The 70,427-nt window shown below is 45.7% G+C and overlaps 6 protein-coding genes and 1 long non-coding RNA gene across 25 annotated transcripts in view; 5 read left to right on the forward strand and 2 right to left on the reverse strand.

Annotated features, from left to right (window-relative positions):
- The first annotated feature begins 2,476 nt into the window (after positions 1-2,476).
- Positions 2,477-3,866, forward strand: LOC120658497 (putative disease resistance RPP13-like protein 1). The gene has a single exon (XM_039936747.1). It carries the CDS (start codon positions 2,544-2,546, stop codon positions 3,849-3,851), a length of 1,308 nt encoding a protein of 435 aa, XP_039792681.1. The 5' UTR covers positions 2,477-2,543; the 3' UTR covers positions 3,852-3,866.
- Positions 3,867-7,149: 3,283 nt separating this feature from the next.
- On the forward strand, positions 7,150-8,818 carry LOC120658498 (putative disease resistance protein RGA1). Its single transcript, XM_039936748.1, has one exon. It carries the CDS (start codon positions 7,174-7,176, stop codon positions 8,482-8,484), a length of 1,311 nt encoding a protein of 436 aa, XP_039792682.1. The 5' UTR covers positions 7,150-7,173; the 3' UTR covers positions 8,485-8,818.
- Positions 8,819-12,386: 3,568 nt separating this feature from the next.
- Positions 12,387-13,677, forward strand: LOC120659232. The gene is made up of 2 exons (XR_005668943.1): positions 12,387-12,632; positions 13,331-13,677. It is a non-coding gene; the product is annotated as an uncharacterized LOC120659232 (long non-coding RNA).
- Positions 13,678-34,367: 20,690 nt separating this feature from the next.
- Positions 34,368-36,946, forward strand: LOC120659233 (disease resistance protein RGA2-like). The gene has a single exon (XM_039937290.1). The coding sequence runs from the start codon at positions 34,380-34,382 to the stop codon at positions 35,949-35,951; it is 1,572 nt and encodes a 523-aa protein (XP_039793224.1). The 5' UTR covers positions 34,368-34,379; the 3' UTR covers positions 35,952-36,946.
- Positions 36,947-51,343: 14,397 nt separating this feature from the next.
- LOC120659234 (serine/arginine repetitive matrix protein 1-like) lies at positions 51,344-54,040 on the reverse strand. The gene is made up of 2 exons (XM_039937291.1): positions 52,485-54,040; positions 51,344-52,407 (listed from the first exon to the last, which is right to left on the reverse strand). Exon 1 carries the CDS (start codon positions 53,951-53,953, stop codon positions 52,580-52,582), a length of 1,374 nt encoding a protein of 457 aa, XP_039793225.1. The 5' UTR covers positions 53,954-54,040; the 3' UTR covers positions 51,344-52,407; positions 52,485-52,579.
- Positions 54,041-55,485: 1,445 nt separating this feature from the next.
- Positions 55,486-59,383, forward strand: LOC120659235 (serine/arginine repetitive matrix protein 1-like). 2 transcript variants are annotated; one of them, XM_039937292.1, is made up of 5 exons: positions 55,486-56,015; positions 56,096-56,197; positions 56,320-56,526; positions 56,641-56,805; positions 57,116-59,383. In XM_039937292.1, exons 4-5 carry the CDS (start codon positions 56,794-56,796, stop codon positions 58,130-58,132), a joined length of 1,029 nt encoding a protein of 342 aa, XP_039793226.1. In that variant the 5' UTR covers positions 55,486-56,015; positions 56,096-56,197; positions 56,320-56,526; positions 56,641-56,793; the 3' UTR covers positions 58,133-59,383. The 2 variants fall into 2 exon arrangements, with proteins under 2 accessions (XP_039793226.1, XP_039793228.1); XM_039937294.1 differs by lacking the exons at positions 55,486-56,015; positions 56,096-56,197; positions 56,320-56,526 and having other exon boundaries at positions 56,543-56,805.
- A 5,624-nt stretch (positions 59,384-65,007) lies between these two features.
- The window catches only part of LOC120659236, a 10,317-nt gene continuing 4,897 nt past the window's right edge, over positions 65,008-70,427 (reverse strand). For 3 of the 18 annotated variants that reach the window (XM_039937303.1, XM_039937295.1, XM_039937302.1), the window contains 8 exons: positions 70,274-70,427; positions 70,082-70,138; positions 66,563-66,661; positions 66,380-66,469; positions 66,190-66,282; positions 66,019-66,114; positions 65,613-65,908; positions 65,023-65,498 (listed from right to left, as the gene is read on the reverse strand). The exon at positions 70,274-70,427 is cut by the window's right edge and continues 35 nt beyond it. In XM_039937303.1, the coding sequence (XP_039793237.1) occupies positions 65,802-65,908; positions 66,019-66,114; positions 66,190-66,282; positions 66,380-66,469; positions 66,563-66,661; positions 70,082-70,138; positions 70,274-70,427 (696 nt within the window). In that variant the 3' untranslated portion in view covers positions 65,023-65,498; positions 65,613-65,801. Of the gene's footprint in view, positions 65,499-65,612; positions 65,909-66,018; positions 66,115-66,189; positions 66,283-66,379; positions 66,470-66,562; positions 66,662-66,762; positions 70,139-70,273 lie in introns of all 18 variants that reach the window. The other 15 variants (XR_005668946.1, XR_005668944.1, XR_005668945.1 and 12 more) reach the window with 14 other exon arrangements.

Below are 70,427 nucleotides of genomic sequence, written 5' to 3' on the forward strand. Positions count from 1 at the left end.
GGCGGTGCGAGCGGCAGTGGCAGCGGGACACGGCGGCGCCGGCCGATGGGCTAGGCGGGCTTTTCCTTTTTTGTTTTTTATATTCGATTAACCGAGGCGGGCAAGCAACTGGCTCGTAAAATTCTCCATTTACTGTGACGTTTTCTCCATGGCGGTTGGGGTTGCCCGCCTCGAAAACTATTTTTTAACTATCTCGGAAAAGATTATTGTGGTAGTGATGGCAAAGTTATTATTAGGGAGAGTAGGGAGAGTTAGCTTAAATGTATACCACATCATCAAATTTGCTTACATGGCAAAGTTATTATTAGGAGAGAGTAGAGAGAGTTTTCATGGGATGTGAAAAAAGTTTCATCCTCATAACACTCATCCGGCTCAGTTACCAAGTTTACAGTCTTGGTAATAATGTAATGAAACTATGCATTGAGATTGGCCTTACAGATATAGTCAAATTTGGGATATGATGTCAGACTATAACTTTTTTTTTGAGAATGTCAGAGACTACAACAAGACCCGAGCAAACTAGAACCGCATGTAGCAAACAAATGAGGGTACGAAATCTAGAATTGCACTATTCATAGGATGGAGGAAGTATTTTCATGTTGTGATTTCCTGTTAATGTTCTTCCTTTTACTCCGAATTCAATACTTATTTAGTATGGACTCCTATATGTTTATATATGAACTATGAGGTTTAGTATGGCACCCCGAAATCTAGAAACGCTATATGTTTATATATGCTATTATCTATACAATTTTGTATTTTTAAGGATAGGGAAAATTAAATTAAACAAGAAGAATAGTGTACAAATTACTTTTCAATTAAATCTATTAGGCAAAATATATTACAATTAGACATAACGTGCATGCATACGTGTTGAATTCTGATAGATCCCAAACAGAAAAACTGCAACGACCATGTCCCATGTCCGTGTTTCTTTTTCTCTTTCTTGATCGACTGGTGGAGAGTGGAGACCGATTCCACCAGGCCACGTATGAGTACTTACAAAGTTCCAATCTCCTAGTTGCTACTTGTTCAGTGTTTCGTATTGTTTTTTCTCAACTGATGAACACGTTCCTCCATACTATGCCATAGCAGGTTTGAGGGAAAACTTGTGGAAAACAAGATTATGACCGGACTTGGGGAGATAATGACGGCAGGCTGGCTGGCATGAATGTGTATGACAGGGACCTCCCCATGTGTGATAACATATCATCGAGGAGGCGAGAAGCTGGATCTATGCTGGCTTGGTGGACCTAGCGTTTTTTATTTTACTGAATGGCTAGTTTTTCTTTGTCCTTAGTCGTAGGTCGTTTTTTCTCTGTTGTGGTCTTGTGGTAACTGGTTAGTTCTCTTGGTTAGAGGTTGGGTGCGTGTGTTGTATTCAAAATCCCACTTTTCTTAATGAAATGCTTGCCTAGGCAAGTTCTCGAAAAAAAATGTGTAGGAATGGTCTTAACTGAATATTCAGATAAAAAAAAGAAGGAAAAGATTCCATTGAGACAATTATGAGTTTGATTGAGTTTCCGTTACTCGACCAAACAATAGAATTCCGGCTAAAAGCATACATGTACTGTAATGCACTTCCCCATGGGTATCTGGTAACCACGTATGTAGAGGTATAATCGGCAATTTGACAGCATACGGGATAATATTTGTAAAATAGCTCCATCTAGTCCAATGTTGGTTATGGAACCAATTCCTATAATTATGAAACCCATCTTAGATTGTGAAAACAAAAAAAAGGCACTAATTTTTACTGAGCTCATTAAATTTGTTTATCATAGATTACCTATTATTTTTTTTTGCTTCACAGCTTGCTTCACTTTGAGAGGTTAATGGATTCACACATTTTTAATACCATAATATATAAAAGACATAAGTAGGTAAACATGGGGCAGGTTGCACACGGAGGATGATTACTCATTGTTTAGTAAGTTCTCCTGAAGTAGCGGACTGTAGCATCTCCATTTTTCAGGTTGGACTCTTTAAAAGAATGTAATGCAATGAAGAAGGAATGAGCAGGATGTAACATTTGTTTGGTTAAAGCTGTAGTGTTCGAAAAGTATCTCCTTAATTTGATCAAAGACTAGACGCTAGCAGCATGGGAGAATAAGGAATTAATGGATGTGGAGAACCACATGTTGCAAAGCAGCTTGCAGGGAGGTGCATACGTGGTGATGGATCTTGCATTTATATTACTAACCAAAGGCTCCAGAGTCAAGAGATGTACCTTTCTCAGCTCGTTTTGGTTTATCAGAGTCATGAGACGCATTTAGATTTGTTGACATTGAGGGGGAGGAAATAAAAGTCAATCAGGCAAAGTTGCTAGGGTCAAACATGAAACACCACGCGCATTGACTATTCCATTGGACCAACCTTGTGCACGCATGACTTGAACGATATCTCTGTTTATCTATCTGAGCTGTTCTTAATACGTCCTTGATATCCCTAGTCTTGAGACAGACATCTCGTGCTATTTCTGCAAATCTCCTTTTGCGAATCTTTCTTCCACCTGCTGGGTTGTCTTCCGAGGAGAGAGTCCCATGATGGACATTGTTCTTTCTGCTGTCCTGGGCGAGCTGGCTTCTAGATCCATAAATTTCTTCATCAGCAAAAGCTCCAAGCCAACGGTGATGGTTGTGGCAGATAGACTGCAAAGGGCTCTTCTCCGAGCTCAGGTCATTGTTTATGAGGCCATGGAACGGCAGATCACAAACCAAGCTGTGCTCCAGCAGCTGGACATGCTCAGAGACGCCATGTACCGAGGCTATTACATCCTCGACACCTTCAGATACCAATCTCACAGAGAAGAGGAGGCGAAAGGTCAGGTCATGAGCAACACTTTATCTCTCTTGAAAGTAAATTGTCTACAAGGCTTTTGTTCGTCCAATAGAAACACACTGATTTTGGAACAACTGCAAAAGCCGCTTGATGATTTAAGCTCTATTATCCTTGATGCCAAAGAGCTGGTCATGTTCTTGGCAAGCTATCCTCGCCTGTACCGCCAACCTTATAGCATGCATCTCTTGCTCGGAAACTGCATGTTTAACCGCCAGATGGAATCTGAACTTGTGATCAACTTCCTATTGCACACACAACCTCATGGTTCTGAAGAATTGGAGGTACTGCCAATTGTTGGCCCTTGCAAAGTTGGCAAGAGCACCCTTGTTGCTCATGTTTGCAAGAATGAAAGCATCCGTGATTATTTCTTAGAAATCTTGTTCCTGCATGACCATGATTTTATAGATGACAACCTCTCTACAGTCAGAAGATGTGAAATAATAGATCGAAATCGCATATTGAACTCGAACCAAGACAGGGGATGGCTAATTGTTGTGGACTTAGTTGGTGATCTTAATGAAGATGTATGGAAAATGTTTTATTCTTCTTGTAAACAACGCTTGCCAAGCAGCAGTAAAATCATAATCACAAGCCGGTCTGACAAGATCACTAAGTTTGGAACAACACAGGCTCTAAATCTGAAGTATGTGTCCGATGAAGCACTGTGGTATTTCTTCAAGACAGTTACATTTGGAAGCATAGATCCTGATATGCACCCAAAGTTCGTGCACGTGGCCATGGAGATAGCCCAGATGTTGAGAACAGGCCTGATTGGTGCAAACATCATGGCTTGTTTGCTGAGGGAGAATTTTGACATGCACTTTTGGTGCAAGGTTCTAGCCTTCATGAGAGGGCTCATCCAGAAGCATGTCTCCGAATTTGGTGTTGAACCACTTTTTCTTATAAACCAGAATAAACATGTACATCTTGGAAGAATGGCTACACCTTCTGAAGATTTTTTGTATTGCTATGATTATGAAACTCTTCACAAGGGGGGGTTCCGAAGATAACATTCCAAGATTTGTGAGGAATGTTGAGTACTCTATTCTGCTTGTGATGAGTGAATTGTCAACTGTGCGGTGTGACCGTGCGCTTGGTCTTTGGATTGCAGGTACACGGGCGTCGAGTGTCGACGGGGAGCTGCCGTGGAGGTGCTGTGGCCGATGGACCGTGCGGTGGACGGCGGTGAAGGGCAGCCGGGACCGGAGCTCGGACCGGGCGGCAGCTGTGGCGTCCACTCCTGGATCGAGGGCGCAAGCGGCGATGGAAGGCGGGTTTCTAGGTTTGTGCCACAAAACCAAGGAGGCGGACGGCGGTTGAAGACGTCAAGTCGTGGAGGCACGGGAGCCGGTCTCGGGACTGACGGAGGCGACGGGCGTCGACGGCGTCTAGGGCCTCGCCGCGGGCGAGGAGGTGACGGGCGTCGGACGGCGTCTAGGGCCGTCAGAAGGCCGAGGCGGGAACGGCGTCTAGGGCCACGGCGCGGAGGCGGGAATCTTCCCGCGCGTGAGGTTTTGGCGGTTTTCTCAAAACCGGCCACCTACCCGGGTTTCGCGGACCCTCCAAAACCGCGGACTGGATCTTCATCAAGACGGCGGCATCGCGGAGAAGACTTCGTTTCGAAGAAAGAACCTCGGCCGTCGGATGAGATCGTGTACAGGGGGTGCTGCAGGCCAACCGGTCTGACCGGTCCCTGGCACCGGTCTGACCGGTCTAACCGACCGGTCTGACCGGTCCCGCGGGTATAAATACCCCTTCACTTGTGTTAGGTCAAGGGAGGCTTTTGTATTGTGTCCATGAATTCTCTGTTTCTCCAGGCCGCCGCCCCTGTGTCTCTCTCCCCCCGTTCTTCACTTTAGGGTAGATTTAGTTGATGGATTGTTGAGACCTTGTGTGGGATTTGATTGGGAAAGGAGGCCCTATCCTCCTCGTGCCCTCTGGGCTTTTGAATCAATTCAATCCCCTGGTTTTTGTGCCTTGTGCAATGGATTTTCGACTTTGTTTTTGGTGCACTTGATTGCTAGGAGGTTACGAGTTCTTTGCCGTGATTCCCGTGCTTCTAGCCCTGTACTAAACCCTCTGGAATCACTGGCTCGTTCGAATTCGATTTCTTGAGTTCTTGAGAAAACTCCAATCCCTTTTGATCTCCCCCATAATTCTCAAGATTCGTTGATCTTTAGGACGAGATCTTTTGGGAATATGTTCACGGGGTAGGGGCGAAGCAATCCCCCAAGTTTCATCGATTTTCGTGGTCGTTTGGTCGAGATTCACCGTTTGAATCAAAGTTTTTCAGGGTTTTTCTGGGTGCTACCAGTCAGACCGGTAGGCAAGACCGGTCAGACCAGTTTGCTGGATTTTGAACAGACTCGACCGGTCAGACCGGTCCAGTGCACCGGTCAGACCAGTCCTGGCAGATCAGTGCTGCAGGTTTTCCAATTCGCTTCCGATTTGCCTCGTGGTTTCGCTCGCTCGTTCAAGGCCTTTTGAGTTGGTTTAGCTTTTCAATAGCTACTCCAAACTTTGGTCAGAACGCTTGAGGGCTTGGGCGATTTTGGGACATAGGCCGACGGTTCGAATTTCGAAGAAATTTTGATCGGCTCCCATTCACCCCCCCCCCCCCCTCCCCTCTGGTCGCCGGCTTCGGTCCTTCAATTTGATGTATGGAAGTGTTAAGGCTGTTGGGAAATTTGATGTCCTAGGATGGATTTCTCCAATACCGCCCTACTATAGCTATGTTGTTACTTGTGAGGTCCGAGAGCCAAAAAGTAGAGCTGCTGCCAAAAGGAAACGTTCTATAGAAAATTGAATTGCTCTTTGTTAATTTTCTTTATCTTTAGGAATCTCTTTGGATGTAAGTATGTTCTGGTAGGGTGTTTAGTTACAAGCTATAGAATAAGGATGTTTCTGGTTGCACAATTTGTGAGACTCTGCTCCTACTACTTGTAATTTGTCATGTGCACGTGTTCACTACAGTAGCTAGTAACAGAATACTGCATGATGCTGAGGCATATATTTTCATGAGTTGTGCAATGGATTGCTTGTCATTGTTTTACTCCATGAATACAACCAGCCCCAGAATCTGAGCGTCAGGGCTTGCATTTTTCTTTTTTCTGTGTGCTTTCAGTTTAGCCTGCATGCCATTTTGTGAGCAGAGACTCATTGACTGGAGGATACAGTTCCGTCACTTAGGCTACCTGTTCACCAAGAGGATAGAGTCAAGAGATGTACCTTTCTCAGCTCGTTTTGGTTTCAATTTGTTGACAATGAGGGGGAGGAAATAAAAGTTAATCAGGCAAAGTTGCTAGGGTCAAACATGAAACACCACGTGCATTGACTATTCCATTACCAAGCTTGTGCATGACTTGAACGATATCTCTGTTTATCTATCTGAGGCTGAGCTGTTCTTAATACGTCCTTTATATCCTTAGTCTTAAGAGAGACATCTCGTGCTATTTCTCTCCTTTTGCAGATATGGCCGTGGTCCACATCGATCTAACTGTTACCTTGAAGGTAAAACCCAAAAGTGACGTTTCTGTTAGCATAGAGTCTAACATCTTAGATTGCGAAATAAAAAAAAAAGGCACCAATTTTTACTGAGCTCATTAAATTTGTTTATCATAGATTACCTATTATTTTCATTTGTTTCACAGCTTGCTTCACTTTGAGAGGTTAATGGATTCACACATTTTTAATACCATAATATATAAAAGACATAAGTAGGTAAACAAGGGGCAGGTTGCACACGGAGGATGATCATTGATTGTTTAGCATGTTCTCCTGAAGTAGCTGACTGTAGCATCTCCATTTTTCATGTTGGACTCTTCAAAAGAATGTAATGCAATGGAGAAGGAATGAGCAGGATGTAACATTTGTTTGGTTAAAGCTGTAGTGTTCGAAAAGTATCTCCATAATTTGATCAAAGACTAGACGCATGGGAGAATAAGGAATTAATGGAAGTGGAGAACCACATGTTGCAAAGCAGCTTGCAGGGAGGTGCATACGTGGTGATGGATCTTGCATTTAGATTACTAACCAAAGGCTCCAGAGTCAAGAGATGTACCTTTCTCAGCTCGTTTTGGTTTCAATTTGTTGACAATGAGGGGGAGGAAATAAAAGTCAATTAGGCAAAGTTGCTAAGGTCAAACATGAAACACCACGTGCATTGGCTATTCCATTGGACCAAGCTTGTGCATGACTTGAACGATATCTTTGTTTATCTATCTGAGCTGTTCTTAATACGTCCTTGATATCCCTAGTCTTAAGACAGACATCTCGTGCTATTTCTGCAAAGCTCCTTTTGCGAATCTTTCTTCCACCTGCTGAGAGAGTCCCATGATGGACATTGTCCTTCCTGCTGTCCTGGGCGAGCTGGCTTCTAGATCCATAAATTTCTTCATCAGCAAAAGATCCAAGCCGTCGGTGATGGTTGTGGCGGATAGACTGCAAAGGGTTCTTCTCCGAGCTCAGGTCATCGTTGATGAGGCCATGGAACGGCAGATCACAAACCAAGCTGTGCTCCAGCAGCTGGACATGCTTACAGACACCATGTACCGCGGCTATTACATCCTCGACACCTTCAGATACCAATCTCACAGCGAAGAGGAGGCCAAAGGTCAGGTCATGAGCAACTCTTTATCTCTGTGGAAAGTAAATTGTCTACAAGGCTTTTGTTCGTCCAATAGAAACACACTGATTTTGGAACAACTGCAAAAGTCGCTTGATGATTTAAGCTCTATGATCATTGATGTGGAAGGGATAGTCGTGTTCTTGATGAGCTATCCACTCCTATACCGCCAACCTTATAGCATGCATCTCCTGGTGGGAAATTGCATGTTTGGGCGCCAGATGGAGACTGAACTTGTCATAAGCTTCCTATTGCACACACAACCTCATGGTCCCAGAGAACTAGAGGTCCTGCCAATCGTTGGTCCCGGTAAAGTTGGCAAGACCACCCTTGTTGCTCATGTTTGTAAAGATGCAAGGGTCCGTAAACATTTCTCAGAAATACATTTCTTGCACGGGCATGACCTCACAGGTGTTGACCTTGCTGCCCTCAAAGAAGGATATGTAACGGAACATCAAAATCATGGATCAAATTCAAACAAAGAGGGAAGAAGAGTACTTATTGTTGTTGAGTTAGTTGGCACTCTCACCGAAGATGAATGGAATAGGTTTTATTCTGCTTCTATTCAACATGCACCAAGCGGTAGTAAAATCATTGTCATAAGCCAGTCTGATGAAATCATAAAGTTTGGAACAACCCGGCCACTAAGTCTGAAGTATCTGTCCCCTGAAGCATACTGGTATTTCTTCAAGATGCACACATTTGGAAGCATGGATCCTGAGATGCATCCGAGGCTTGCCCGCATGGCCATGGAGATAGCCGGGATGATGAAGTGCTTCATTAGTGCAAATATGGTTGGTTCTTTGCTGAGGGACAACATTGATTTCCACTTTTGGTGCAAGGTTTTGGCCTTCTTGAGAGGAATGATCAAGAAGCATGTCTCTAAATTTGGTGTGCATCCATTTGATCTTCTAAATGAGAAAAGCCTGCACATGTTGGGAGAATGTTTATACCTTCTGAAGATCTTGTGCTTCATTACGAATACCAACACTCTTCACAAGATGATGTTCCGAAGATAAGAGTCCAAGATGTGATTTATGGAAGTATTAAGGCTCATGGGAAATTCGAGGTTCTAGGATGGACATCCCGAATACCGCCCTACCATAGCTATGTAACTGTATGTGAGATTCGAGGGCGAAAATCTGCGGGTACAAAGAGGAAGCGTCCTATGAAAAACGGAGTCACGTTTTATTAATTTTTCTGTTACTATGTGTTATGTATGTAGCCATGTAGTGATTGTGTTTTGATGGGGTGTCACAAGTAACAACATTGTCATGACTTGATCTTACAGGTTATAAAATTGCCAAACTGTACTACTACCTAGTCGTGTATAAAGATTGTTTATTGACAGAATATATAATCATGCATGGTGTTCTCGCAAAAGAAAATAGAGAATAATGCATGATGCCACGTTCAAGCAGGAGACGTAACTCTGGCTTGCTAGGTGCTCGAGTTGAGCAGCTTTGTCGTTTACAAATGGGAGAGCGTAGAGACTAGCTAGGCCACTAGCTCGATCCCTGTAACTGTCGTTTCTGATTGTAACCGTTCATCCAAGAACCTGGTTGGAGGCTCCATCAGTATTTTTCAGGGCCAGTGGATCGAGGAAGAAGTTAAGAACTGGGTGGGGATTGGGGCTCAGCATCCCAGCCCAGGACGGCCGGCTCTGCTGTGCTCCATCGGTGGCCTGACATCGTTGAGTTCGAGCAGAGGGGACAAACAAACCATCGCTCTCATGGTCATGGTCTCACGGAAGTCCCTACCGTCTTCCTCGCTCGGCTCAGCCTCAGCTGTTCGGCGAAGGAAGCGCGGTGCCGCCCAGTATACAGTTCGCCGAAGCGGAGACACCTGCTCCGCTGGCGGGCGGCTCTTCTTGCCTTCGCCTGACAATTCATGTACTTTCCAGGTCTCGATCTGAAGCATGACTCTGCATTCTGTTGCAGTTTCCTCTGCCTTTGGTTCTCTTCAGCAGCTCGCCTATCTAATTCCACCGTACCGATTCGGGATTTCATTATTCAAAATTATCTCATTGCATTTCAGTTTCAGATGCCATACTGGATACTGCTCTGATGACTGCTTTTTTTTTTTGTTTAATGTGGAAGAACATAGTTTGGTCGGGATACCAATGGAAAATTGGGGCAGTAGCTTAAAAAATTGTTGAGGACCAATGATGGTCAATCCTGGATGATGAGTGATCGACAACGTTGTGCGAATTTGATGTCTCTTGACTCATGATGTGCAGGCACAGTATGTGACGTGACGGTCGACGAATGCGGTGAAGGTCAAACGAAAGATTCGTGTTGATGAACCAAGGGCGAATGCAAGTAGTCTTGAACTGAGGGACCCGAGGAGTCCGGACGGAGTCACAAGCGATCCACGTGGTGCACTGATAAGGACACGGCTACACTGTCCAAATATTTTGCCCAGTCTTTCACGGCACAAGATAAATTATATGACAGCCTCTCTGACTTTTTAACTCCAAATAATACTTAACTCCACAAGTACTAAACGTAGGAGAATATTCTATCAGTAATTAGATAGACCAATAGAATATGTCCTCACAATAAAATCCCAGTAGTTACTTATCCCAATAAGCAGAATAATATGTAGATATAGCAATAAAAGCCACAATTGCCACAACACTCTGGAAGTCTCACGCCAGATCAGATATAGCTAGAAATAATTTATTCGGCCAGACACAAAGCAGCAGCAATAACTTGAATAGATGAGTCACAAGTCTCACGCAATGACTTCCAAGCAATCAGACGTCCAAGCAAGATAGAGTAGATGCAATTAAGAAAATAGGGATTAGTCTTACAAGAATGCAGACCACAAACCCTAGATAAATCTTCCACCCGCGGCCACGACGAACCACGATCAGAAGATGAGGATCCACTAAAGAATCCGGAGCAGCGCACCCAGGAAACAATCCTGCTCCCAATCACGATCCTGAAGAATCGGCAAGGTAGATGAGATCGGACGGCGTCTCGCTGTTCGTATGTGAAACCCTAGACAAGAGACACAAAAATATTCCAATCTAATCTAAAACTCCTTACAGGCCAGCACCTAGGCTTATATGTGCGCACAGGCACAAACCCAAAGTGCACGCAGGCACCGGACTCAAGTCCGACTCAAAGATGAATAGAAATAATATAATAATCCGGCAACAAAGCGAATTACCATACTTAGCCTTCCTAATTAAAACTTAGCCTTCCTAATTGAAACCAAGCCACACGTATGAATTGAGTAGACACTACAAGAAACCATTTAATCTGTCACGATTTTTGACGAAATTTTCGTAACGTTTTCAGATATCGTCACGGATCTGCAACTATGGCTATAAGGCCCATAACACAGTGACGGTTTATTGATTTCGTCATGAATGAGCCCAAAACCTGTGACGTTTTAGCAAATCCGTCGCAATTAATAAATTTAGAATTACTATCATGGCACAAGGTGAGAACACAAAAATACAAAAGGAAAAAGAAAAAAGGCATCACAAGGTGAGAAATCAAAAATACAAAAAGAAAAAAAGGCCTCGCACAGGGATTAGGAGAGGATAAAAAACCAATCTGTGATTAGGAGAGTAAATTGATGATAAAAAGCGAAACAGCCGCTCACCAAAAAAAATAAAGATAAAAAATAGGAAAAATGAGAACCAGAACAGCAGCCTCCCACTTGCGCGCTTGTGATAAATAAAAGGAAAAAAAATTCGGAGAAAGAAGTTTGAATTATCCCTCGAAGACAATTGAATTTTTCATCCATCTCCGAGACAGGGGCCACAATGGAACATATGAGCCTAAATATAATTTTTCTACAATTTTTGTATTCTTTTGGGGTACACATAGTTCAAATTATAATTACTTTCAATAAACATGCAGAAAGTCATTTAAACCGTCGAAAATAGTAAATGAGTTTGAAAATTATCAAAACTTCTACAAGACAAATTATATGTAGTCTATTATATTTAGAAAATATATTAGTGTATATAAGATAATTATTTTTATATGTTACTTCACAATGGTGCAATAAAATGGGAAAAGAAAAATATTAAATGGGCCGAAACACTACCTAGGGTCGTTTTCTATCAGAGCCCAACTTCTTCCGACCGTCCATCTCCGATCCAATGACTCAGATCGATCCATAGATGTATAAATAGGCCAGCAAACGCTAGTACCAGCCTCTCTCCCATCCCCTTTCCCTCCCTCCCTCACATCCCTCCTCAGATCCCGCCGCCCCTCCGCATCCTCCGCTGCTGCCGCTTCTCCAGATCCAAGCGCCGCGCCCGCCGTCCCCCTCTACTCCCACGCCCTTGCCGATTCGCTCGTCACCGCCGCTCCTCGTTGACCAAGGGTGTGGGTGCGGCCGCATCCTCGTCGGTCCCTCCCTACGAGCGCGTGTTGGGGCTGGGGGCCATGGTTGCCTACCTGCTCTTGGTGGTGATGCTGCCGGTGGCCGGACTGCACGCGGAGGTGGGGAGACGGGCGGTGTTCGCCAAGCTCAGCGATGGCGGCCGCGCCTCGGGTGAGGTCGTGTCCTCACCTCACCCGCCCTCCTCCTCGCCATCCCCGCCCGGCGCCAAACCATGGGGGCCTGGCCGGAACAGGATCCATCCATGGCAGGCCTAGGTCCGACAGCCTCCTCGGCTTCGTACTGCAAGGCGGCGCTGCAGGGTGCGGGCCGCTCGAGCCAGGCCGGCGCGTGCGTGCCACTCGCCCGCGCCTGAGCCACTCGCCTGCCTGTTCGTGAGCGCATGGGCCTGCTCGCCCCTTCCACGCAAGCCTGAGGCCTGCTCGCCTGCTCGGGTGCCGTCCAGGCAAGTGGATCCCTCTGATTTTTTTTTCCCATTCAATTCAAGCCATTTTACTTCACTTGCACCTCTACTGGAAGCAAAATCTCTCACGATTTCTTCTCAAATGTGCAGTACACGACTGGGATCTATGGTCTTTTCTTGGTCAGAGGTGCAAAGTCAAGTTCCTAGTGCTCAGATCTATTTTTTCTTGCATACTAGTTCATTTTCATTTAGACCCGGAGAGTAAAATGTTTACTTCTTTATGCAGAATTGCAGATCTTTTTCCCCTGACTCTTTCCCTCTCTGATATGTCACCCAGTAGGATTCATTTGTGCTGCTGTGGTAAAGAAATGAAGAAAAACCTTTCCTTAAATCCCTGTATGCATGTTCCTTTCGATTTCATAGTGTATATATCTGATTGGTGATTTTGTTCTCTTTTTACTACGTATTTTGGATGCCACTGATGCCGTGTGAACAAACTGAGCCTATGTTATTTTTCAGTTTTCACTTTTGTAGCATTTCTATAGATGGCTTTTGAAGTAAATAATTTCTCCACTTCTATAGATGCATTTTGAACAATCTGAGCATTTGTTTTGAATAATAGAACCTGAATTTCTATCTACTGCATCTGGTCTATCGCAAAACATTGCTCCACGAACTAGTATATGTTCTCTGGTTAAGTGATTCCATTTACCTGATAGCAGTTATTTACAGATAATTATAGATTGTTTTAGACCTTGTGTTTTTATTGCCACTATCAAATGCACATGCTTTATCTTCGGTCATTGAGATTACTGTCAGATAGTGTTCTTGAACATTGATATATTTTGGATCTATACTTGTAACATGATTACAGCAAGTTTTTTCTGAAACTATAGGTTTATTTGTTGGCTGAGGGATATAACTAGAGCTTTATTTCCTTTTTCTCTTATAAATGAATAAATGAGTTTTATTTGTGAATATGACTAGTGGAGAGTTTATGTTCAAAATTCACCTTAGCAGCTATGTCACTTTGTTTGGACTTAAATTTGATGAGATGACTGAACTAATCATAAGTATTTCTTTTCCCTTGTCAGGTTGCATTACTACCGAGCAAGCTGAGCGTGAAAACCTATGTGATTTATTGTTGGTGTTGCAGGTTTTGTTGGTGCTCTCGAACATTTGCTCATTTGCTTCTGGAATCAAATTGCTACTTGTATCAGGTGCTTGGATTTTTGGTGCTGTAGGTCCTGCTGGTGTGTATTTTAGGTTGTTGTATCTCTTTTCAATGTAAACATGAGATTGTATCTCTTATTTTGGGCTGCTAAAATTTTATATGTATTTTAGGCTGTAATGATCATTCTAGTGTATGGTATGAGAAATTGGATTGAATTCTGGTGTATGGTATGAGAAATTGGATTGAATTGATGAGCTCAATTTTTAATGGGCCAGTTTCGTGGGCTCTGATTTGATAGTGGGTAAAAAAATGGCCCAACTGACTTGCCTAGTTCAAAAATTGGCCTGCTAACCAATGGGCTGTCATTGTGACGTTTGTGACAAATTTTATGACGTTTAATTTCGTCACGGATGATGGGTCTGGGCTTGGATGCATGGGCCTAAGAGTGTTTTATGACGGTAAAAAAACGTCATAGATTGCACTGATCTGTGACGATTTTGAAAAAAACGTCATCCGATTTAATCTGTGACGCTCAATACATGACGCTGCTCGAAAACGTCATGAACAAAATTTTATGACGAATTTTCAACGATCTATGACAAAATTGTTCTGTCATGGAATAAATGGTTTTTTGTAGTGAGAGCAGCCAACAAACGCCATGCATGAAGAAAACAATAAAATAATCCAGCAAGGATGCTAATCAATTCACGTTTGATTGATCTCCACGTGAACACTTCCAACAATGTGAATAATCCCTCCGGATTGTATCTCTTTCTTCTTGCGCAAATTATTAGCTCCACCAAATATTACCTTGCGTGCAATACTTGCAGTACTAGATAGAAAGCCTTTCTTCATAATATTTTGGTTCACATCAAAACAAAATGCACCGACTTTTATAACTGAAAGATTTTTCACATCATTACCGTCTGAATTTTTTGAATTATTGCACTTCTTTTTATCGACACAAGCTGCAATGATTTGAGGAGCCAGGGGCTCATCATGCACTGAAGAGCAAGAGTACATGGTGATGAAGACGGCGTCGGTCAAATCAAGGAGGAAGACGGATGGCAAGCTCGAGTAGATTGCTCGTGCGGCGGGAGCTCGAAAGACTTGAAGACGTCAAAGCTTGGGGGAGGTGGGACACGCGTCGACATCTAGTTGGTTTGGGCCTCAAAACTGAGGGCTCGTTCGGTGCGGTCGGATTGCCGAGGTGGAGGACACGTGGCACCATCGTGAAGTTTGCGTCGAGGCAAAACAAAGTCGTTAAGACGGCGTATCCATCTGATGCTCATATAAAAAGTCGAGCCATCTTACCCTTGCGTGGGTAGTATCCTAGAAATATAGGTAGAGGTATTTTAGTTATTTACTAGGGACCATATATTGTTAGGCATGGCTACTGGCTAGTTGGAGGGCGCTATTGCCATTCTAGTTTTCTTTTTGTCTTCAATATTTTTATTTTCGGATTAGGGTTTATGAAGAATTTTTGTGTGAATGGAGATCCTAACCTCCTTGTGTCCTCCGGATGTTAAGATTGAGTGATTTTCGTGTTCATTCTTTTGTTGTTCGCGTTTTTCTTTTTTCTGCAATTTTCGAAAGTATCTTGGTGCGACTTTCGATAAGCATATTGTACTAGATCTTTTCGTAATTTTTTTATCCGTTAGATATAGCAGTCACGGATCTATGGGTAGAATTTTGTTGGAATTCGTTGCGTTTTGACGAAGTATTTTCTTAATCAAAGATTCGGATTTTTCCCGTTTTCCTCTCCTGCTGTTTCTCTACTCGATATCTACTGCAGCAGAAGCGCGCTGCACTCAGCTCGAGCAGGATTGCGGGCGCAGGCGCGTGCGGCAGCGGCGGTGCGCAGAGGAAGCTCACGGCGCAGCGGTTTTTTCTTTTTTATATTTAAAAAAAAATTAAAATTTCAAAAATATATGTCCGTTTTGAAATATTTCAAAAATATACCCCGGTCGCCCTCCCATAGGGCGACAGGCCCAAGGTGTAATTTTTTTTTCTTCAAATTTGCAACGAAGTCCCTGGAGGAAAAAAAAGGCCCAGTCGCCCGTTGGGGGGGGCGACAGGGGCCTGTCGCCCGTTGGGGGGGCGACAGGGCTTTTTTTTTCCAGGGACCTATTTTGAGCTATTCGTGCGTGTATTCGTCATCATCGTCGGCAAGATCTCGGACGCTAACTCCTACCGCACGTAACTTGTCCTTCATTAAATCACGGGAAAAAATCGCAAGAACTTCACTTATTTCACGAGCATTATGGAACCCACAAACATAATAAGTTCACATCAATAATATCTATAGAAACAAATGACAAGTAACCTACCACAATCATAAACATCGGATACAAATAAGCGGTCCACAGCTATCTCATTACAAATAAACATCAGATACATCTAACCACCCCTAGGGCGTCGGACCCTCTTAGCCCTCTGCTGGACACGGACATGTCCCTCGGAGTAGGTGAGAACATCCGGAGACCTCACCTGTCGCTCAGGACGCGCAAGGGGCTGCGGTGTCTGCTGCTGAGAGATCCCAAATGGTGCTCCTCCTAGCTGTGAATACCCCAAGACATCGGGGTCACCTTGCGCGGCAGGCTCTTCTGGACTCAAGCTGTCGAAGTCGTCTAAGGTGAAGGTCTCGTTATCTGGTCGAAAAGAGCAAGAAGAAGGTCCGGCGCACGCATCGGGGTAGAATCCTACGCAAAAAATGTGGATGTTAGCGTACGCTCGTATATTTTGTCATGCCATGTAGAAACCGAAATACGAAACATAAACTAACATGTGTAGGCCGGTATCTGTGGCCCCGGTACCATCCCTGGATACGGTCCGCCAACTGGTGCTGTCCCTCTAAACATTCCAGTATGGCCGAACGCAGTAGCTGGATCGTATTCTGTATGTGATATTAGTAAATATGTAGGAACACTTGATGCAATTTTAAAGAGATATGTACGTTACCTGCACTTGGGAAAAACTGCGACGTCGGCCCGTGCATGGTCGACGGACACGGGAACGACGACGAGGCCTGAGACGACCCGTGGCTGTCTTCGTACTGCACACGGCTTCCGAAGTTGTGCGCTACCTGACGCAACTGATCACGCTGCCTCGACCATGCTTCTGTCTGCTCAAACTGGGTCATTGGGGATCCGGCACGTACCCTCGTCAAGTAAGTCGAGCAGTCCGTCTCCATCATGTTGCAAAGACGAAGCTGCATCAATTAAGTAAAAGTACAGTTACAAACACATGAATTATCTTATGAATATGATTATATATATATATATGCAAATATGATCAAGAGACTCACCGCGCCAGCTAGTGCCTCCACGTGGTGCCGGCCATAGCCATCCTGAGGCCTCGCCTGGTGTGGCTGCGGGTGAGTGTCAACAAAAACCAGACGAGCCCGAGTCCGGGGTCAGTACCAGGTGAGGTAAGCCCTAAAGGAGCTGTCTGTGTGCGGTCCTGTTGGATGGACCAAGAGCTCGTCTGCCTGTTCCCATTGGTCCACCCACGGCTGGATCTTGGTGAGCCAATCATCAGAGGACGGCAAGCCACTCCTTGACAACCTACAAAGTGGACCACGAAGAATCATTAGATTCGACACGAATGTATGAGCCAAGTTCATTCATAATTACCTGTGGTCCTAGCGACTGACACGCTCCAACGCGGTGGGCACCGGAAACTCCTGGCGCTGCCCAAACTGTCTCCTGACTCTCCAGGGGCAATATGCCTCAACCGCGATGTCATAAACCAGGACGGCGGAAGTAAACCACAGGCTCGCATTCGTGGAGCAGTGCGAAGACAGGCCTGCTGGTGCCTCGTATGTGCCGAACCGCATCTCGAACACCCTTTGTTTAGCCCGCCATGCCTTCAAATAACTGATGGTGTACTGGTAAGTATGCTCAATGTGTCGAACAATCATTTTTGGCTCATAATTTAGGTTGTCCATAATAAACCCATACATTTGCTTTGCAACAAAGTCGCATGATATATTGCGATGCGAGGGAAGAACTTCTGACAGCAAACAAGTGTGCTCTGTGACAATGGAACATTTCCAGTTTGACTTCCATTTTCCCTTGAATGCATGTACTCGCCATGGACATCCAGCATTCACACACTTCACCTCATATTCTTTACTGCCAGACTTTACGACTCTGAATTCTCGTTTCAATGAGATTGCCCATAGTCTCACAGCATCTTTTACGGCTTCAATGTTTGGATATGTTGCACCTTGCACTACCTCATTCCCTCTGTACTCCCACTCCTGATTTCGTACATCTTCTGTGACATGACTGCCAAAACCATGCTCTTTCCACTCTTTTGGCAATGAGTACTGCTCGTCATCAGATGAGTCCTCATATTCTTCCATCTCTATTGCGGTTTGGTCTTCTGCCTCCATCTCGTCCACAATGCTATGTATCCTCTCTCCCTCATCAGCAAGACCCTGTGGTCCCATGTTTTGGTTCTCTGTCTCTTCTGACTCATCTTGCTCAACATAATTGGTCTCTCTTCGAATACTCGGAGTTCCTTGATCTGCACAATGTTGTATTTCATTTTGTGTCTTCTCCCAGATTTGAACAAGAATGGCCAGAGGCCACCCACGCTCTAGAGCTGCTTGCATGTACTTCTGCCAGTCATCAGTGCTGTGTATCATCATCAATTCCCATAATTCACTTTCTACCTCCCAATTAACAAGAGACTGGACAGTGATCACATGTGTCAACGGATCAACACGGAACCCACGCTGCAGCCACTTACATATGGAACCAAAACTCCTTTCCAGAGGTTTATCTATGCCGCTAGATGTGCACTTAAAGGCAGAAAGATCTACTCCATTTGGTCCATACATAACATTGTATTCACCATAAAATACTTGAAACTGCATCTTGCTCGACATATCTGTATATCACATAATACTTATCGAGTTATACTCTTTACTTCACTACCTTATTCAATAATACGTAAAAACTAAGTATGAAATTCAACTACAATGTATAAGTATTCATAACTACGTGATGACACTCAAATTCTATACTGCATATGCAAAATTCTATTCTAAATCATAATTAATTTATAAACACGTCTCTAATAGTACTGCAATTGTAATAATAAATGCGTAGTACTAATTTTCTAAACTAATTTACTACTACGTAACTACAAACTAAAGTATCATTGAACTTCTACTTAAATGGTTCTACTATAGCACTAATTAAATTAAATTACTCATATTAAAATACGTAGTACTTAAATATAACAATATTTAAACTAAATGTACTAACCTGCAGATCACAAGTGCTGAATCCGGCAGGGCTTCGCCGCTTTCCTTCTCCTCACTCCTCTCTTTTTTTCTGGATTTTTGGTGGAATTTTTGGGATCAAATGAGGAGGGAAGGGGAGGGCTGGACCTTTTATAGGGGGTACCCCCGGTCGCCCGGGGGGGGGGGGGGGGGCGATAGGCCCCCTGCCGCCCCCGTGGGCCGGGCCCAGAGGCGGTCGCCCGTGGGCTGGGCGACAGGCCCCTGTGCCCCCCCCCAACGGGCGACTGGCCCTTTTTTTTTCTCCAGGGACTTCGTTGCAAATTTTTTAAAAAAAATTACACTTTGGGCCTGTCGCCCTATGGGAGGGCGACCGGGGTATATTTTTGAAATATTTCAAAACGGACATATATTTTTGAAATTTTAATTTTTTTAAATATAAAAAAGAAAAAACCGCCACGGCGCAGCGGTCGCGCTCAGCAGGCCGGAGCAGCGTGCTCGGCCCAGATCGGCCCAAGGCGCGTGCGAGCAGCCAGCAGGCTGGCAACTCGGCACAGCCCAGCAAGGCGCGAGCGGCCCAAGGGCAGCAGCAGTGTTGCGTGCGGCCTGCAAGCTAGCTGCCTAGCAGCAGCAGCAGCAGAGTAGCAGGCACGGAGGTCCTTTTTACCTTCCTGAACTATGGATGAATTCGCGTTTCCTCTCTAGACCACAATACCATCTGTTTTGACTCCTCGAACTCACAATACCAGACATATCACCTCCTTGACTGGTTTCTTCAAGTGGTTTTCCTCTTTTTCTTTTATATTTATTTTGGTAGAATCTTTAAAAAAATCATAGTAAATCATACAAAATTATAAAATAAAAAAAATCCAATTTGTTGGACTCTATATGACTAGACCTATGTACTGAGCATATGATATGGTATACTTTAGTACAAATTTTTTTCTGTAGCTTTAAATATATACTTATCTGTAATTAATTCAGAGCTAAAGTTTGTGCGGTCCAATTATGGTGAAAATTTTATGGTATGCTAATTATTACATTCTTGAGCTGTAATAAAAATTTCAAACTCATTGTATCATGCATGTTTGAGTTATAGATTTGCCTAGGTAAACACTTGAAAAATTTTAGTAAATAACAAACAACTCATAAAATGAAAATTCTATTTTTTAGATTCCCCATGAACAGATCTATGCAATGAACATATTGTATGGTATAATTTAGTAAAAAGTTTTTATTGTAGATTTATATATATATATATACTTTTTGTAATTAACTCATAGCCACAATTTTCATGGTAGAATTACTGTGAATTTTTTATTGTGGACTAATCATTACATGCTTGATCTACAATAAGAATTTCATTCTCATTGGTTTATGCATGCCTGAGTTATAGATTTATCTAGGTTTATCAATATAACCCAAGCATGCATGATCTAATGAGCATAAAATTTTTATTACATATCAAGAATGTAATGGTTAGACCGCCATAAAATTTTCACCATAATTGGACCACACAACTGTAGCTATGAATTCATTACATAAAAGTATATATCTAAATCTAGAGAAAAAATTTTGTACTAAAATATGTTATATAATATATTCACTGCATAGATCTAGTAACGTGGAGTCCAACAAAATTTGATTTTCTATTTTATGATTTTTATAAGATTTACTATAATTTTTTAAATATTTAGTCAAAATAAATATAAAAGAAAAAAAGGAAAACCACTTAGAGAAACTAGTTAAGGAGGTAAAATATCCGGTATTGCGAGTTCGAGGAGTCCAGACGGATGGTTTTGTGGTTTAAGGAGGAAACACGAACTCTCGTCCTATAGTCCAAGGAGGTAAAAAGGACTTTTTCCCACGCAAGTGGCTCATGGCCCATGCACAAGGAGCAAGTGGCACAGTAAGTATCTCTTGCTCTTTTTATTTTCTTCTCACATGCTTTTACTTCATGCTCTAATTTATTAGTATTTGTTGTTTCTTTCTAATACTTGTTAATTTGCACTCAAGCTTTGCTAATCATTGTTAAATCATCGCATGCTTGGTTTAGTGAAGCTTTTGTGATAGAGTTGCTCGAGTAGATTGCCTTGAGTTTGCTTCCGCTTGTTCTCGAGTTTTCGGTGTTTTGATTAGTCTTTGCTTTCGCTTTGCGTCGAGCTTTTCCTAACCGTTCCTAGGGTAAGCTCGTCACGAGTTGATTTGTGTGGCCTTGGCGGTTAGAAGAGAGGTGTATCAGGTTGAATTCGAAACATAGACCTTATTTTTATGAAGAATTCTAATAGCCCCATTCAACCGGTCCCACAATTTGTCCAACACCTCTGCATTGTAGCAGTGTATCTGCACAAGTCTACAACAAATGGCTGTTCCACTTCACTTTGTATTAGTAGCCATTTAGACAAATAGTTAGAATAATGCATTCCGCATAAAAACTAATTCTAAGCGTTAGATATATTCACTGGTATTCGGTCCTAAATCCTAAATGTTACAGCAAAATTTGATGGCTTTCACCCGCTGTGACAGCAGCTGTTCATCTCTCAACCTCATCAATGGGCACTGGTTTGGTTTGGCAGTTTGGCATGGTACCCTTGCTTTTTTTTGAAAAGGGAAATTTTATTGATTTCAAGCACAATACATCAAGGTGATACACCGTCTTGAAAATTTCCCGACCTTTGCCTAACCGACATACAACCTAAAAGAGTTTGACATAGAACCTTCGACACTAATGACTGTCAATCCTAAGACTAAACCGCCACCCATGTGCCCGAGCAAAAAAATCCTTTGCCACCTATTCCAAAAAAATGAGATGCCGCTACAAGCTTGTCCTGCAAAGTATGCTTCTAAAGGATAGCCTATGTACGGAGCCAGTGCGTGGTTGAGTAAATAACCTTCAAAAAGGAAGATTTTTTGTTATCGAACACCACAACATTTCTGCATAGCCAAACAGACCAACATAAGGCTGCCGCGCCCAGAAGTACTAGCGGCTTAAATTCTTTAGGAATTCTATTGAGCCAGCTCCCAAACATACTAGGCATATTGTGAGGTTTTGGTATGTCCCAGGCCGCATAGACCGAAGCCCATACCATTCTCGTGAATCGACAGTCAAAAAATAGATATTGTATCGTTTCATTTTCATGACAGAAACAACACTGTTGGTTCCCCTGCCAATTTCATTTTGCAAGATTATGTTTTGTAAGAATAACACCTTGTCTAAGATACCAGAGCAAAAATTTTATCTTGAGTTGGGTTTTTAATTTCCATATTCTCTTATTTAGGTTAGGAGTGTTCTGATTGATTAATCCCAGATAATGTGATTTTACCGAAAAGTCACATGTCTGGTCTAAGTTCCATTTGAAGCCATCCCTTTGTTGGCTTAGAACGATAGTTGATAGACGTGAGACAAGATTGTTCCACACCAACTTATTGCCAATTAGATCTCTACGCCAGGAGAGATTCGGTATATGTGTACTTATTACGTCAGCCACCGTATCCTGCTTGTGGGTATTGATCCCGTAAAGGACTATTTTCTAACCAAGTGTCTTCCCAGAATCTTACTTTGAGACCCATCATTTATTATGAAAGTTCCAAATCTTAAAAAATCACGTTTTTACCTTCATCAGGCTCCACCAGAAATGTGAATCTCCGCTCTTCCATTGGACCAGTACCAAAGGTTTAGATCCTAGGTATTTATTACGTAAGATCTGCTGCCATGTACCATCTGTTGTTAACAGACGGTATAGCCACTTACTGAGCAAAGCTATGTTTTTTAATTCCAAATTGTGAATCCCTAGGCCCCATTGATCCTTTGGTTGGCACAGGATGTCCCACCTTGCTAGCTGATACTTTCTTTTATGTTCGTCACTTTGCCAAAAAAATCTGGATCGAAAATAGTCCAACTTTTTACGAACCCCTTTTGGGATTTCGAAGAAGGACATCATGTACATGGGCAAGTTGCTAAGAACAGAATTAATGAGTGTTAAACGACCTCCAATTTAAAGATGTTTACCTTTCCAACTACTAAGGTATTTTTTCAAACCATTCTTGGATCTTCAGCCAATCGCTATTAGACAATTTCCTATAATAAATCGGAATACCTAAGTATCCAATTGGAAAAGAACCTGGGTTACAGCCAAACAGTTCCATGTACTAACTTTCGTAATTCCTCGCTTCTCCAAAGCAGAAGATTTCACTCTTATGGAAATTAATTTTTAGGCCCGATAGCTACTCAAAAGCACAAAGAATAGTCTTCATGATATGAGCATGCTCTAGGTTATGGTCCATAAAGAGGATTGTATTATCAGCATATTGTAGTATAGATAGCCCATCATCTACCAAATGAGGCACCACACCACTCAGCAAACCCACTGATTTTTGCTCTCTTAATGAAAAGAGTGAGCATATCGGCTACTATATTGAAAAGGATGGGTGAGAGTGGGTCACCTTGCCTAAGTCCTTTCTTTGTTTGAAAATATGGACCCACCTCATCATCGACGTTTATTGCTACACTTCCACCTGAGATGAAAGACTTAATCCACTCAATCCACTTGTGAAAAAAGGCTTTCAACCGAAGCGTCTGAATCAGGAAATTCCACCTAACTTTATCGTAGGCCTTTTCGAAATCTATTTTGAAGATTACCCCACTTTGAATCTTGCGATGTAATTCGTGAATCGTCTCATGCAAGATCACAACTCCTTCTAAAATGTTTCGACCGCGCATAAAAGCCGTCTGTGAAGGGATAATTATGTTATCTAGGACTGAGTTGACTCGAATTGTCGCCACTTTCGTGAAAATTTTGAAACTCACATTCAGGAGGCAGATTGGCCTATATTGTTGAATTTTGTTGGCTTCTTGTGTTTTTGGCAATAACGTAATGACACCAAAATTTAGGCTGAATAGAGGAATATCACCGTTATGCAGATCATGGAACATTTGCATGAGGTCTCCTTTGATGACGTCCCAAAACTGCTGATAGAATTCAGCTGGGAAGCTGTCTGGACCTGGTGCTTTTGTTATGATCCATATCAAAGATTGCATCCCGAATCTCCTTTTCAGTGAAAGGGGCTATGAGGAATGCATTTTTCTAGTGGACTGACTTGAGGAATATCATCCGTCCTATCGCCTAGAGTAAAATTATTCTCTTCGGGAGGACCGAATAATTCTTTGTAAAATTGGGTGATGTAACCTTTTAGGTTATGCTGACCCTCAATTTACCCGCCCTCATGTTCTAGGGAAAAGATATGTTTCTTACGATGTTTGCCATTTGCAACCGTCTGAAAGTATCAAGTATTATTATCCCCCAAAAGAACATCAGTCACTTTGGCACGTTGATAATACTTGAGTTCCTCCTCTCGCAGGAGTTTTATCAAGTCACCCCAGGCGGATTCCAGTTGATTCCTCTCCTCGTTCGTGAGTGTTCTAGTTTCAGCTTGGGTGTCAAGGTTCATTACTATCGATTGGACGTTTTTCTTTTGTGTTTTATACACCCCATGGTGATGACGAGCCCACCCCCGCAAGTGCTTTCTAAGTGCCCCCAATTTTCTATTCCAGTGTTGCACTGAATTTTGTCCGCTAACCGGTTTATTCCAAATTTCTGTGACTCGCTCTCTAAAATCCTCATGGGATAACCAACTGAATTCTAGTTTGAATTGCTTTGGATGTCCCAAATAGGATGGGTCACCTGTTTCCAAAAGTAACGGGGTATGATCTGAGACGCCTTTGTCCAACGCATGCACCGTTACCATCAGTTATTTGAATTCCCATTCAGTTGTCATTAGAACTCTATCCAGCTTCTCATATGTTGGATCCGGTAGAGAGTTTGCAAAGGTGTCCTACCTCTGTGTCAAATCTATCTCCCGAAGATCAAAACTATCAATGACAGCATTGAACAAGAACGGCCAGCGAGGGTTAAAGTTATCTTTATTCTTTTCCTTACTATGCCTCATGATGTTAAAATCACCCCTGATTAAGGTGGGCAACAAATTCTTTTGACACGTATGAACGAGTTCCGAGATACCCTTCCTCGTGTGGTCACTAAGAAACATCTAGAGAGTCAAGAGATGTACCCTTTCTCATCTGGTGCTGGTATTTGTTGACTATTACATTGGACCGGCCTTTCGCATCTAGAACAGATATTGGGTTCTTAATAAGTTCTAGGTCAGTCTTCTCTCAGATACATCTCACTGTTCAGTCTCGTCTCAATGTATTTCAGATGGCGTAAATCAATCTGCTGGATACAATTTGAATTTTCTTTTTCTTGTTACTTTCAAGGAACATCTGCTACTCTGGACAGGTCCTAACTGCAAGTGCCAGGATACACAGGAAGTTGGAGGCCATATATTGGAAACATCAAATGTCGTAATTGAAGACTGGAGAAGAGAGGAGATTGTGCTTTCTCGTTATGTGAAAACTGAATGGCTAGTTGATTTTGATCATGACCTTAAACAGGAGAGTAACTAATGTAAGTGTACAAGTGCAAATTGCTGGGCAACTTTAATTTGCAAAGAAACTACAAAGGCGGCGATGGCTCTGGCTCACTTAGAAACGGCTGGAGACATGTGGTACCTGGTACGAATACAGAGAATACTTGGGTAAGTTGGACTGAATGATTTCACATGGTTGTAGCAAAATCTGTACTCGATTTTGTTATCTTTGTGGTTCATGTAAAAACTAGAGATGCCAAGAGGAAGCGCTCTCTAAGAATGGGATATCATTTTCTATGTTCTATCATTGTCAGGCTGCGTACACAGAAGCATGCTTGAATACAGAGAACCCTTAAGTAAATTTACAGACAATACTTTTCGAAGTGCTAAGTATGGTGTAATTTTCTAAAGAATGTTACAAACTCCGCTGAAGAATTTCCATAAGGGAGAATGATTGGATTGAGTCCGCTAGAGTGTGCATTGTTTGACTTCTCTACTGAATTTTCATTTTTATAAATCTGTTTGCTCCATTGCTGATGGGTACCAAGAAAAATGATTAACCTCGTAGTTGGGCATGCTGAGATTAGGTTTTCGATAAAGTGTGCGTGAAAATCCCAATTAAGCTGGAGGATTCCAAATAAATAGGGAAAATGTTCACATAAGTTTTCAGGGAAAAAACTATTTGACAAAGAAACAGGTTGCATATGACAGTATTGTGCCCATGGCTACTAAGGATGATAGACTAAGATTCGCCCACATGGTGAACTAGATTGTGCCTGTGGTCGGGGGAGGTTGCTACAGATGGTGATGAAGGATAGGCGCAAAGCAGAGTCGTTGAGCTTGAGACATTACTTCCTCATGATGCCCTCCTTATGACCCTTGCTGCTTGCTATTTCTACAGCCTGGAAATCCCCATATTATTTTCTCGACAAAGGGAAGACGACAATAAAGTTGGAGGATTCTAATAAATTAGTATTCTGTTAAACTTTGCATGTATCATGCATTTTGTGATGAGTTGCACAAAATATCATAATCACCACTTTGTAGATGGTCCTCGACCCCATATGGCAATGCTCCGAAAGTGAGGCATATGAACCAAGCGACAAACTTTTGGCGAGAAATACTATCGCAACACACTAAGAAGGTGGCAAAAAGAGTATGAGACACCAATTGTTCGGTCACAAGTAAACAATGGCCTAAACAGTGCACGACACACTGAACTCCTAGGAGCGGATCCCCGGTGGGGCCCCCCAACCCCAAAAAAGCCACCTAGATGAGGAGAAAGAAGCAAAGGAGGAGGAAGAGGAGGGAAGGAGAAATACCCCCCCCCCCTCTCAGTTTGAACTCTTGGATCCACCACCGCGAACTCATGACGTGGTGTGTTCAAAGCTGAACTTGTGACGCTCGAACTTGTGATGTGGCAGCGTTTGCCATCCAAACATGCATGTCCTTTTAAGTAGAAATGACTTGTGACGCACGGTTTGAGCACAAGCACAACGTGAAACATTTTGGTAAGAAATACAACTGCAAAGCACTACGAACGTATATGCATATGCCTATGTACGCATGTCACACCAAAGCAATTTTGGATCACAAAGCAAACAGCAGCCTAAATTGTGTACAGCACACCAAATTTGTGGCGTGGTAATCTTGGATAGATGCCATCTGATGCCTCCTTAAAAAGCAGAGACGTGCATTGAGTCCAAGGATCCCCACTCACTAAGTGGCGGCGTGGCCCATTGCTCTCTCCCCTCACTCCCTACAACACACCTACTCCGGCCAAATATCCGATCTGCAGTAAGCAGTATGGTAGAGGCGCTGATGGATGAACTCATGGAGCTGATCCTCCTCCGCATCCGGCCGGATGACCCTACTGGTCTTGTCTGCACTGCCCTTGTCTGCAAGTGTTGGTGCCACATCATCTCTAACTCCGGCTTCCACCACCGATTTCTTTAAGTTCCAAATCATTGACAAACTGTCAAAACTGACCCATCATTGCTTGATTGATATTGCTCTCATCCTCAGAGCAATAAATCATATTGGAATCTCCTGCTACCATCCAAGGACCCGGGTACCATGCCCGTACCTCACGAAGATCCTCCAGGAAAGGGATCTTATCAACATCATGTTGAGGGCCATATACTCTTGTGAGCCACCATGGGGAATCATCCTTACTTCTGAGAAGAATAGATACTGAATAACGGTTGATACGATGATGGTCAACTGAGAAAGATACCTCCTGCCATGCGATCAAAATACCACCCCTAGTTTTGTTGATGCAAAAATCCTGCAGAACAGATCTCTGCGCTCCACGTACACTAGGACCGGGAAGATCTGCTTCGCTCCATCATACCAAACCCAACAGACACGCGTGTCGTGCGCTAGGCGTGCCAGTTAGTTTGACCATTCAACTGACAAGAAGGGTTGATCCTCTTGAGGTCAAAGGTGATTGGCCGATCAGGCCGATATGACCCTGGCACCAGGCAATGATGATGTACCTGAATAAAACATGATAAATAAGTAATTGGCCATGAGGTCGAATACAGCATCTTGATTTGCATGAGTAGTTCATCGGCTATTCAATCCAGATCTATACGATTCAAGACAACATAGCCCAAAAGCTATCGGCTAGAAAGCCGATAGGGAACAAAGCGACGTTGAGCTCCGGACTCACTATGAATAGAACCAAAAACCAACAAAGCTTCAACTAACATTACCACCAGTATTTTCTAGATGAAATGACAGCGATGCCCCCGAAAGTTACAATATAGAAATACTACTAGCAAGAGATTAATTTAGACTCCGCCAGTCGACAGATCTACCCACAATAGGACTTGATTCCAACGGCACAGGATAGATAACCAAGATTAAGGTGCAACAGGCCATGAAATAATCTATCATCTATTTCAACAGAATAAAAGCTGATCGAAGCAATCTGAATAGCAAGACGATAGATTAAAGGAAGATCAGCCGATGCAAACTTAATCAAGGTTAGGGTAAGTGTAATTCTACCACATTTAGCAAGAGATCAAATTAATGCAGCCTTACGAAATATGATGAGAATCGATAACCGGTGAATACCACAGATCGATACAAAAGCGATGTGCCATCGGTTGAAGATCCAAGGTACTCGAGAACTAGTGGATAAGAACCAGATTCAACAACAGCGATGCGCCAGGAAGTTGAAATCTGGGATATTGTCACACCCGGTTTTACGGATAAAACCGAATGCATAGCTATATGTATGCCAGGATCAAGTTCCATACATATAGAGATATTAAAAGTGAATAATCAGTAACAGTATCACGAAAAAGAGAAATATGACAATTAAAAACACTATCAGAGTTATATAGCTTATCCTAGAAACGAAGGCTTCAAACTTCACGGGCAAACGACTGGGGGTTACGTACGCCTAGAATTCAGCATCATCTTCAAAAGACTTCACAGCAACTTCCTCTTCTGAGCAGCAGTAAGCAAGGGTGAGTACACTTATGGTTGGTACTCAGCAAGGCCACAAGAAATAACTAGAATGTGATTTCAATCCATCTTTAAGTTAAATTAATCATGTGAGGGTCCAAGCCGCTCTTGACCGTGAGCACGGCAGATATATCAGTTTTACACTCTGCAGGGGTTGTGCACTTTCACCACAATTCACGTAAAAGTTCCGAAGAACTCCGAACCCAACCACGCATGTGCTAGTTAGGCACAATACCACACTTCTTGAGGTGTGATTGCATAGGTGTTGGTATTTCTTAACTCTTACAGAAAGTCCGCAAGCACACGGAAATACCGTTGTAGCACTTCACCCGGGAGTATTCAGAGTATTGTATTTTCCACGAGGAACGGGTGTGTAACTGTCTTCTATCTAGATTACCTCGAAGAAGATAAGAGATAAAGAGACCTTAGGGTAGTGTGATTCTAATCTATGGATAGGTTCAAACGAAGATACATTAATGTTTCCACTCGCTCACTTCAGGCACCGGTTTGACCCTGGTCTGCCAAGGAATATCCGGTATCGCTCTATGTCGTACCCAGGCGGGGGGGGGGGGAGTGCACTAACCACACAGACTGTCTCCGTAGCGGATGGACAGGGCTGTCACCACTTGCCGTCTACCCCACAATACCAGCTGAGTACGAGACAAACAAAGGTAATCTAAGGCCCAGACACCATGCCTATGCCTTCGACTACTACTCTAGAGTTGCGCAGGGTTATCCTGTCCTTATCAGGGGCTCTCTTCTAGAGTATCCGCTACGAGAATGGACGATGAACCCGCGAACGAATGAGAACAGAAGAATAACTTTACTAGAACTCACCGAATAGAAGAACCCGGATATGTACTCCAAATGTACCGATCCGTAGAGGTACAAAGCCGAAGAGATGCCGACAAGTCCGGCTCTTCTCCACACTCCTTCCTCACACACTCCCTAGGCTAATGATACAAAGTGGTGGAGCATCTCTACTCTTCTCCTTCACATATGAAATGGTGTGTGTTGTGAGAGGTGGAAGGAGCCCCCTTTTATAGTCTTCAGGGTTGGTTCCCGCCAAAAGCATATATGGAAGGTGATTAGGAGGAGTAGGGGGCACGCCACGTCGAAGTGCACCTGGACGGGAGGCCGGCCAGGTTCGGCCGACCCAGGGGGTTGGCCGGCCCCACCTGGTCGCCTCTCGTCCTTATCTTCCTCGGGGAGTCTGATCTGTGGGCCCATGTCAAGATCCTGTGGTGCATTTGCCTTGGTTCCCCCATTTGTTCTGACATGTGGGCCCTCCTTGTAAGTGACACATTTCAGTGTGGATCTTTGGTGCATTTTTCCTCGTGTTCACTTGTGTTTTCCCTCTTTTACAGATGTGGGTGCCTGCAAATGACAATTCACCAAAACTCATGGAAATGGTTAGTTGTAAGCCCTATATCTACGTTTAGTGATTATTTCCGGTGAAAAGCTGCAAGAGTTGACGGTCGAAAATGACACTTCAGGACCGTCAACAATAGAGACGCTACGAGGCCTTTACAAAGATTCCCTAACAAATGACAATCCGCTAAGGTTTCAAGTCAAAGTAGAGCATAACCCTCCCTAATGGTCAGCTCCTTAGCAAAGGCCGCTACCCCAAGAGGACTGGGCTATACCCCATCAATGCATCCCCTCTTGCCCTTTCGGTAAGACTGTCACAAGCTAGAGTCTCTAATTAATCAGCTAAGACCAGAGCCATATAGTAATGTGGTTGTACTGTTTTCTTGGGTGGTTCTCCATGTTCCAATTAAAACATATGATCTTGTAAATAAGCATAGACAAAATTATGGTTAGGGTCACTTGCCTTTCACCAACGAAAAGCTACTCTTACTGCTCTTCAGCTCTTGGTCACTTGGAATTCTTGATTCTTCAAGCTTCAAACAACAATCCTTCTACTCGAAGCAAACATCGGCCAACCATACAAATCAAACAAGAAGTACAACTAAGAACAATACACCAAAACAAAATAAAGAAAGGATTTGAAAGATAGGGCTTGTTGTTACGGTTACGAGAACGCAAGAAACGCAGAAAACGAAGCTACGGTTGAAAGGAAACAGCTATCGGAAGATTTGTGTTATAAAGAAACAAAAGAACTATAAGCTTCATTTATTTTATTTGGAAAACAAATGTAAAGGATATTTAAAGGAAATATCCCAATTAGGAATCTACTCATATTATACTCATCTACAAAGGCGAAGTAGAACTTAGTCAAATTTTATTTATGGCAGTCTACGTATAAATTATACTAATTAAACAATTAATTTGAAATGAACATGTGCAATCATCTAAATGCACAACTTTATATAACTCATGGTGAACTATCAAATTATATACACATTAGTTAACATTAATTATGAAAAAGTGGAGTAAACATCTAATTAGTTTTTAATTAGAAAAGCTAGATGAAAGGATATTAATCAAATTAAATTTATATTTAATTTCAAAACAGGAACTATGGAACAACGACACTACTAAACGGTAGCTTACGCTAAAACAAAACTAACGCAACAAGAACGAACTAAAACGGAGCTAAAACGCGAAAACTATGGAAGGAACAATGTTGTCGGGACCTATTTGTGATTAACCATAGATTTCAGGGGCTAGCTAAGAAGGTTTGCAAGACACAGGCAATAGTGCTTGCAAAAAGGTTAAAGGTTGGGGTCAGATCTGCAAAACTAGGGACCTTGGATGGCGGGTTCGATTTTGTAAAAGGTCAGGGGTTCAAGTGTAAGAAAAAGGGCTATTTTGCAAAAAGTTTTAAACAAGGGTGGACCGCGCGTTGATTCTGGAAAAACATAGGGTCTCTTTTGCAAAAAGATCATGGTTGGCCGGTACTGGGTCCCATTGACCCTGGTTAGATGGGAACTGGGCCGTCAAAAAGGGATCGAACGGCTTAGAGCGGCTTGGGGTTTGGCTGGCGGTGCCAGCGGCCGGCGGCGAGCTTCTACGGCGGCGGATTGCCGGAGCTACGCGATAACGCATTTCCGGGCATGATTTAGATCGAGGTTAGGCCTGCGAGCAAGCAAGCGAGATGGAGAAACCAATTGGGGCCTCGGCTCGGCGAGACAGCGGCCGGACGGGGCACGCGGCGGCGAGGGGCGGAACGGCGGCGACGACGAGCTCAAGCGAGTGGAACAGAGGGAGTGAGGAGGGGAAAAAGGGGTCGGCGATGAGCATCACCTTGACACGAAGCTCCGCAGTGACTCAAAGTCGACGGGGAAGCGGCGGAGCGGCGGGATGCGAGCGGCGGCCGAGCTCGAGCTCAAACAAAGGCGGCAGCTAGGGTTTCGCGAGCGAGGGCGGCGGCTGCGGGTTTGGTGGGGGTCATGGGATGCGGGCAGCACTATATAGGGCGGCTTTGGGCCTCGGCGTGCGGGCCCAGGAGGGCACGGGGAGGGGCGTGCAAGCGGTGGTCGGACTCGGATCGAGTCCGGGTCGAGCACGAGGTTGGGGACGACACCAACTGCTGGTCCCCACCTGGCAGCGAGAGAGGAAAGGAGAGGAGAGGGAGATGGCGGACTGGGCCGGGAAAGAGGAGCTAGGCCGGCGACAGGGTTTGGGCCGTGCGGGTAAAAGAGAAAAGGGGGAGAGGAAGATTTGGGCCGGGCTGAGAAGAGTGGAGAGAAAGGGAAGGGGAAGGAGGGGAAAACTGGGTGGACTGAAAGCGGGGAGAGAGGGAAAGAAAGGTTTTTTTGCATTTTTGAAAAGAAGACAAGGAAGTTCAATTCAAATTCAAATTCAAGAAATTCAAATTCAAATTGAACCAAGCAATAAAATAATGCAAAAGCAGCATGAATGCAACACAAATAGAACAACCTTGTTTAATTTTAGAAAAGCAACCAACATATTTTCTTTTATACTAAATTCCGTGTGAAGAAAATAAGTGTTGAGAAATTTTTTAGAATTATGTAAAAATTATTGATTTACTTTTCTTTTTAATCACATCCTGAAATCCAACAATTTTAGGGTGTGACAGATATCCGGAGACAGTAACTTGTGGCGAACTAGAGACCGAGGCGATGCAGCCTAGCTTGCTGAAGAACTCATCAAAAAGCTACATTACTTCTATTCCTATGGCAAATGGTAAAGGTAATGGAAAGGATAAATGTGTTGTTGATCAACGTGATAAGTCTGATTACAAGCCTGATATTTATAAGCTACAAATCCTAGTCAACGATGACATGACTTGACTAACAAGAAATAAACTTTCTAAAACAAACTAGATCTGACACGATAACTTGCTGGCGAAGCTAGCCGGCCCAATTCTTGCTCCATCTGCTGCGACGCTCTTTCGGCCCACATGCCCAATGCGCTCCACCTCTCCTTTGCTCTTGTGTCGACCTTCTTGCACCAGCTCCATACAAACCTGCAAACCATCGGCATGCATGCCCGCTCGTCGCACGTAATCCTTGCCGATGCACGCTAATTAGCCGATGATCTCCATACTTTAGATTGCATCGGATTTACCAAAATCCGGTGTCAACAAGTTTGTGTGCTGGCAGGAATACAAACTGGGTGAAATCACGTCTGAATAAAGAAACAACATCTCGTTCTGAAATGTATGCCAATTCGATCTCCTGGAGACAGATCACAGCAGGTTTGGATGCATCAACAATTTTTCTTTGGTTGTCTCTTCTTCCCTTATCATTGAGACCTCGGAAAATGCTGGAACTATCCATTAACACTTTTCAGAAGTAAACGACCAAATCAGAGTACATCAAGCAATTCAGACCACGATAATTGGGGTTTAGGAACCAAAACTGGGTAAAGTCATGTCCGAGAAAAAAACCGTTTCTTGTGTTCATTTCTAAATGTTGGTAGAGAAATGTCAGAAAATCTAAATATGCACTTTTCCCTTCATGCAGTAAGAATATTTTCTTAGAGGGTTTCACAAGTTGTCAATATTTGCCTAAAAAATAAGTTGTCAATATCTCTATTGTTAGTCTTATGTACCTGCTTGAGTCATCATCTTGTTGTTTGATTCTACCTTGATCTCTTAATGTAACACACTGTTGTTCTTCTCTGAAGTCTTAATTGCTATAGATGCAAGATGGTTGGTGGATCAAACAGGCATGAGAGGAGTGCATGGTCTTCATTTTTCTTTGACTAAATCTCTCACACGTAATTGAATACCATAACTTACATGACGAGCAAAGATTCTGCAGATGAGGTACTCGTCCAACATCTATTAATTACCACTCTAGAAGCCAAATAAAACAATGTTTCAGCTAACACAGTTTGTAAAGTTTTTCTACTCTGCTGATGTGGATCTGAGACAAAACTACCATGACGAGTGGTACAACTTAACGTTCTGTTATTAGTTTCTTTGAATGCTGGAAAGATGAGACACAGAAGTAGGGGAAAAAAAGTAACGATTGTCGCCTAGCTACTTAGCGATAATGAAGGTAATGGTCCTTGTGCTAATTTCTCCTCAATGAACTGGCAGTGACATCTCCATACTTGTCTGGACTCCACACAAGTAGGTATGCAATGGAGAAGGGAGGAGGAACGTGTTTGATCAAATCTCCTTAATTTAATCATCAATATCAGAAACAGGGGAAGAAATTAAGGAATTAATGGTGGTGCTGGCTTTGGCTCACTAACCAAAGACTCTAGGGTCAAGAGCTGTACCTATTCTCTGGTGGTACTGGTGGTATTTATTTCTTGACAACGTGGGAGAGGAAACAAATGCCATGGAAGAATGAGTCAAGGCCAAAAGGAATTTGAAACGTCAAACATGGTATGCATTGGACAGGACTGACCTTTTATATGACTAGAATTCTACATGCCAATATGCATTGCACAAGCACCATTCTCACATCCCCCTCCTGCATTTTCTATTCCAAAGGAGAGAGTCTCCCAAATGAATATTTTCCTTGCTGCTGTTCTGGGCGAGCTGATAACAAGATCCATAAATTTACTTATCGACAATAGCTGCAAGCCACCAACAGCACCGGATGTGGAGGATCGCCTCCGCAGGATCCTGCTCCGGGCGCAGGTCATCGTTGATGAAGCCATGGGACGGCAGATCACAAACCGAGGTGTTCTCCAGCAGCTAGACATGCTCAGAGATGCCATGTACCACGGCTATTACATCCTCGACACCTTCAGATACCAATCTCATAGCGAAGAGGAGACCAAAGGTCAGGTCCTGACCGACTCTTTATCTCTTTTGAAAGTAGTAAATTCTCTACAAGGCTTGTGTTCGTCCAGTAGAAACACACAGATTTTGGAACATCTGCAAAAGTCGCTTGATGTTTTAAGTTCCATGATCATTGATATGAAAGAGATAGTCGTGTTCGTGATGAGCTATCCACGCCTATACCGCCAACCTTATAGCATGCATCTCCTGGTGGGAAATTGTATGTTTGGGCGCCAGATGGAAACTGAACTTGTCATCAGCTTCCTATTGCACGCACAACCTCATGGTCCTAAAGAACTAGAGGTCCTGCCAATCGTTGGTCCCGGTAAAGTAGGCAAGACCACCCTTGTTGCTCATGTTTGTAAAGATGCAAGGGTCCGTGACCATTTCTCAGAAATACTTTTCTTGCACGAGCATGACCTCACAGGTGTTGACCTTGCTGCGCTCAAAGAAGGATATGTAACGGAACATCAAAATCATGGATCAAATTCAAACAAAGAGGGAAGAAGATTACTTATTGTTGTTGAGTTAGTTGGCACTCTCACCGAAGATGTATGGAATAGGTTGTATTCTGGTTCTGTAGAACATGTACCAAGCGGTAGTAAAATCATTGTCACAAGCCGGTCTGACGAAATCATAAAGTTTGGAACAAACCAGCCACTAAGTCTGAAGTATCTGTCCCATGAAGCATATTGGTATTTCTTTAAGATGATCACATTTGGAAGCATGGATCCTGAGATGCATCCGAGGTTTGCCCGTATGGCCATGGAGATAGCCAGGATGCATAACGGGTGCTTCATTGGTGCAAATATGATCGGTTGTTTGCTGAGTGACAACATTGATTTCCACTTTTGGTGCAAGGTTTTGGGCTTCTTGAGAGGTACCATCAGGAAGCATGTCTCTAAATTGGGTGGGCATCCATTCGATCTTATAAATGAGAAAAAGCCTGCACATCTAGGGAGAATGTGTGCACCTTCTGAGGATTTCGTGCTTCACTATGAGTACCAACGCTCTTCACAAGAGGATGTTCCGGAGATCAGAATCCAAGATGTGATTTATGGGAGTGTTAAGGCTCAAGGGAAATTTGAGGCCCTCGGATGGAGGTCTCGAATACCGCCCTACCATAGCTATATAAATGTATGTGAGATTCGAGGGCTAAAAACTACGGGTACAAAGCGGAAGCGCTGTATGAAAAATGGAGTCACGCTTTACTAATTTTTTCTGTTATACTATTGTTTTTTTTAGTGATGTTGTACTATTGTTATGTATGAAGACATGTAGTGATTATGTTTTGATGGGGTGTCACAAGTCACAACATTGACATGATTCGATGTTACAATTTACAAAGTTTTCAAACTGTACGAGTACATTGGCATGTATAAAGTTTGTTTAATTTATTGCTGACGGAATATTCATGGCGTTCTCGCAAAAGAAAACAGAGAATAATGCATGACGTTGAGGCATAGCGTCCACAATCTCTCAGATTGTCGCCATGCTCAAGCAGGAGACGAAACTCTGGGTTGAGCTAGGCCACCCGGTCTCTGTAACTGTCATTTCTGATTGTAACCAGTCCCGGACCAAACATTTTTGCCCGGCGACGCATCCAATTCTTTCATATGGACTTCCCCCAAAAAAATCTTCCATTCGTCCAAGATCAACCTGGTTGGAGGTTCCATCAGTATTTGTCAGGGGATCGAGGAAGAACTGGGTGGGGATTGGGGTTCAGCATCCCAGCCCAGGACGGGCGGCTCTGCTCCATCGGCGGCGAGACTGCTCACCGCCTGACGACGTTGGACAAGACAAACAAACCATCGCTCTCATGGTCATGGAAGTCCCTCTCGCCTTCGTCGCTCGGCTCAGCCTCTCAGCTGTTGGGTCCTCATCCTCACTCCTTACCTCGGCTATGGCCATGGCTATGGTCGCCGCCGCTCGGGATGACGGGATTGACTCCGGCAGCTTGATCGCCTCCGCAGCCCCCAGTCAGTCCATTCTCCTTACCCTATCTGCAGAGAATTAGAGGAGGGACCTGAGTGGGGTGGGCTAGCAGTTGCGATCAAGGCCATAACTCATATATCCAGCTGTTGGTTTGTGTGTGTGTATGTATGTATGTATGTATGTAATATAGATATATGGTGGGTTAAAATGTAAAAGGGTGAAGGAATAAGAAAAGGAAAGGGGAGAGAAAAATCTCCTGAGTAGATTTCCCCAAATCTTCTACATGGTATCAGGGCTGGGCTGAGTGGCGATCTTGGTGGTGATGGTGGGGGCCTCGTCGGCGTGACGTCGGCCGGCGAGCAGGAGTGGGCCGGCGCGTGTCCTGCAGCGGCAGAGGTCCCCAGCGGAGAGCAGAGCCGGCGCGCACAGCAAGCAGAGCTAGCGGTGCGGATCGGGAGCCGGCAGCTCGGCGCGGATCCGGGCGTTGCAGGGCAGCGGCAGGGCGGAGCCGTCCGGTGGCGCGGATCCGGGCGGAGCAACCCAGCGGCGGGCTGTGTAGGAGGTGGAGCAATCGGGCGGCGCGGCATGGTCCGGGCTGTGCAGGAAGCGGACCAGTGGGGCGACGCGGCGTGGTCTGGGAAGCTGCGTGTTGGCTGGCCAGAGGTGAAGCCGTGAAGGAGCAGCAGTAGCAGGGGGCTGCGTAGGCGAGCTGGTGCGAGGCAGCGCTGCTGCTGCTGCTGGTGGTTTTCGGCAGGAGAAAGGGAGGTGTCGGGTTGGTACTGCAGCTGTGCAATGAAGAAAGCGTTGCTGTGAAGAAGGGGTTCTAAAGCCACTAAATTATGGCAGAGAATCAAGGAATCGAACAGGTTCTTGAAAAATTGGTGGAATTACTTACTGCAAAGAAGGATGATGTCCCGTTCTCAAGTAAAGAGATTGATATGGTTCAAAAATTGGAGTTGATGCCTGTTGATATCAAGCTAGAAGGTATGAAAAATTATTTGGCTTGGTCTAGGAGAGCATTGTTGTAACTGCAATCAAAGAAGCTTGAGGGCTTTATTAATGGAGAGATAACTGAACCTAAAGACAAGTTGAGCAGTGAGTGGAAGAATTGGAATGCGACTAATGCTTTAGTGGTTACTTGGTTATTCAATTCTACGACCTCAACAATTGCTGGTTCTGTTGATACTATCACTTCTGCCTCGGAGATATGGAAGGCTCTTGCAAGTATGTATTCGAGTGTTGGGAATGTGATGCTGCTAGCAGATACAGATGATAAGATACATTATCTGAAACAAGGGAGCGAACTTTGATGGATTATGTTGCAGCATTGAAGCGACTGTGGGCTGACTTAGATCATTATGATCCTATTGAGCTTCCTCACCCTGAATGTGTGGCTTGGGTGAAGAAGTGGGTAGAGAAAAAAAGGGTCCTTCAATTTTTGAGGGGTCTAAATCCAGAATTTGAAGGAAGACATACTGCATTATTCCATCAAGCTAATCTCCCTAGTCTTGAAGAAGCTATTGCTGCTATGGCACAGGAGGAGACAAGACTCAAGATGATAAAGGATAACCCTTTAAATTCACCAAGTCCAGCTTATGTGGCAGCGGGGTCCCAAGAGACCAGAATTTATTATAATTGTGGTGAAAAGGGGCATTTGATTCGTGATTGCTGTCAGCCACTCAAACCAAATCGTGGTAGGGGTCGAGGCAGAGGTATGCTGAGAGGTGGTACTAGCCGAGGAGGTGTTAGTCGTGGTGGGAGAGTAAGCTTTAGAGCTAATCATGCAATGTCAGATGGGTGTGCTACAGAATCAGTTACAATTTCGCCAAATGAGCTAGAAGAGTTCAGAAGGTGGAAGGAAATTGGAAAGGGTTTTCAATTGCACAATCAAGAAACAACATCCTCAAGTAACACTGTTGCTGATGCAGTTCACTCAGATTCAGGTGCATCAAGGCACGTCACGGGTAAATTAAATGAGTTTACATCTTATACACCATACTCACATTCTTATAAGGGGAGGCGTTGGGACAGTTCAATGCACACCATCTATTACCTTATAATCAGTATTACATGTTCCATCCTTTCCTGTGAATCTTATTCTAATAAGCTCATTAATTGATCAAATGGGTTGCTGGGTGCTCCTTGATCATGAAAATTATTTAATTCAGGAAAGAAGGACGGGAAGTGTCAGACCCGGGACAGCGAGACTGCTTATAGATATAGAATGTTCTAGAGTAAGGGATAGCTCATGGATGTACCTTACCTCTTTTGTAACTACTCGAATAGGCGTAGGACTAGCTACAGTACAAAGAAAACTACCCGATTGTGTTGTAGTAGGATTCCAACTGTACTCGGCTAGGACTTTTCATGTAACCCTGTCCTCCCGGATATATAAGGGTGGGTAGGGACCCCCTCCAAACAATCACCAACACCTAAGGCAATACAAACCACACAGGACATATGGTATTACGCAAACTCGTGGCTCGAACTTGTCTAAATCTTTGTGTTCCTTGTACCATCGAGTTCTAGAGCAGTCGATCCCTACCTACAAACCCTACTGCTAAGGGTATCCCTGAGCAAGCTTGGCGGTAAACACCGACAGCTGGCGCGCCAAGTAGGGGATTCGGCGAGTTCACCAACGAATTTGATGGCCGGATCAAGCGACATCAATGACATCCCGGAAGGCACAACCCTCGTTTTCGGTTCTTGGGCATACATAGCTGACAGAACGGGAGGCTTCTCTAGCCACCTTGTCATGCCTAACTCGCCTAAATCGAAAACCCGCTCCCAACTCACCGAGATCCGCGAGTCCGCGGATCTCGACGAGAAAAGAGTTCTACCCAAACTTGACTCGGACAACCCGAGAAACATGACAACTCAAAACCAACTCTTGGTTTGGTCGAGTTCGACACAAATCCTGATTCCGAAAAGCCTCACTTTTCCAAAACTCTTGGAAAATACCGGGCTCATCTCAAGACGATCAAACGCCCTAAGATCAAAAACTCAGAACTACTCGCTGGAGTACATCAAGTTTCACGGTCAATCAAGGGCTTCATGAAACTTGCAGAAACTACTCTCGGCCCATCTACGTCGCGGAAGATTCCCAAAGCGTTAAACCCACTATCGGTACCCCAGGACTGGGGTACCCCCTCTTGCTGTGTCTAGGCAAGGGCCTTGTAGTTATCCTTGACTACGTCCAAACAGCCGGACCCCTGTGGTCCGGAATTCTGTTCTCTCGGCAACGGTCCCGGACCTGCCTCACGACTGGGGAAGATCCGGGAACGACGCGTGTCCCGGAAGAGGCGGGCAGCCCGAACAGCCGGGGCTCCGGACCTCCCGAAGGATCCGGACCCCTGCGGAAGTCCCGGACCCCTCATAGGGTCCCGGACCTCTTGTATGGTAACCGGACCCCTCGCTAAGGGAAGAAGTCGACGCCCTACCTCTGGGTGGTCCGGCGCGGACACGTATACAAGGGCGCTTGGTCTCCATACCTCACCCACCACTGCATTTATTGCGGTAGGTGGACGTCCGCATTGATATAGCAGAAGCCGAGGCGTTTGACTAGCCAGGGGACACTATTGGTCGCGTATTACCAAGGTAGTGGGGGCACTGGCGCCGCCCACGCCGCGTCTGCCAGTCTGCCGTAACAGATGGATACGACGGCTCGGCTTCGCCCATTATGACGCTACATAATAGCCTCAGCAGGCCACGCCGCAAGCTACGCTGCTCCAACGGGCACCTAGCCGACGGGACAAGAGAAGACCCCCCTGTGTCAGAGGAGCAGCAGTACGCATATCGGAGGAAAGATTCGCTACCACTGTAGCCACAGTCACGTTGGGCCCACCTGTCGGGGCACCAATGTCCTATGTATCCGCTCCCCCTTGATCTATAAAAGGAGGGGGCGCCGCTAGAAAACCTCAGGCTGAGCAAAGGCCAAGGCCAGCAGAGGATAGGTTCATACACACCACCAAGAACAATACATCTCCCAGTGGACGTAGGGTATTACGCTCCGGCGGCCCGAACCACTCTAAATCGTGTGTTCTTGAGTCCTTGTCTCAGCGTAGATTCAGCCCCATCGCCTAGTACTTCCCCGAGTACTCCCTCACCGGGAATAGGCGGGTGCGCTCCGCCACCCGGCTGTGGGTACCCCTAGAAACCCCACGACACCCACCACAGAAAAGGACGGGCGATATGCTCTCTGGGATCGATCGGGTGAGTTCGAAGCTTGCCGACTGCATTAAGATGGCTGAAAGCACTCTGCAAAACAAAGAGCAAAAAGCGGGAGGAGGAATCTGCGGGCGAGCTGGTGAGACAAACCCCCGGTTTGTTCGGATGGGACCGTCTATCTCCAGGATACCTCAGAGCCCTTCACCGAAACCTGCTCACACTCGGACTCCGAAACCAGTCGAGTCCAAATTCGATCAAGACTTTGATCGCTTCATGAACGGTCTCGAGAACTTTGAACCATTCGACGATCTCGAAGAATGGTCAGACAACATCGAGCTATTCATGGACTCTATGGCCAGCCCGCCCAAACACGCCGACGCTCTTTGGGAACTGGCCAAGCTTAAAAAGGGAAAAGCCAAGGCTCCAGAACAACCCAGCGACTCAATCTATGACAAACCCTGGATTAAGGAGCCTGAGGGGCTAACTCCCACTCAATCATGGCTACACTGGATGAACGAGAACGCCCTTCGTGTAGAGATGGGCATACCGCTTCTCGCTCACCCAAAGCATACATACTCAAAAATCGGTGGGCTAACCGACTCTGAATCTGAGTACTCTTCCGATCCGGAGGATCAGCTGGATAACCTAATCCAGTACAGTAAACAAGTCGAGTCCAACTCGGTTAAGAATTTCAAGTCCGATCAGGACCCCATCCCTAACCTGATTATATATGCAACGCCGCAAGGACGGACGGTGCATCTCAGGAAGGTACAAGATCCCAACGCCTCTTGCTCACAGCCAGCGGATCAGCCCTACCAACAGAGCACTCCTCTAGATCCGTCCTCAAACAAACAAGACCAAGAAGTTCAAGACATTTGCCGTAAAATTCTCATGGTTTGTATCGCCGAAGAACCTGAGGGTGATCCCACGGAGCGTCTCAACCTCGACGACTACAATTCTAATGATTTCGATGAGTACCTTTTCGACAACATGGAAACTACTCCTCCTACAATCACAGAAGCCCAAGCTACCACCAATGAGGATCTACCTGCTCCTCCTCCTCCTCCTCCAACGGTGACCGTCACCGTCCCACTGGACGAGCATAATCCAGCAGATGACCTCTACGAACGTCGTCGCCAGTTCAACCAGAAGAGGGCGTTCAGGCGTCAGCGCCTCGCTAACACCCTACAAGAACAATAAGGCGACAACTACGACTACTCCAACTGCGATCTCCGCAGTGTGATCAACATTGGGTGCGATGCGCGCAACATCATCATCTCAAGGAGAAAGGAACGGGTGGAAGTCGAGGCATACAACCCTTCTTCCAACTACCGCATCCCTCCAAAGGCTTCCGCATCCTTCATGAAGCACAAGCCGGCAACCATCAGTACCAGCCCTCAGGGTAAACCATGCGCCCCGCATCAAGGTGAATCATCTCAGGGTGGCAACAGGATCAACAAAGTACAGCTACACAAGTGCTTTATCCACCCAAAGAGCTCTCACACGATCTTCCAGTGTGACTCACTCCGCAAGGCCCTTGGGGCACCTCTCCTGAAGGAGACCCCACCAATAAATCTAGTCGACCATCACATCGACTAAGTTCTCTTCTTCGAATAAGTTTTATTCAGTCATGTAAACCATTGCTCACGTCCAACGAGCAAGGGGTAGGTCTTAAGAGTCAGAGTCTGTCATTTTACAGTCATCGTAATTTGGACAAGTCCAAATAAAGTTGATTCCTCATATATCGACTACTTGGCTCTCACTCACACAACCAATACCCCATCTCGAAAGTCTTGCTCAGCTTTAGAGCAGCTATCGAGTAGTTTTATGGTTCATACTTGAGTGCTTTTTGGGCATTTACGTCTTGGGCAACCCGACAGGGTTCGTACCTAACAGTTCTGTCCTAAAAAACACTCTAGTCCTCTGGTAGGACACCCTACTCACCCTGCTTGAGTAGGTCTTGGATACTCTTTTGGCACCTTCATCTTGGGCAACCCGACGGGGTTAGTACCTAACAGACTTGCCCAAGAGTTACTCCAGTCCTTGGTTAAAAGGGCACCTTACTCGCCTCGCTCGAGTAAGTTTTGGATATCTTTCTGACATTTACGTCTTGGGCAACCCGACAGGGTTCGTACTTAACAATTCTGTCTTAAGGATTACTCCAGTCCTTGGTTAAAAGGACACCTTACTCGCCTCGCTCGAATAAGTTTTGGATATCTTTCTGACATTTACGTCTTGGGCAACCCGATGGGGTTCGTACCTAACAGTTATGTCTTAAGGATTACTCCAGTCCTTGGTTAAAAGGACACCTTACTCGCTCTGCTCGAGTAAGTTTTGGATATCCCTTCGACATTTATGTCTTGGGCAACCCGACGGAGTTCATACCTAACAGTTCTGTCTTACGGATTACTCCAGTCCTTGGTTAAAGGACACCCTACTCGCTGGCTCGAGTAGGTCTTGGATACTCTTTCGGCACCTTCATCTTGGACAACTCGACGGGGTTAGTACCTAACAGACTTGCCTTAGAGTTACTCCAGTCCTCAAGAAGGACACCTTACTCGCTCTGCTCGAGTAAGCTTGGGATCTTTCTAGAATATTCATGTCTTGGTTAACTCGACGGAGTTCAATCCTAACAGTCCTATTCTAGAAATCCATCCAGTCCATTAATAGGACATACTACTCGATACGATCGTGTAGTTTGGGATATTCTCGCAAACAGTTGCATACTACCTGGGTAACCAAACAAGGTCTATCCTAACTGGTCAACTACTAAAATCCCTCATGGAGAACAGATAAATTCTTGATACTCTAAAATAACTTGACACAAGTTTCCCTAAAATAAGTTGACACAAGTTTCCCGCTTGCTTAGTTTACTATGGGGATCTTCAATACAGAATCTTTTTGCCTCGAGTACTTGACGGGTACTACTCGCTTGCTCGAGATACAAAGAGAATTCTTGTTCTCCCTTAGTACTCTGAGTAGTTGTCGAGAGCTGTCTGTCTTCTTATCTATCAAGAAACTTCTTATACCTCCTAAATACTCGATAAGAGTTTTTTTCCCGTTTGGACAACAAAGTCCGCATTAGCTGCGTGCTAATTGAAAATTTTCCTTCAAAAAAAGGAAATCTACTCTAAGCTACGGCTTTGTTCACCTTCTAGGTGCTATTCCCACTTGGTTAATCCCGAGGGATTCAATCCTAACCGGTTAGCACCACGGATTCAGTCTAGAATCATAAAAACTCGACCCTAATCGAGAATGCCTTGCCTATTAAGGCACCTACGGATACAATTCCTTGTATCTGCTTTTATGACTGAGTGGGCCCGATGCTGCCTACACTCAGGACCCACAAGTACAACCACTTGACACAACAAAGGACTCCACAATCCTACCACCAAGTACTTAACGTTACACAAATATCCAACATTTGTCCAAAGTACTTCTGGCTCACACGCCAACTCAATTACAAGAAAAGCTTAAGGAGACTCTGCCCTGCTCAAGGTTTCTACAATCTGATCAGCCACCCTGGAAGTTTCCGCCAAATACTAACGGAACTGATCCTCCATACAGTCAGCTTTGGCTCCTTGCCCAAGGGCGTCCAGACGAGTGGTTGGCCAATAAGACTTCACCAGCCCAAGCACGTGACCTACGTACTGACGGGTGATATGGGAGACAAACCTCTCAAAGGCTCCAGGCACCCTGCGAAGCCTCATAGCCAGCGTTAGCGGCACATCTCCATCCTTTTGTAGGATATCCATGGCCTCCGTCACCTCCAGGGCAGCATCTCTGACTTCTTTCAGCTCCACAAGCTCCTGCTGCATCGAGTCTCGAGACTCTGATAAAGTCTTGAGTTGTTGTAGCATTGATGTTGTCTCTCAGTCAGAGTCCTCCTTAATATTCTTAAGCTTCTCTATCTCATCTGCGTTTCGGTATATAAGAATCTTTAAATCCAGTACCAAGCTTTCCTGAATCTCTAAAGATTTGGCACAAGCTGTGTACTCGATTAAAAAGAAAATCTTATAAACACCAAGCGGATCTACTAGTCGAGTGCATATCAAATGCTAAAGACTAACCTTTCTTAGATTAGGAAAGTTTCCTCAGCTTTCCCTCAAGAGCAGTCTTCTCAGATGAGAGTCTTCCAGTCAGCATAGGCGGAGTTCCAAGGAATCCATATAATTCAGTTTTTTAAGAATGATATAGTACATATGAGTGGTGATTTGTGATTTTGAGGCATTTTTAGAGTATAATTTACTACTCTAGATTGTGCAATGGTTAATGCTACTTAATTATAAATATTTAGAAAAATGACTATTTGTGTAGCATGATCCAGTAATAACTTGGAAGTCTGCAACAGGGTTTTGTAGCATGTTGGATTTGATCACCAAAGATCAGCCAACTGTATCTAACCATTCATCTCTTACCTGCTTTGGCTGCTATATTATTATATCATCTCCCTTGAATTATTTGTTTTAGCTGAGTCCAGTGTTGGAGTTTCTTTATGCCCCTCTAATAATGGAACTGGATGTAATTAAGAAAAAACTATGTTTCTTTAAATTATTGAATAACCCTTTCAGGAAATGTTAATCGGCATTTGTATTTTCACTATGGGGATGTTGGTTACCTTATAGAGCATAAAATTCTGTAATTGAAATGAAGAATTATCATCTCTTACTCTATCGTCTGCAGCAAATGATGAAAGTAGCCTAATGTTTTTATGCTATATTTCTGTCAATAGTTCAATACACTATAGTCAACACAATAAATAGAGTGATATGGAGAATGACACTAGCTTGCATTGTTATTTACTTAGGCTTTTGCAATTGCTCTTGCTTGTATTTTTTTTTAAGGGAAACTCTTGCGTGTATTCATCCAAGCCACGCACGGGCACCTGGACAATGTAAACTCCATTGAGTAGAAGGACAAGATCAACGATATAACATGTCTCTAAAACTTGACCAAGTTTTTATGTGCACAGGATTCTGGTGAGTTTGCAATGCCACGGTTGTTTAAATTATAGGTAGAGAGACCGAGCTTGTTGACTTTTCAAGAAAATAAGTTCAGAGAAACTACAACACAAGGCCAGGTGGACAAGAGTCGCAGACTGGTGATGCCCTTTGGATTTTTTTTTTTTATCTTGGGGACCCCTTCCTAACTGTTTTCTTCCAAATTATCGAATACTTTTAGTACTTCATTTGTTGGAAAGTGAACAATGATCCTTGAGTAGCATGTTCATTTCAGAATTAATCACCAGGCGCATATGTATTTATCTGATAGTTAGCAGCAGCTTCTCCTTAATCCCTATCTACCAAAATTTGATGAGTGCCAACTTAGAGCATCTCCAAGAGTTTGCCATATTTTATTTGGCATATCTTGTATTTTGTCAACTTCTAAAAAGATATGCCAAGTAAAAAAAGAGTTTATCTCCAACAGTTTGGCATAATTCACTTTCCAAATCTAGATCTAATTTACATCAGGAACCCTAAGAGAGAAACAAAATTATATTTATGCCCTTTCACCTCTTGAAAACTTAAATCAGGAACCCTTCTTTGTTATTTATTTCTTTTTCCACCCTCCCACCTGATTAGAAACCACGATGCCAACCGCGCGCGTATATTTACGCGCTGGAGGCTGATTTTTCCCAAGTTGCCAAAAATTGCCAAGTCTTTTGCCAAACTGTTGGAGGAGTATTTTTAACGTTTTTGCCAAAAATCAAAGATGGCAAATCGATTTGCCAAACTCTTGGAGATGCTCTTATTTATAGTACTCGTTTCCTCCTTGCACGTTGCAACTGCATTTTGGCCACATTATTACATGTTGTGGACGCCGGACTTTCATCACTTTCCTCCTGATGAATGATAACTGCTGTAGCTTCATGTGATAAAATTTGAATAGAGTGATTTTTATACCCGTAGCAACGCACGGGCACTGAACTAGTATAATCCAAAGGCCATTTTACATACCCATACCCTTTGGTCTTCCGCGGCGAGCGGATGCAGAGCGGAAGGCCAGTGCTTAGATATGGGTAATCGGGAGGAACTGAACCGATCAGTAGGGTTAATTTGGTTCTTACAAAAGTTCAGTTCTTTGAAAATAGGAACCGATCAGTTCTTTTTAGAGATAGAAATTGAGGAAATTCGGTTTTAGTTCTTTCGGTTCAGTTCTGGTTCTAACCGATCTAACCGAGTGTTCACAAAATCAAAAAAAAATTGGATCTCGGGCGGAGGGAGCCATCGTGGGCTCGTGGCGCCGGCGAGCCACGCATGTGTTGGCCGCGCACCTGCTGTGGCCTGAGATGGCCGCCGCAACCGCGCACGCACTGGATCCGCACACTCTGGGAAGAGGAGGACGACGGAGAAGGTGCGCCGCTGGGGTCTTTGGAGAGGAGGTGCGAGCGGCCGAGAGCGTCCATTGCGAGACCTGCTGCCGCGAGCTCCTTCGGGGGCGGGCACTGAGCGTGGGCGCCCGGGGTCGGCGAGCCGCGAGCACTAGCCGGTGGCGAGCGCCGGGCGCTTGGTGGCAGCGGGCCGGCGGGGTGGATGGGCTGGCGGCCAGCGGCCATGCGGGATGTGGGTAGGGGACGGGTCGGGGGCTGCTGGAAGGGAGTGGGAGTATGGGAGGGTAGGTCGGCCGGTGCTCTATTGGGGCTCGATGTGTTAATGGGCTAAATGGCTATCTATCTCCGTACTATTGGTTAACTGAGAACCGAACTGAAGTAACTGAGGAAATTTGGTTTTTGAGAAAGAGAAACCGAATAGGAACCGAAATTCTTAGTTTTACTTCAGTTCAACTCCGGTTTTTAGTTATTTCGGTTCGATTCTCGGTTAAATTTGCCCAGCCCGACCAGCTCTGGTGCGTGGGCTGAACGGTGGGTGGGGGTGTGGCTTGAGTGTCTGGTGGATGGCAGGCGGCAGCGGCGCCATCGGCGTAAGGGCTGGCGCCGACGAGGGGTAAGAGAGACTGCGGATCACTGGACAAGGTGCTAATCGTAAACATTACTATCCGAACCACGTGGCTATGTGTAAAAGAATTAATCACATCGCGATTATTTTGTAAATAGTATCCAAATCGGGACAACTTTGACATCCACCTTTGGTGTAAGATTGCAACCTTCTTGAGAGGGTTCATCCAAAAGAATCTCTCGAAATTTGGTGAGACTCCATTTAATCTTCTGTACCAAAACAGACCTGTAGAGTTTGAAAGAATGGCTACATCTTCTGAAAATTTTTTGGTTTCACATCAGTATGAATGCTCTTCACAGGAAGAGATTCCCAAGATAAGAATGCAAGATGTGATGTTTGGAAGCGTTAAGCCTCCAGGAAAATTTGATATCCTCCTATGGAGGGCTCAGATTCCCCCCTACTATAGCTATGCCTATACTTGTTCTACTATTGAAGAGCTAAAGACTACAGGTGCCAAGAGGAAGCGTTCTATGAAAAATGGAGTCACATCGAGATGATCTGGCTTAAGAATAAGCTCTTGGTTTTTTTTTTTGATACTTAAGGACTTTATTGAAATATCAAATACAAGATACAGAAATGAGGCGGTAGTTGCCCCAATGTATGCTTTGTAGAGCTAGATGGACATGACAAGGTGCCAAGTGATTAGCATTGTTACAAGCAAAAAGGCAAGCTGGAAGGTCAGCTTGAGATCTAGCTTGAGCCGCTAGATCGTGTGCAGTTGAGTTTCTTTGTCTTGGAATCTTGATGACAGTGAAGTTTGCTTGTTCAGAATTGCAGAGAAAATCTGCAATCAGTGGTCTTGTTCTCCAGTCAGCGGCTTGAGTGACCGGGTCTTGTTTGTGAAGGGTTGTTGCAAGTAGCTTAGAATCTGTCAAGTATTGCACTTGATTAATGTCTAAGGTCTTGATGATTGCTGAAGCTAGCGTTAGGGCATGTGTCTCAGCTTGTAGTGGATTCAGCGCTGAGTCAGTAACTGCCTGAATGAAGACATTGTTGAGTGTAGTTTGTTGTGCTCCTTGGATTAAAATTCCAAGGCCAGCTTGTCTTGGTTCGACCTCTGTGCGTCTGGTGTGATTGCTGCATCCACATAGCATCTTGTTCCTGGAAAAGGTGGTAGCGTGTTGTTGTGTGGTGGTGCTGTATTTTGTGGCTGGGTGGGAGCAGAAGGTTGATTTTGCAACTCTTGTGTGATAGTGTGTGAGATATGGATGTCTGCCTTAACAGCATGAAGGACATGTGAAACTTTCCACTCTTTTTTGTTGAACCTGAGATCATTCCGAGCTTTCCAAAGGAACCACATAGTGGTAATCAGCCTCTGAATCTCCTGCATAGAGGTAGTTGGGGTGATGAGTGAGCTTACTTCTTGTTGTACTCCTTGTGGTCCTTGAGGGAGGAGGTCTGTTCTGATGGAAGGCGTTCCTGCAAACCATACAGCTCTAGCAAAATGACATGAAAAGAAAAGATGATTATCAGTTTCCAAGTTTCCACAACAAGCGCATTTTTCATCAATATGCTGGGAAAAGCGTCCAGCTCTTTGTCCTGTCGCCAACGCTTGCCTAAGAAGTCTCCAAGTAAAAGTCTTCAGTCTTGGCTGCAATAAGCTGTTTCTCCAAATAATGTTCAGAATGTGCAAGATAGGTTGTGGAAGAGAACGACTGCCTTGATTGTTAATAGGAGCCGGGTTTTGATTTGCTAACATTAGGTATGCTTCTTTAGCAGTGCAGGTGCCTGTGATGGAAGTGTCCCAACAAAGGTAATCATCATGGTGGTGATTAATAATCTGGATTTTTGTAACCTCTTGAACACTTTGAGGTCCGAAGAAGAGCTCTATTTTTTGTGTGTCCCAATGTTTTGTGTGTTGGATCCAAAGGTCAGAAACTATGTTGGGGATGGAGGTGCGAGGTGCATTGTCTTGTAGTCTATCATGCATATTGTTCCAGGAGGCTACCCAAGGTTGAGACCAAATGTTTGTGTTGCCCTTAGCTATTTGGTAGAAGCTGTGCTCATGTAAATAATTTTTTATTTTCAAGATAGAAGCCCAGAAAATGGATCTAGGAGTGTGCAAGGGCGCTGTCCAAAAGGAGTTGCTGGGATAGTACTTAGCTTTGAGAATAGCAGAGAGGTATGGGTCCTGATATGAAGCTATGCTCCAGGCCATTTTGATCAATAGACTTTTATTTACCAGGTCAATTCTTTTGATGCCAAGTCCTCCCTGTGCTTTGTCCCTGCAAATGTCTTCCCAGGCTCTTAGATGCAAAGGTTGTGAAGCATCCTCTTCTTGTACTCCTGCCCACCAGAAATTCCTAATAACGGCAGTAATTTTTGCAAGAAGCTTCTTTTTTAGCAAAACATGAGCCATGTAATAGATAGGAATTGAAGCAAAAACAGATTGAATGTAAGCCAATCTACCAGCATGGTTAAGTTTGTTTGCTTTTAAGGTTGTTAACTTATTTTTGAATTTATGGTAGATAAAGTCATAAGCCTGTATCCTATCAGCTTGGTTAATAATCAAAGGGTGTCCTAGATGTATAGTATTTGGTTGAAGATCAGGCACAGGGAAAAAAGATTTGAGCTGCCGCTTGAGAGAGTTACTTACTGTTTTGCTGAAGAGTATGGAGGATTTGTTCCAATTTGGTGTCTGTCCTGAAACTCGGCAAAAATTTTGTAGAATGTTTTTTATGGTTGCAACTTCAGTAGGGTCAGCTTTGCCACAGATAATAAGGTCGTCAGCGAACATCAACGAATGAATAGGGGGACCATTAGGACCTAACCGAATACCCGAGACAGAATCATTATCCATCGCTTCCTGAAGGCAAATGGACAGTTCATTGATAGCGGTGACAAAAAGGTACGGGGATAAAGGGCAGCCTTGTCGTATTCCTCTTTGAGCACTAAAAGCTCCAAAAGGCTGACCATTGACAAGCACAGAAAAGGACGTAGAAGTCATACAAGTGCCGACAAGATCGATGAAATGATCATGAAACCCCTGACGTCGAAGAGCCTGAGCAACAAAGGACCATTCTAGTCTATCAAAGGCTTTAGCTAGGTCTAATTTTAACATGAAACCCGGGAATTTCCAAGATCTTAGCTGAAAAGAATGAGCAATTTCCTGCGCTAAAATGATATTTGTTGTAATGTTCCTGCCTTTTACAAAAGCATGCTGAGAAGGATGAATGAGGTGTGGCAAATGGTTTTTTATTCTTTCAGCTAAAGACTTTGCTATGATCTTATAAAAAACATTGCACAGGCTAATAGGTCTAAAATCTTGAGGCATTAAACAGTTCGTTTTCTTAGGGATTAGCACAATATAGGTGTTATTAGCATTTTCAGGAAGAGTACCTGTGTTGTAGAAATTTTTCACTAAAGCAGTGATGTCTTCAGCTATCCAAGGCCATGCAGCTATATAAAAGGCAACATTTAGGCCATCTGGTCCAGGTGATGCATCTTTCTTCATCCGTTGAAGTATGGTTCTGATTTCCTGTTTATCTGGTATGGACAGAGTGAACTCATCATTAATTGCTACCTGAGGTGGGTGGTGGTGAAGGGTTGGTAGCTGGGTTGGATCGTCAGTTAGCTGTGTAGTGAACAGGTTCGTGAAGTAGTCGATGAAAACTGTTCCAATTTCTTGCACGTTTGCAGTTTGATTTCCTTGGCTGTCCTGGATCAAGGAGATCCTGTTCTTCCTTGTCCTCTTGATTATTGCCTGATGGAAAAAGTTTGTGTTTCTATCTCCTTTGCAAACCCATGTCTTTTTGACTCTTTGGCGATGGTATTCAGCATTTCTTTGCATAAGATGGTGGTGCTGATGCGTAAGTGTGGCTTCTTTGCTGTGGTTTCTGTTTGATGGGTGGGCTAATTGTAGATCTATTAGTTGCTTTTCAATTTGGTCTAGCTGCTGGTGGATAGGTTTTTTGGCTTTGCTCCAGTGTTTGAGATCTTTGGCTAGTTGGTTTGTTCTGGTGTGGAAAGAATTATTTGCTGTTTTGCTCCAACTTGCATTCGCAGTTGTTTGGAAGTCCTCTTCAAGTAGCCACCAGTTTTCAAATCTGAAAGGTTTAGGTTTTGGAGTTGGTTTGGATTCTAGGATGGCAAGAATGGGTGCATGGTCACTGTAAAGGATGGGTAGGTGGTATATGGTCGTTCTTGGGAAAATTGTACACCACTCTGCATTAGCTAAACAACGATCAAGACGTTCATAAGTGGGGTTAGTCGTAAACCGCTTGTTGGACCAAGTATATGCAGGGCCATTGTAACCCAAATCAAATAAACCACATTGTTTCACGAGATAGCAGAAATCACGGATACGATTAAAATTAGGAGCTTTGGGGCCGCATTTTTCTGCTACATGCATAATTTTATTCATATCACCCATACAGAAAGTAGGAGTATCAGGAATTGCTAAGACAAAGGTTGATACATCCTGCCAGATAAGACTAGTCTGCTGGTGATGAGGGTCTCCATAGATACAAACTAGATTAAAGTTCTGACTAGTTGGTTTATGTACACATTTTGCTAGGATATAAAAGCGACTGGAGTGCACTACTTGAAGGTCTACTTCATCATTCCACAAAAGCCAAAGGCCTCCAGAGAGTCCTGTTGCTGGCACTATATAACTATCATGCATGGAAAAACGATTGATTAGCTGAGCTAAATTTATTTTGGAGTTCCTTGTTTCGGATATGAAAATTACCTGTGCCTTGGTTGAGTTGATCAAACGGGCGAGATGGTTCAGCGTCGGACTGTTGAGGCTCCCGCCCGAACCTCTACAATTCCAGCTTAGAAAACTCATTTGTCACCCGACGCCCTTGAGGCTGGCGCCCTAGCCTGTTCTTGATCATGTGGGAGAGTAGCCAAATCTTGAGCTGCTGGATGCGTCACTGCAGGAAGGTCTCCTGGCCAGGAGATGTTGTCGCCACCGGGATTGAAACCACCGGGATTGTAATCTTGAAGGTGATGTTCAGCAGTATCGAGCGGAAGCAGGTGATGCATAGCTTCTGCCAGAGGGCCGCCATCAAAGTAACCACCAAGACGGCCAGCAAGACTTCCCTGGGCTTGTTGCAGAGGAGTAGGATAGGGAAGCTCGCCAGCAGCAGAAGGAATTCGCTGAGTTGGAGGACGTAGACCTCCACCATGGGCGGGATTTGGCGAATCCCACCCGCTGGGCCGAGCTCGAGGTTGTCCGCGCACGTTTCTAGTGTTGGCATTGGTTGTTGCAGCATCTCTGTAGTCATAGTCGAGGTTGGCTCCAGGATCAGGTGACCGCATACGGCGAGTACCAGCCAGCAGTAGTTGTGGAGCTTCCAAAGAACTACCGACGACCGGCCTTTTGTCTTTCTCTGCTGCGGTGAAGCGCCGGAAGAAGCCCTGGCGACGGGAGGCGCGAGCAGGTGGAGGCGTAGGGGAGTTGGAGGGGCTGTGGTCTTGGCGAAGAGGAGAAGGAGAAGAGGCCGCAGCAGAGAGCGCCGGCGAGAGGGATCGACGCGCCGGACGACCCAGCCTCGGAGGAGAACCGAGGCGACGGCGAGGTAGCCTGGACCTGGGATGAGGAGGGGTGGATGTACGGGCAGTGGGAGGTGATTGACCAGCAGTGGGAGTTTTGTTGGATGAAATCTTGGTTTTGGCTCTGGGTGGGGATTTATTGGTTCGGGTTGTAGGAAGCGGAAGCTGGAAGGTCAGGGGCGGCGCCATGGCAATCGTTGCAAGCTGATGAGATGTGCAAGGAATGGAAGTAGTGAAGCCAAATTGGGGATCGAGAGGAGCGCCGTGATGGGGGAGAAAGGGGAAAAGCTGGTGGGCCTGGAGAATACTATATGTTTGTTCTGCAAAGGTGTCCCCAGGCTGGATATGTGGCTGTGGTGGATTCTGTGGAGTTGGGACCCGAGAAGCTGAGGAGGCCGGAAGAAAAGGTTGCTGAGGTCCAGCAGCTCTCTGTAGTGCCCCCATTATTGAAGTCTGTACTTGTTGGTTTATCTGCTCCCCAAGGTCAGCAGGGGAAAAGGCCTCCTTTGGTTCAGTTTGCTCACGCACATGCTGCTGATCTGAGGCCATGTCCAGGTTTGGTACCGGCTGTTTTCCCAAAATGCCCCTGTTGCCATGCATCGTCGCAGCAATTGGGTCAAGTTGCATCTGAATGGCAAGCTCAGGAACCTGACAATTCATATCAACTTGCTGAAGGGCGGTGGAGACTTGCGTAGCATTCTTATCAACACTTATCTTCTGCTGTTCAGATGTCAGGATAAGTTGACTTTGTTGGGCTTCAGCGGCCTGCCTAGTTGACCCTGTATTTTCCCTTGCATGCTACTTGGACTGGGTTGCAGTTGCCCAAGAATTTCTACAAATCTTTTTTACAAGTCAGAGCCTCAACACGCTTCATGGCTTCAACTCGTTTTGGATAAATTTATATGTCTTTCTCATGAATAATGAAGCCCAAGAATTTTCTGGCCGATACTTCTCTTGGTTGAATAGGATCTGGAGTGCTACCTATCCCTGGAGCTGTACTTAAGACATCTTGCTACCTTTTTTCCTTAAGACACCTTGCTACCTTTTTTCCTTAAAACATCTTGCTATATTTTTTCCTTAAGACATCTTGCTATAACTTTTTTCCTTGAGGCACCTTGCTGTCTTTCATGTACCTGTACTGTATTAATGCTGCAATTTGGTACTTCGATTGATGCTATATATCATGCTTGCTCTGTTTCCCTGTGTGCGTGTACTTGTGTGAAATCGTTGTTGGTTGGGACCGTACCTTGCCGGGATGCCGCCGGTGCAGTTTTTTTTTTTTGATAAAACAGTACCTGTATTATACCAACATCATACGTGTACAAGACCAGGACCATACAGGCACCTACTAGAACCATAGAGAGGAAACAGCTGTCCACATACATTTGCACAAAAGACCTTGACAAAAGAGAAAATTACAACTAGGTCCAGCAGATCTTTTGCACACGCTATGGCCACCAGACGTCGCCGTCGCCGCCGCCTTCCTCCGCCGTGCCCATGGTCAGGGCCAAAAGAAGACGACGTGAACACTGAGGTCAAAAGGAACTCCATCGCTGCAAAGCTTTGAATCGAGCCGCAATAGAAGAGAACGAAGAAAGCGCATCGGCCGGGGACGCACCCAAGCTCCTTTGACCGTGGATCTGCCCTCCTCGCCGACGAACAGCAAAGAACAAGTCCAGATCCACCCACCCCGTAACCAACAAATCAGCAGTCATCCCCCTCCAGAGCTTCGCAGACGTACCTTGCTGGAACCTCTGGAAGCCGACTTCTACCTTGGAGTCACGAAGGACCAGAAGAAACCTCGCGTCAACGAGGCACCCCGCTCCATGGGACCCACCCTCACTAGCCCCTCGCCGATGCCGGAGTAAGCATCGCCGAGACGATGAAGGAGCTGGAGGGACTTATTCCATCGCGCCGCCGCCGTCATCGCCTCGCCGACGCCGCTTGGACACCTACCTGGAAACACAAACCTAGACAAGCTAGTACCTAATCTACACCACCGGGCTGAGAACCAGAAATCCCCACACATCCGAGGCCTAGAAGGCCACCAGAGGCGGGGGAGATCAACGGCCTCGCCGGCGGGAGCACGGGCGGCGCCGCCGGTGCAGTTTGGCTCAGGACGAAAGCAACATATCCTGGCAGTCAAGAGCTGTACCCTTTCTCAGAGAGTGCTGGACGTGTTTGGTGTTGGAGTTGAGTGGATGACACTTTTGGCAAGTGTTCGCCAACTGTAAAACTTTCTTGAATTCAGCCATTTGGGGCAATTTGGCAATACAATCAGGTGGGGATCCTCTCCCCCCGTTGACAGTCAAAAAAAAAAAGAGTGGTTTTTCCACTCCTGCCGGCCCGGGCAGGTAAGCTCTATACCGTTGATCCGTTCCAACATTCGTGCGCTCAGATCTACCCCCTGAAGATGGTCCCACCAGCATGGGGGAGCAGTGCCCCGGAAGCTCTCGCCAGGCATTTCTGGTGGAGAATAGCCAGGTGTGGAGCGAGGCAGTTTTGTTTGGGACCCACTCTTCCTCGGATTCCCCTGCCAAAACCCAGTGCAACCATTCGACGGTATATTCTTCCTCTTCAACCCGAGGTCATCAATGGCGTTTCCCTGCTGTTCTTAGATCCTGTTTTTTTGGAATCTGGTGAGGAAGACAAATGGCGCCTGCAGGAGAGGATCAGAGCAATGCAGATGAGCCGGACCATCACATTCAAATGGCCGGTGCAGGTACGTGTGTAGATGATGTCCTCTCTTCTCTCGTTACGATGTGCAGACCACCCAAGCTTAACCTGCTCTTGAAATTGCAGGAACTAGTAGTGGTTTTGTTTCTGTTGGACAGACTGCCGTTCTTAACTGCTACCCCTTCATGCTGCAACATCACGTCAACCAACAGATGGGGAATCAAGTTGGTCAGTTTTCGGTTCTTGAAACCGTCGGAAAAGTTTGTTTTGAACCATAATAGCTGGAGGCAATTGTTGGTCTGACTTTTGTTCTTATATCTGCATTTGTGACTTGTTGACGACCAATTCAGGGACAGGGATGACATTTCAGGATATGGTAATGAGAGTCAGCACTGGAGTGCTGAACTATGCAGTGGCTGACTTCACTGAAAAAATTGGGAGTGAGCGTATAGATAAATTTCAGGTTTGCCTCGAGTTCTTGGTCATATGGTTCTAGAGAGTTGCCCAGTGGACCATGCCCTCGACACATCTGTTGAAGTTGAATCTCTACCCATTGGGTAAATATTTCATTTTTTTTAAAAGCAGAACAATTGTTCACACTGCATTGCTTTGACATTCGGTTTTCATACTTAATACTTGTTTGTTTTTTGTTACCATCGGGCATTGATAAGCATGGGAGATGATGGAAGCAACTGCAAATCAACTCCTACAGGGGATAGTGCCAGCAACCAGAATCAAGAAATGCACTGTTTGTTGGGAATTGAACAAGAAGGCAATGTTTCTACTGACAACAGAATCATCAGTACAGAAAACAGAGCGCAGCCATGGCCAAAAGGGTATGAACCATCTGACTCTTTTTTTGTTGTTGTATATTTAGTTGAATCCGCATCAACTTAGCTTAGCTTAAAATTGATTGTTCATAACTGCTGTAGTATTTTTTGTTTAGCTGCAAAAATAGAAGCTTGGATTTTCTTTTGTGTAAACCTGCAGAATAGAAGCTTGGAAATATACTGCACCTGCTACAATTTGAACATTGAACTATCAATTTGTCAACACTACCTAAAGTTGTGCTTGACCATTATGTATATCTTACTTTTGCCAAAAAGGTTTAATCATAATGAGTTGTACCTGTAACCATCGTGCTAGGTGATGGCGCTCCCCCGCTCCTCCTCCTCCCCCGCACCCTCCTGCTACCCCCATGGCGCTCACCGCCGACCCACGCCGGAGACCACCCCGAGCCCGGCGGCCACCCCCGGAACCCCTACCTCCCCGACGTCCTCGACGGCGTGCGCTCCTACGCCGGTGTTCTCCCCCCCTCTGAAGCAGGGGTCGCGCCTCTCTCCGCTCGCGGCCCCGTTCGTGCCGGCGGGCCGCTCCAAATTCCTCCGCTGGAGGGACGACAGCCCAGCGGTGGAGGATGGCGAGCCGCCTGCCCCCTTCTACCGGGATGTCCTTGCGGGCGCTGTGCCTGTGCGGGCTCCCCGCCTCGACGTTCTGCCGGCGCGTGCTCGGGCGGATGGGCAGCGGCGTCCCCCATCGCCCGTGCGGCAGAGGTCCTCTGCTCCCTCCCGCCATCGCCACCCCTCTGCGAGGCCCGCGCCCCCTCGACGGCCTGCTGGTCCCGATGGGGATGGATGGCAGAAGGTCCTGACCCGCAAGGAGAGGAGGAGGAGGTCGTCGTCGGCCACTCGGCGCACCGTCAGCCCCGTCCCCGACGAACTGCGGGATAAGTGCTTCAACTGCCTGGCTCGGGATCACCGGCGCGCTCACTGCCGGAGCCCAACCAGGTGCTACCGCTGCCACGAGACGGGCCACATGACGTACAGTTGCAGCCGGCCACGGCGGTCTCCGGAAGGCGCCGCTCCCGTTGGCCACGATCAGCCGCCCATGAAGCGGCCGCGGCTGGCGGGCAGGCCCTCTCCCAACCCAGCGCCCGCGTCCCCCCGCCGTGTGTTGCCTGTGGTTGCTCATTCGGTGGCGCCTGAGGCCCACGGGGCTGCCGGGAACTCCCGTCGACCTCGGCGCCGCCGCTCGCCTTCGTCCCGCAGCTCGGCTGGCGAGGTCGAGCCAGCTGCTCCCCTTCGGTCGAGCCGGGATGGTGCACCCCAGGATACCGGTGCCCCCGTGGTGACTGGAGGGTCGTCCTCGACCGGTCTGGCGTGACGTTCGTCGGAGCGCCCGGCGCGCGAGCTCTGCATCCTTGATCGCTCGGACGGCATCGTTAGAGCGGAGGTCGAGCTCCGCCGTGCGGTCCTCGTCACAGTGGTCGGCACGCGGCCGCAGGTGGCCCCCCTGGAGGCGCTCGAGGCCATCGCTGCGGCGAACGACCTCGCGCCGGACGCGCTCCGCATTGCCTCCTCTGCTCCGGAGGATTTCATCCTCCTTCTTCCGGATGAGGATGCCATTTCTCGGGTGTTGCGTGGCGGTGGGAGTGTCAGCACGGAGCGGTTCCGGCTCCTGCTCAAGCGCTGGAACAGACAAGCCCATGCGACGTGCCGGCGGCTTCTCTTCCGGGCGGATATCTCCATGGGAGGAATCCCGCCCCACGCCTGGGATCTCTCGACGGCGGAACAGCTCCTGGCCCCCTACTGCTGGGTGGAGAGGCTGCACCCTGCCACAGCGGAGCAGTCCGACATGCGGCGTTTCAATCTCACTGCTTGGACATCGCAGAAGGGCGCCCCCTCGCTCTGAGGTCCTCTGCCCCAGCGGCTGTGGCATCTGCGGAGCAGAGTCCCCTCCTCGCCGCGGTGTCCGGATGCCCATCTGCTTCGGACGCTGCACCACCCTCACCTCCGACGACTAAGGGGGTCTCAGCGACTTCTTCTCCGTGCTTGGCCGCTCGAGCCCCGGACGCATCACCTATGCGCTCGGCTTCGGCTGGGGATTCGATCTATGGTCCCCGTGTCTACCCAATCAAGGTATGCACGGTGGTCTACCAAAGGAAGCGCCTCAAGAATAGGGCACCGCCGACCCGTCCTGCGCTCAGGGGTTTCCTAGCTCGGGTATCCAGACCGACGGTCTCTCTGCTGCGGGAGCCCGCTCCGCGTGTCCAGAGGCGCCGGACCATGACCCCAGTCAAGGTGCCACGTCGCAGCAGACGACTCGCCATTGCTGCTCGCAGGTCTGAGGCTGATGCTACTCGCAGGGCGCAGGCCGTCCTTATGCGGAAGCTGGGCATCATCGGGGAGTCGGAGCACATCAGCATCGACGCGCAGGATGACTACGCGTGCTTGTTCATGCAGGAACTCTCGCAGACTCACATTGCAGCGTTGGCGGCCCTCTTTGGCTGGTCTGTGCCCGACGACGCTGAGGTCCGAGGGGTGGACTTGTGTGTGTGGGTGTGACTCGCCGGTGTTGGCGATTGTAGCTGGAGCTCCCAACTGTTTTCCCAATGAATATATCTAATATTCTGTATTGGAATGTCCGGGGATTGAATCGGCGGGCACGACGTGATTCTGTGCGGGAGGTGGTGACCTCCTCTAGGCCGGACATTGTTTGCCTCCAGGAGACGAAGATGGCGACCATTTCCCCGTCGACGATCTTGTCCACGCTTGGTGCCGACTTTGATCAGCACAATTTTTTGCCTGCATCTGGGGATTCAAGGACCCGTGGGGGGATCCTGATTGCTTGGCGCAGGGGATCCTGCCAGGCAGCGGCAACCCGAGTGGATACTTACTCGGCCTCGGTGAAGTTTGTTTTGGAGGACGGCAATGAGTGGTGGTTTACAGGGGTCTACGGACCGAACCTAGATGCCGATAAGCTGCATTTCTTGCAGGAGCTCCGAGACATCCGTGCTGGTTGCCCAGGCCCCTGGCTCATCGGAGGAGATTTCAACCTCATCTATCGCTCGGCCGATAAGAACAACCCGAACGTGGATAGGGCCATGATGGGAAGGTTCCGGAGGCTCATCAACGAGCTGGAATTGCAGGAGCTGGAATTACTCGGCCGCCGTTTCACTTGGTCCAACGAGAGGGACTCTCCTACGTTGGTCCGCCTCGATCGGGTGCTCTGCTCTTCTTCCTAGGAACAATTGTTCCCCGATTCCTTGCTCCAGAGCACGGCGGCGGGTATTTCAGACCACTGCCCCCTGGTTCTCGGCCTGCGCGACAATGTGCGTGGTCGAGGACGCTTCCACTTTGAGGGCTTCTGGCCTTCTCTCGATGGATTTCTGGAGGTTGTTGACAACGCCTGGGCGTCTCCAGTCCCCGGGATATGCCCGTTTGAGCGGCTGGCAGCAAAGTTTAAAGGGCTCACTATCGCCCTCCAGTCGTGGAGCCAGAAGATGGTGGGCCATGTCAACTCCAAACTGCGCCAGGCCAGGGAGTTACTCCACCAATTGGATATCGAACAAGACCTCAGATCGCTCTCGGACCAGGAAGCTTGGTTGTGCAGGCGCCTCAAGCAACACTGCTTGGCACTCGCTTCCCTTCAGCGCACTATTGCACGTGTGCGTAGCTCCATTTGTTGGCTCCAGGATGGTGATGCCAACACGGCTTACTTCCATTCGCATGCCCGCTACAGGAAGAGGAAGAACTTCATTGCCAAGCTGCAGGTGGATGGCAATATGGTGTTCTCCCAAGAGGAGAAGGAGCAGGCGGTATGGGACTTCTACAACGGTCTCTTAGGGACTCATGCACCGTGAGCCACCACGATTGAGCTGAGTGCCCTCGACCTTCCTTCCCATGACCTGTCCTCTCTCGACCTGCCGTTCACTGAGGAGGAGGTGTGGGCAACCATTAAGACGTTGCCGTCCGACAAGGCGCCAGGGCCGGATGGTTTCACTGGCCGTTTCTACAAGGAGTGTTGCCCGGTGATTAAAGATGACATCATGGAGGTGCTACGAGTGATTCAGGAGGGGGATGGGAGGAAGTTGCACCTCCTTAACTCGGCATTCCTTATCCTCATCCCGAAGAAGCCGGATGCAGTCGAAGTGAAGGATTTTCGCACGATCAGCCTTGTGCACAGCTTTGCCAAGCTGGTGACCAAGATCCTAGCCAATCGTTTGGCCCCAAGGCTAAACTCTTTGGTTTCGACCAACTAGAGTGCGTTCGTCCGAGGAAGGTGCATCCATGACAACTTCCTCCTCGTGCAACAGATGGCCAGGTTCTTGCATAATCGGAGGGAACCACGCCTTCTACTCAAGCTCGACATCACGAAGTCCTTTGACTCTGTCTCTTGGCCGTTCCTTCTTGAGGTCATGTCCCATTTGGATTTTGGGAGGCGTTGGTGGGAGATCATCGGTTGCCTGCTTCGCTCAGCTTCCACCCGAGTACTGCTTAATGGACAACCGGGGCAGTGGATCGCTCATCGGCGGGGACTTCGCCAGGGGGACCCGTTGTCGCCCATGCTCTTCATCCTCGTCATGGATGTGCTGAACGCCCTGATTGGGAAGGCTGATGAGGAGGCGCTTCTCCAGCCTTTAGCTACCGATCGAGTGAAGCACCGCGTCTCGCTGTACGCGGATGATGTGGCTCTCTTCATCCGCCCCTCTCCCGAAGATCTGTCCACCACCAAGGAGATCCTGCAACTCTTCGGGGAGGCGAGCGGGCTTTGCACAAACATGCAGAAGAGCTCCATTGTACCAATCCGCTGCGACACCGAGCAGCTCGAGGTCATCTCGAGCGCCATGCCCTGCGAGGTGATGGACTTCCCTTGCAAGTACCTGGGCCTGCCACTCTCTATTCGGAAGCTTACCAAGGCGGATCTCCAGCCCATGGTGGATAAGGTCGCCGACATGCTCCCGGGCTGGAAGGCGGCGCTGATGTCCACGGCAGGGCGTGCGATCCTGGTGAAGGCCGTGCTGACAGCAGTCCCGGTCTATCTGCTGATTGCTCTAGATGCGCCTAAGTGGCTTCTCCGCGCCATTGATAAGCTACGTCGAGCCTTCCTATGGAAGGGACGTCGACAGGTGAATGGCGGACATTGTCCTGTGGCGTGGGGGCGGACGTGCCGCCCGGAGGAGCTTGGAGGGCTAGGTATCCATAACCTGGAGACCCTAGGGTGGGCACTCCGAATGCGTTGGGTATGGCTTAGTAAGACGGACCCTGGGCGACCTTGGGCAGCATTCAACATCAAGGTGCACCCCAACGTCACAGCCATGTTCGCCATTTCGGTTTCCTCCTTGGTGGCAGATGGAAGAACGACCCTCTTCTGGAAGGATCGTTGGCTGCACGGCAAGTCCATCGAAGAGCTTGCTCTGGCTCTGGTTCCTTTTGTGAACAAGCGAGCGCGATCTCGGAGGACTGTTAATGAGGCCATGCAGGATTTGCGATGGGTGGGCGACATTGCAGGTGGGTTGTCGGTGCCGGCAATCTTGGACTACCTGGAGCTTTGGGATACCTTGGAGAATGTTCAGTTGCTCGAGAACCAGCCAGACCAACATCTTTGGACACCGGAGAGCTCGAGTACTTACTCCGCTCGATTAGCTTATGCTAGGTTCTTTGTGGGCTCTTCTGGTTTCGAGCCGTACAAGCGTCTATGGAAGTCTTGGGCGCTCCTTCGGTGCAAGATATTTCTCTGGTTGGCCATGCTCAATAGGTGCTAGACAGCAGATCGGCTAGCCCGGAGGGGTCTCCAACACCCAGACAAGTGTCTCCTTTGCGATCAAGAGGAGACAGTCCAAGACATTCTCACATCTTGCGTTTTCGCAAGACAGGTTTGGACGACCGTCCTTGGGAGGGTAGGCCTACAGCACCTGGCCCCCACTTTGGAGTTCGACACCTTCAAAGATTGGTGGAGATGGGCAGCACAAAGGGCGCCGAAGGCTGCTAGGAAAGGCATGAACTCCCTGTTAATCCTCACATCTTGGTCCATCTGGAAGATGCGCAACCGGTGCATGTTTGATGGCTGCCAGCCGGCCGCCCGTTCCGTGCTGCAGGAGATACATGAGCAGGCAAACTTGTGGAAGCTGGCGGGGGCAAAAGCGTTGGGGGAGCTGCTGCCATAGTTGGAATGTTGCAGTGTTTTGGATGTGGTTGTTTAGCTCTTATTAGGTGCGCATGTAACAAAAAACTAACCCAGGCCGTGGTTTCGGCATTGTAGTTTGGACCGCTTTTTCTATCTATTAATACAACGACGTGCAGTTCTCCTGCGCGTTCGAGAAAAAACAAAGTTGTACCTGTAAATGGTTTCCTATCTATTTCAGTAAGAAGTTCCCCAAAGATGCACCAGACGGGTGCACCCAAAGCAATATTTGGGGCAATTGAGAGGGCGCTGCGCAATGCTTGTACTAGAAAGGGTAGACCTATATTTGAGCCAACACCTGGAATGACTTTTGACTGCTTGAATGAAGCACAAGAGTTTTACAATATCTATTCTTGGGAGGTTGGATTTGGTACAAACAAGGGGGACAAATATGGGAAAACAATGCAAGAGTTTCGGTGCCAGTGCCATGTAAGGGAAAAGTTATTTGATTCTATGTTTTTGGTTTTTAATTACAACTTGAAATAAATGATTCCAGCCTTTGCAATGTCTTTCAGGGATCAGATAACCGTGTTCAATACAGAACCATGTTGGTATTCTCTGCTGCCATAGTATACGGGTAACAATCAAACTGGTTCAGTACCTACTCAAGACTACATTTTTGCAATGATTCTGGTGAAATGCTGATATGCAACCCATCCACTTTTTTTTATACAACAGGTTATGATCCAGCTAGGCATCTCTAGAATACCAGATCGGCATGTACTTATTAGGTGGACAAGGGTGGCAAAGGATGTTTTCCCACAGGATTTAAATTTTTTTGGAAGCACCTCTGCTCCTGTGCAAACTCTGACTTACAGGCATAGGTTGCTTGCATCAAGTGCTGCCCGGATCTTAACCGAAGGAGACTATGATGCAGAGACCTTTGAGATAGCAACAAAGCACATCAACCGAGCTTTTTTTTGGAGATAGCTGATTACAAGAAGCTCAAAGAAACAAGTGATGCCGCTGGGATCCAACAAAATGGTCATGATAGTTGCGCTGAATATCCATCTGGTACAGATACTGAATGTGAATCCATTGGGAACATGTATGGTGCAGCTGGTTCTAGTGCTGGTCTAAGTGATTCTGAGTTGTTGAGCTTAAGGCCCCCAGAGGTGAAAGTTAGACGTGGTGGTCAAAGGACGAATCGATATAAGTCAAAGAATGAGATAATAAGGGAGAAACTGAAGCAGTCTGGGAGAAAGGTCAGCAAGAAGAAGAAGAAAAGTAATAAGTGCTGCGGAACCTGCGGACTTTTGATGACCACAAGACGTCGGAATGTCTAACCAAGAGTGTTGCCACTATTCAGACCAGGGAGTTCTGATCTCGGCTGATGCAAGTTTTTGGTTGCTGATCTTTTTTTTTTTTTTTTGTTATTGTCCATGCTGCATTTGTCTTTCCTACCATCTAGCCAGGACTTGTTTCTGGGATGCCAAGTTGGTTCTGCGTTTCCCTCAGTACTGAATGTAATGCTCCAGCAATTTATTGCCATTATGTGCAAGATGACTAATTTATAACTGATAATGTTGTCCATCTTTGACACTTTTATCCTTTATTTGAACAAACTAATAAGTTTGGCTGGGTGTGCCCATGTGTTAGCGCGGTGAGTGGCATGAGTTCATTGTTCTTATGCCTGTGAGTTTGTACCAGCTACATTGTCTGGTTATTTACAAGTGTCCGCTTCTTCATTGTCATGAGCTGCTGTTAAATATGCGTTTGAGTTGGTAATACCTACATGACTGAGGTGTTGTCACGAAAGTGCCATGAAGCACCAGTACTAACATTGGCGAATGCTGATATTAACAGAGTTGGTCTCAACTGGATGCAAAAATTCAGGTAAATGGATGTTATAACCAGGTTTGTGTTGGTTCCAGCAGCATGTGTCAGGTGTCCTCAAGAGGATGACATGAATGCAGACATTACTACCAATGTTCACTGTTTGTTTGTAACTGGGCTATACTCAAATGGTGTCAAAGTTGCTGGTAAAGGAATAGTGGTAGAACTACACACAAAACATCCAGGAGACACAAAACCTAACATTTAGTAATTCGTGATTTGAGACAAGATGTGTGAAATGGTTGCCAAATTGCTGGAAAATGTAAATGGAGTTGAGTTCATTGTTTGAAGCATCCTAGCTGGCACAAAGAAAGTGTTCATTACAGCAGTTAAACTGAACATAAATTCTAGAGTGCAGAAAAGGACATAGAAAAGGAGTAGCACTTGCTCTCCACCAAAATCAAAATAACCACAACGACATTGGGCATGGTCTGTTGTGTAGTTGTCACAACACAGAAACATGGTCTTCAAATCTCCAGGAGGTCGATCAGCAACTCTGGCACATCTCCGTAATTCCCTGCCATACTCAGAAGGTGGTACAATAGCTCCGCACGATTTAAACCATGTTCAAACTGCACGAGCAAGAAAAGATATTCAGAATCTGTGTTACCAAGAGGAAAGTAAAAAAATTATGTTTATCTTTTGTGATGGTTACTGTCTTTAGGTCCCAAAGTAGTTGGTGCCATCGAAAGCACGAGCGTAGTGTGTAGCAAACAACCCAGAGTTGTTCCTGATTTATGTGTCAAAATTTAGGAATGGTTAATAAATTTATTCGCCAAACTGGATTAACTAGTAATCAGGAGGGTAATGAGAGGAAACAAATGAGAATTTTTCTTGGACTCACCACTTAACAGATAGCTATAAACATGTAGTCCGTAGTTTCAAAAGAATACCTGCTCAAGCTAACAATTCCATTTTCATAAGCTTCATAAAGTTCTTTGGCCTTCTTAGGTGGAGGGATATAATGGTACAACCCCAAATCATCTGGATGCAGGTCGAAATTTGAGTGGCTTTGAACAACTTTAATTGGTGCCTATTCTATTATTTCAATATCAGGCTCCATATTGGTATTACTTATATCACTATCATAGTGGTGTTCATGACTAGCGAGATCAGTGTCCTCAGACCCAATTTCAACAACTGCCGACAGACAACAGAATGATGAGCTTAGGATTAGTTAACTGTAAATATAAAAATAATTGTGATGCTGGTAGACAGACCTTAAAAGAAGACTAGGCACTTAGAATTACCTTTTGTAGGTGAGGGACAGGACCACACAGCACCGTCAGCATAGTTGTCTACCATCATCGTTGGTTCGGTTCCACCTGACAAAATGTAGTAACTTGCTTTAAAAGCATTACTGAAGCTATATGGAAAAAAGTACTTGCAAGCGCAGATGCATTAAAACATAGAAACACTACCTGCTGCTTCACCATTGGTCATTGGTTGAACAACCATTGTGTGTTCAGGTGTGTTGTTGCTAGAATCTCTATCAGCCGAAATACCAAGGCATGCTGCAAGCAAAACAAAAAAGTTGTCAGGAAAATTATGGGTCATAAACATGAATAGTATATTGAGAATGGGATATCATAATAGAATTAAATCCCCTACCAAAAAGTCGTCGAATGGTGAACTTTTCAGATATAGAGTGTTGCAGGGTGTATTCTGGCGATTCAGGTTGGTGATGGTCTTGGTATTCACCTTTTACGGAAAAATGGAAGAGACAAAACAATTGGAGTGAATATGTCCACAACCAAAAAAAAAGATGGTTGGAATTATCACATCGAAGCATACCATTACTGCAGCCAGTTTCCATTAGTGACAAGTCCATACCCAAATCTCGTATTCCATTTCCTTGTTGCTGTACAGTATCGTAACCAAGGTAGAGTGGACCTGGATCACAAAATATATATGGTAAAGGCAGAATATGGGAGCACTGAAGGATTGTGAATTAAATAAACCTTTATGACTTGTTGGAGATCAAAGGCCCTGACCTGGTTCCAATGTTTCAGTGCTATCTTGGGAGGTGAAAGGCTGCCAGTCAATCATTGGCAAGGAACTTGTATCGGCAATTAGGGGAGTTGTGTCTGTGTTGACAGCCAAAATTGGCACCAACCGGTCTGACCGGTCTGACCGAACGGTCTGACCGGTCTGACCGAACGGTCTGACCGGTCGAGGCACTGTGGCCAGTCCGGCAAGGGACCGACCGGTCTGACCGGTCTAGGAGGAATCCGACTGTAATTAGAGTTCTTAATAGATTTGGATCTGTAAACATGATTTATTGCGGGGTAAGTCTTCCCCACCCTATAAATATAAAGGGTCACGGCCGATTGAGGATACAAGTATACAACCCAATCGAATCTATCAAATATATTTATCTTTCATTGTCTTTACCTTTTCCCTTTACCCTAACTTTTCCAATCTCGACATGCTGTTCTTCTCTCGTCTCCATGGCGTTTGAGGACGCCCTAGCTGGCCTGCCGAGCCTAGGGCAACCCTACGCGCGCTTGCCCTGACGGGGTCCCTCCCGGGTGAGCGTTCGTCGGATCATCGCCGTTCTGCACGGCGACCGGTCTGATCGGTTCCTCTGACCGGTCTGACCGCTCCACGCAGGAGGTGCTGCAAGGAGCTCCTCCTCGCGCCGCGTGACCTAGCGCGATCGTGTGTTGGCCCGTAAAAAGAGTCAACACAAATGGGCGAGTCCACTGGGGACGAGAATCAGGCTAGGATGGCTGATCCGTCAAACCCTAACAATATATCGTCACATGAGGAACTACTTCAAGAGTATCGGCGAGAGTGCGATCAAGCGGATGAAAGGTTGCTTCTATCCTGTTATCGTAAAACAAAACAAGGCGTCGTCAAGATAAAGGAGTGGAAGCCACCATCCATGATTGATCTATTAAAAGAGGTACAATCTTCAGATACGTTATCCGATGCTCTATCTGATTTTGTTTAGTATTTGATTGATCAAGAAAATAGTTCAATTCCAGTTCCTATTATTCAAAAATCGGTTATTGAAAAGCCGACTAATAATCCTTGCAAAGATTTGCCAACTTGTGATGTTGCTTGTCAAGATACAATTCGGCCATCCCAAGCCGAATTTGTTGACCCAAAATTCCCTGGCAAGAGCACAGAGACTACATCTAGTACTTCAATGCTCGGGGGGGGGGGGGCAACAAAACAAAGGCAAAGATGCTGGTTGCACTGCAACCGGTCTGACCGGTTCTAAGACCGGTCTAACCGGCTCATCTAGGATTTTGCAGAATAAATCAAAACCTAAGATGGTAAAGCCCAAAAAATCCAAGATTGGTGTTTGGAAAACTGTTGAATCCAAAGGCCATCACAAGCATCAAAAGGAAAAGCCGAAGCCCTTTCTTGGAGATCTTCCGGCTAAATCCAATAAACAAAGTAATGATGCTGGTCGGTCAAGACATCCAAAACACTCAAGATCTACTCCAAGACAGCAATTCCATGATCGGAATCGACAACGGAATAATTTTCCTAATTCAATGCCGTTTCCACCACATAGATCACCTATACCTATGCCATGCGGATCCTATTACAGTATGTCTTGTTTTTATCCATCATGGTATTATAATTCATGTATGCCGTCTCTTCCTAGATATTTGTTTCCAGATTATATTACTTATAGGGAGCCGGCAATTGGTAAACCATCACCTACCATTAATGACCGTTTTGATGAAAAAGATCGGTCTATACAGAAAAAGAAATACAAGGTGATCAAGCAAGTTTATCGTGTCAAAAAAATGAACGATTAAACAAAAATTCAGATTCGACACTAGATAAAGAAAAGCCGATTGTTGAAGAGCAATCAGATAGTTCAATTAGTAAAATTGTCCCCAACGATATCGTGATTCAAACAGTATAGTCGAACAATGTTCAAGTTTGGCCGAGGGGCAAGATAAGAGCAATCATATCGGTTATGACAGGACCGTTCTGACCGGTTTGTCAGACCGGTCTGACTGGTCTGAACCTGGGAAGTCTGGCGGTGCAAAAAATAGGACCAAGCCGACCTTTGAGGAGCTTCTAGATAAATACAAAAAGATGTCCGAGCAAAAACAAAGCAATCAGTTGGAAGGCAAACGAAGGAGTTCTTCACCACCAAGATCAAAAAAGCACCATCGATCATCTTATTGGACTTCATCATTTATTCCGTCGATGCATGCACCATGGACTGCATATTCAGGTGTGTTTAATCCATGGTTTGGTCATAATCCTTGGCTGCCATATTATAAATATTAGTTTTATGCTTTACCAAGGGGCCATGATTTGAATAATCAGCCACATTGGCCGTGTCAAGATTTATATTATTGAACATGCTAAGGAATATATAGCCGAAATAGTTTGATGATCCTAAACTAGAAAGTGTTACATTTGCTAGTTCTCTTATTTCAGCTATTTTAACATGTTTAGAGATAATATATGGCCGATGTGTTGTTAATCGTCGCCCTTAGACAATTTTGGCTTCGAAGAATATTTTTTGACAAGCAAGCTTTACCAACCAAAAAACAGAGGGGCATATGTTGACAGTCAAAATTGGCACCAACCGGTCTGACCGGTCTGACCGAACGGTCTGACCGGTCGAGGCAGTGTGGCCAGTCCGGCAGGGGACCGACCGATCTGACCGGTGGGTCCGACCGGTCTGACCGGTCTAGGAGGAATCTAACTGTAATTAGAGTTCTTAATAGATTTAGATCTGTAAACAGGATTTCTTGCCGGGTAAGTCTTCCCCACCCTATAAATATAAAGGGTCACGGCCGATTGAGGATACAACCCAATCGAATCTATCAAATATATTTATCTTTCATTGTCTTTACCTTTTCCCTTTACCCTAACTTTTCCAATCTCGACATGCTGTTCTTCTCTCGTCTCCATGGCGTTTGAGGACGCCCTAGCTGGCCTGCCGAGCCTAGGGCAACTCTACGCGCGCTTACCCCGACGGAGTCCCTTCCGGGTGAGCGTTCGTCGGATCATCGCCGTTCTGCACGGCGACCGGTCTGACCGGTTCCTCTGACCGGTCTGACCGCTCCACGCAGGAGGTGCTGCAAGGAGCTCCTCGCGCCGCGTGACCTAGTGCGATCGTGTGTTGGCCCGTAAAAGGCGTCAACAGTTTGTCATAATTAAGAGACAAAACCCTCAAAGTGAAAAAGCAATGATAAGATGCATGAATTTTTGACAATTGGAGAAACATATGTTGTTTAATAGATTTTATTGGAAAGGTACAATTGCTGCAGAAAGATGCAGTGGGAGGCAAGGCTACAGTCAAAACAGTGGGTCCGGTAGCAGACTAACCATCACTCCCGTAATCGAAGATGTTGGTATTCCAAACAGTACGTTGGGGCGTTGTTACTGTGACAATATATAGATAGCTTTATGTTATATACTATGTACCGCTGTGGATCTTTAGGTGAATAATTCTTACTCCAAAAAGAAATGTGAATGGATTAAAATTCGAAATAAAAGAAGGCTGTCTTAGGACATAACCTGCTTCCATGTCAGTGGTATCTGGATGTGTCATATTGTTTTCTAAAATGGTTCCGAAAAGATCTTCGTGGACTACAACAGCGCATGCGACATTGCTGCTTTGTTCATATTCTGCAAGTCCAGGGGATTCACCATGGCCAATAAAAATACCTTC

This window comes from Panicum virgatum, chromosome 2N, assembly GCF_016808335.1.
Source record: "Panicum virgatum strain AP13 chromosome 2N, P.virgatum_v5, whole genome shotgun sequence".
In the NCBI taxonomy this organism is placed as follows: Eukaryota; Viridiplantae; Streptophyta; class Magnoliopsida; order Poales; family Poaceae; genus Panicum; species Panicum virgatum.

What these genes read in the sequence shown, in the direction of transcription:
- LOC120658497 (XM_039936747.1), top strand. Translation starts at nt 2,544, where the DNA reads ATGATGGACATTGTTCTTTCTGCTGTCCTGGGCGAGCTGGCTTCTAGA.
- LOC120658498 (XM_039936748.1), top strand. Translation starts at nt 7,174, where the DNA reads ATGATGGACATTGTCCTTCCTGCTGTCCTGGGCGAGCTGGCTTCTAGA.
- LOC120659233 (XM_039937290.1), top strand. Translation starts at nt 34,380, where the DNA reads ATGCCAATATGCATTGCACAAGCACCATTCTCACATCCCCCTCCTGCA.
- LOC120659234 (XM_039937291.1), bottom strand. Translation starts at nt 53,953, where the DNA reads ATGAATTGTCAGGTTCCTGAGCTTGCCATTCAGATGCAACTTGACCCA.